General features: G+C 38.7%; 1 protein-coding gene across 1 annotated transcript; it reads right to left on the bottom strand.

Moving 5' to 3' along the window:
* Positions 1 to 17,804: 17,804 nt before the first annotated feature.
* On the bottom strand, positions 17,805 to 51,618 carry HAPLN1 (hyaluronan and proteoglycan link protein 1). The gene is made up of 4 exons (XM_080804898.1): positions 51,498 to 51,618; positions 29,656 to 30,027; positions 20,739 to 21,041; positions 17,805 to 18,677 (listed from the first exon to the last, which is right to left on the bottom strand). The coding sequence occupies exons 1-4, from the start codon at positions 51,595 to 51,597 to the stop codon at positions 18,388 to 18,390; spliced, it is 1,065 nt and encodes a 354-aa protein (XP_080661024.1). The 5' UTR covers positions 51,598 to 51,618; the 3' UTR covers positions 17,805 to 18,387.
* Between the last annotated feature and the right edge of the window lie 20,471 nt (positions 51,619 to 72,089).

Below are 72,089 nucleotides of genomic sequence, written 5' to 3'. Positions count from 1 at the left end.
AGGCCAGAGTGTTGTTGAAGAATTGAGTATCTTGCTTTCTTTTTAGGCTCTGCATAGGTGACTTGTGTCTGTCTCCCAGCACTTGGGGGAGAAAGGAAACCCTCAGGGTGTAAGTGAGCACATTCTGTATTTGGGAGGAAAGACACAAACGTTTCTTCAAAATATTATTGTGCCATATCACAAAACTCTGTATTGTTTGTGGTGTGTGAGGTGAGAGAAAAATAGTTGGGAGAGCTGCTGAAATGTGTGACATTGACTAGACCAGTCAGGAAGTATTTCCGTCAACTTGGAAAATGGCTCTGCTTTGAAAATTTGTGGGCTCTCGTTAAGTTCCACTGGGACAAGTTACGTACATTTCCACTCATTTATTTACCAAGCTGAGGAGCACCTGCAGACTAGCAAATTTATCTTAGGACCCTAATTTCTTCCCATATTTACCAAGACTAACTCACATTAAATAACCCAAGGAAACCCGAACAGGCATCAATAAGTTTGCCCCCTTACACAATTTGCTTTTCATTAAAAGCTACATGAAGAGGAGAAACTCAATTATTTTGAGATAAAAAGTTAGATTAGGTGGAACTCTGCATATTTGCCAGCCATCTGGTTCAGTCTCAAACACCCCAGGGATCCTGAACATATTTGCAACTGAAAAGAATTTGAACTTGAATGACTTTTAAATTGGACATAAAATGTGGCAACCCAGACTATGCACAGATCCTTAGCAAGAAGTAATGAATACAACTATTTTGAGCCTTATGCTCTACCATGTTGTTTTTCCTTCAGAGAGAACTAAAAGGATGCAAACACTTGTGAATATTAATTTAAAGACTTTCCCTAAAATTAAACCATGCCTGCAAAATAGATTTTAAATTAATCCAATAACTACCCAAACTGCATTTACCTCTGCTGAGAGACCTCAGCCTTTACCACCACAGACCCAGACGATAGGTGTCTCAGGATTATCATTTAATGATATCTCAAACCTTCCATACATATAGTTGACAGTGAACAATTTCAAGACAGTTGACTCTAATTTTAAATCCCAGAGGGAGGATCTTAGGTCAATGGAAGAGAGCTTCAGGAGGAGTTGCTAAGTTGGGGAAAAATATTTTCAGTTCAGAGGTCATTCATCTTATATTTTAAGAAACTTCCACCAGTTCAGCCCGTGAGAAAACTGTCAGAACACATGGATGCATAAATGTTACATTTTACTTGATTTTACAACTCTAACTGTAAAAGCATATTTGTTAGAAAGCTTGGTAATCTTTTTTGAAAACATATTGTTGGGGTGCCTAGGTGGCTCAGTGGGTTAAAGCCTCTGCCTTCGGCTCAGGTCATGATCCTGGGGTCCTGGGATCGAGCCCCACATCTGGCTCTCTGCTCTGCGGGGAGCCTGCTTCCCTTCCTCTCTCTCTGCCTGCCTCTCTACCTACTTGTGATCTCTGTCTGTCAAATAAATAAAATCTTAAAAAAAAAATACATTGTCAAGGATGAAATCATTGTGTCTATTAGGAATATGGGTACAACTTACAGGGCTCAAATTTTGACTGTTGGGCAAGAACCATTGAGGTCTTAAACTGATCATTGCCAGATTGGAGATAACCTGCTTTGTATGAGCATGGCATATAGTAGACTAAAAGATACACATGGTCAACATCTGGGCTTGGGTCTTTGGACATAACTGCTGTTTTGTATACTGAGCTTGAAAAGGAAATCACAGATGATAATGATGATGATGATGAGATGATGATGATGATACTGATGACAAATAAAGCATTTATCAATCACTTAGTAATACCAGAATATAACATTTACTGAACACCTAGAAGTGCTTACACACATTAGCTGATTTCATTAACAAATAATCTTAACCAGTGGGATACTGAGATGAATTTCTTTCTTTCATAACTGGGGGCACTCCTAAAAGGATGGCAGCAGATAAAAGATTAGGGTTGGGTAAAATATCCCAGGGCTTCTCGGAGACGGTTCACCTTGACTGAGCCCCAGAGCGGTGGATGGTTAAGGGAGGAGCACCCCCACCCAGCTCTGGTGGACATTAAGGCAGGAGTTTGGTTGTGGCCATCTAGCAGATGTCATGAAGGTCCACTGAGGAGCATGACTGTTGCTTTAGTTCCCCTTCTACTCAGATCTCAGATCAGTAATAAAAAAGGTAGGCAGTTCTCAGGTGCTACTGCCTGTCTTGGGGATGTAGGGAAATGTGTGGGGCATTTGGAGTTGTTACAATGATTGGAAGGGAGGAAATCTCTGGCTGTGAGTGTCTTGAAGAGTGAGGGGTGTTAAGTGTCCTGAGAAGTGAGATAATCCCACACAGTAGAGAATTACTGTATCTGAAATGCCCATGATATTTCTTGAGAAGCACCAGAGGTCGTTCAGGCCATCACCAAGAGATCTCAGAACTGACATAGAGGATGATGCAGCGGGGAGGAGTCTATGGAATTAAATATGGAACATTTTTTCCAATTCTTTTCAGAAATGGTTGGGCTCCAATGCACTAACATCGTAGCAGGTTACTTTGTTAAATAATTTTTGTATAATAGAACTTGGTTGTGGAAACTCATGAAGTAGTTTCCTAGGCATGTGATTGGTTGATTACAGATAGTTGAGATCATAAAGACAACAGACTTTGTAAAATTGATATTTTTTATTATTTGCGTAGACATGAAGAACTTTCATAAACTCAAGTCAGTACTGTATACTTGTAAATGTTTCTTGAAGGTTTCTATATGGGAAGAGTCATTAAATGTTTACATATCAGAGAGGAGTAAGCTTTAATTCTATTTGCAGTGCTTTATGTATCCTTGTATTATTTCAAACAAGATTGGAGGGAGCTTATTCTCATTATGTGTCAAAATGGACTTGTACAGTCAAGCTTGAGCCAGTAAGAGGCAGGCATTTCTCCAGACCAGTTGCCGCTGATTAGCTTTCTTCCACGGACTCTCAAAAGCATAGGCCGCTGTCTCTAGACACTTTTAAGCTGTTTACTGGTTTGGTATTTCTTCTTCTTCTTTTTTTTAAAGACTTTATTTATTTGACAGACAGAGATCACAAGTAGGCAGAGGGGCAGGCAGAGAGAGAGGAGGGGAAGCAGGCTCCCTGCTGAGCAGAGAGCCCTAACACGGCCTCGATCCCAGGACTCTGGGATCATGACCTGAGCCAAAGGCAGAGGCTTAACCCACTGAGCCACCCAGGCACCCCCGGTTTGGTATTTCTGTTTGCAAAATACATCCTAAGGGGTGTTCTCTCACCAAACCCTCCAAACCCTGATGCCTCCACTTCCCTCCACGGAAGCTTTACTATGGAGTCAGCTCTCAATGAATTTGTCAGATTTTGGTGACTTCCGTTATCTTTTGGTAGGAACTAACTGTTAAAGGTTAGTGTGCCTTTCTAATTAACGTTTGTTCTTTTTAATCCAGCCAAGTAATTGGTTATCATTCTTTTCTTTAAAATTTAGATTTAGTCTTGCCACTAGGGAGCATACAAAATAGAACTTTATTCTTTCTTTTGAATGGGAATTACTCTGATAGGAAGTCTTCTTGTCTTTAGCCCCTAATCTTTCCTTTGTTTTGTCTAAAGCTAGGGACGGAAGGCGTAGGCCTTTCCCCCTCTGCTGATGCCGGTCCATTGGCCTCTAAGCTCTGTATAAACCATGGAATTAAGGAAGCTGAAGGATGGCTAAAGGACATGTCACGCTAAATTATCATCGAACTGCATTGTTCATGACTTACATTTGCCTCAGAGGGTTGTAGCAGACTCAAGTAGCTATACCAGACCCGTAAGCCAATTAGGAAATCACTTATGGTTTTATTAATGGCATAGTGTACACATTTTATAATTTGTAGAATTGATTAATCAATTAATTTATTTAGTATTTAAAATTATAATGATCAAACTTTTATTAGAAATTATGACCTTCTCACATGCATAAGGGAAAATATGATACAATAAAACAATTTAACAGTGATTCCCCCATCCCCAGGTATATGGATTATGAGTGATCATCATTTTCTTGGGTGCTTATCTGTATTTTATGGTATTTTTACTATAAATATGTATTATTTTGTGATAAAAACATTAACTTTCAATTTACATTTATAGCACTATGCTAGTCTTTGCCGTGAAGTATTATTAACGTAATATATTGTCTGTGCTTTTGGAAACTTAAAATTTAGCATATTGACCAAGAGATTATACATATAAAAATTTAAATAATTATATATTTAAGAGTTATATAGTAACAAAATGAACAAACTAAAGATACTCCAGGATAATATGTAATGATGAGTGATAATGAACTTTATACCTTCAAATCTCATTTCATTCTGAGAAAAAAGAAGTTGTAATGTTGGTACTGTGATCCCTTTTTTCAGATGAGGAAACTGAGGCCCGTTTCCCTATTTGACTTGTGAATCTATATAGAGTTATAGACTCTAACATGAGAAGAACTAATACCTACCAAGCACTGGGCCAGGAGCTGTTTTCGTCATTTGCCATGAGGTTAATTATGGTGCGGTGGTTAGGAGGGCAGCTCTTTGAACCATCTGCTTTCTTTAAATCTTTATTTTGCTACTTCTAAGAAGCCCTGGGATTTGGGCAAGTCATTTAACCTCTCTGGGCCTTTATTTTCTCCTTATAAAAATGTAGGTGATGATACATATACTATAGGGCTAAGTGGATTAAATAAACTGTGTACGTAAAGTGCTTTTAATATAGTGTGGTATATTATGTTAACTATTACCAAAATGTACTAATTCAATCAAATTTTATCACCCTATGGGGCAGGAGTGCATGAGGCCATTAATACTAATATCTCCACGTTTAGATGGGGATAGTGTATGATTTTCCCAGAGTCAGTCGGCGGCAGAGCTAGATTCAAACAGCAGCACCCTCGCTCTCGCGTCTGTGCCTTTAACTCCTGTGTGGAACTCTGCCTTCAGATTATTAATAGCCCGATATCTTTCATTTAGTGAGTGAATCAGTGATACAGTACTAAGGAATGCCTGCCATGGAATAAGCATGTTTTTGGAAAATGTCCGTATTTCTATATTTTAATGTGTATTCTTAAGAGTTTTAGTAGAAAGTTGTCTCTGGTACGTGATAAGCTATTTTTATTGAACCATATGTCCTTACTCAGGGCACGGTTGCAGAGAATTCTTTCTCTTCTCTCCTTAATTTCCTGTATCTCTCTTAATCTTTGTGCCCTTCCATCCCTGTACCCCCAACCTCTTTTCTCCCTCACTGGCATTGTGTTGGCTTTTTTTCCTTTTTTTTTTTTTTTTTGTCTGAGTGTCTATGTTTGTAAAGTTCATGGTGGACATGGGTCTTTTTTTCCTGAGATAGACCTGGAATCTCAGAAGCCATTGACTTCAGCATGGAGTTTCTTATCCCCAGAATGTTCTCCACAGTTATTGTTCTAGTCTTTAACCAGCAGTCCTGTAGATAGGACAGAGTTTGATTTCAGGATATCGTATAAGTGGTTTCAAGTCCTTTTTTAGAAGGAGTGACAATAATAGGGCAGGCAGGCAGAAAAATCGCTTGTTAGATACACATTTACTGACGCGATGGGAACCATCACTAGAAGGAAAAGCAAGGCGAATGAATTAAATATTTATATTTGAAGAATATTCTAAGTTCAATAAATTCAAACGAATTATACTGGTGTAAAAATCATTTTTAATTGTGAGCTATAAATAATCAGTTGAATCATGTATCAATTGAATGACTTTGGTGTTTCATCTTAAATCTGTGAAGACTGGTGCTTCTCAGGGGTACCTGAGGGTCTGCTTTGGTTGGGGAGCCATCTCTTGGTTTCAGCTCAGGTCGTGGGATCAGCCAGCATCTGGCTCTGCACTTAGTGCAGGCTCTGCTTGGGACCCTCTCTCTCCTTCCCTCTGCCCCTCCCCCCACTTGCTTTCCCTCTCTCTGTCAAATAAATAAATAAATAAATCTTTAAGATAAAAGGAAAAAGAAAGGGCAGGTGGTTCTCAACCCTGGCTACATCTTAGAATTGACTGGGGTGCACGTGCCCCTTCGGATCACTACGTTTGTATCTTTAGGGTAAATACCCAGTAGTGCAATTGCTGGGTCATAGGGTAGCTCTATTTTCAACTTTTTGAGGAACCTCCATGCTGTTTTCCAGAGTGACTGCACCAGCTTGCATTCCCACCAACAGTGTAGGAGGGTTCCCCTCTCTCCACATCCTCGCCAGCATCTGTCATTTCCTGACTTGTTAATTTTAGCCATTCTGACTGGTGTGCGGTGGTATCTCATTGTGGTTTTGATTTGTATTTCTCTGATGCCGAGTGATGTGGAGCACTTTTTCATGTGTCTGTCAGCCATCTGGATGTCTTCTTTGCAGAAATGTCTGTTCATGTCCTCTGCCCATTTCTTGATTGGATTATTTGTTCTTTGGGTGTTGAGTTTGCTAAGCTCTTTATAGATTTTGGATACTAGCCCTTTATCTGATATGTCATTTGCAAATATCTTCTCCCATTCTGTCAGTTGTCTTTGGTTTTGTTAACTGTTTCCTTTGTTGTGCAAAAGCTTTTAATCTTGATGGAATCCCAATAGTTCATTTTTGCCCTTGCTTCTCTTGCCTTTGGCAATGTTCCCAGGAAGAAGTTGCTGTGGCTGAGGTCAAAGAGGTTGCTGCCTGTGTTCTCCTCAAGGATTTTGATGGATTCCTTTCTCACATTGAGGTCCTTCACCCATTTTGAGTCTATTTTCGTGTGTGGTGTAAGGAAATGGTCCAATTTCATTTTTCTGCATGTGGCTGTCCAATTTTCCCAACATCATTTGTTGAAGAGGCTGTCTTTTTTCCATTGGACATTCTTTCCTGCTTTGTTGAAGATTAGTTGACCATAGAGTTGAGGGTCTATTTCTGGGCTGTCTATTCTGTTCCACTGATCTATGTGTCTGTTTTTGTGCTAGTACCATACTGTCTTGATGATGACAGCTTTGTAGTAGAGCTTGAAGTCCGGAGTTGTGATGCCACCAACTTTGACTTTCTTTTTCAAAATTCCTTTGGCTATTCGAGGTCTTTTCTGGTTCCATATAAATTTTAGGATTATTTGTTCCATTTCTTTGAAAAAAAATGGTTGGGATTTTGATAGGGATTGCATTAAATGTGTAGATTGCTTTAGGTAGCATAGACATTTTCACAATATTTATTCTTCCAATCCAGGAGCATGGAACATTTTTCCATTTCCTTGTGTCTTCCTCAATTTCTTTCATGAGTACTTTATAGCTTTCTGAGTATAAATTCTTTGCTTCTTTGGTTAGGTTTATTCCTAGGTATCTTATGGTTTTGGGTGCAACTGTAAATGGGATTGACTCCTTAATTTCTCTTTCTTCTGTCTTGTTGTTGGTGTAGAGAAATGCAATTGATTTCTGTGTATTGATTTTATATCCTGACACTTTACTGAATTCCTGTACAAGTTCTAGCAGTTTTGGAGTGGAGCCTTTTGGGTTTTCCACATATAGTATCATATCTGCAAAGAGTGATAGTTTGACTTCTTTTTTGCCAATTTGGATGCCTTTAATTTCTTTTTGTTGTCTGATTGCTGAGGCTAGGACTTCTAGTACTATGTTGAAGTGGTGATAATGGACATCCCTGCGGTGTTCCTGACCTTAGCAAAAAAGCTTTCAGTTATTCTGCATTGAGAATGATATTTACGGTGGGTTTTTCATAGATGGCTTTGATGATATCGAGGTATGTGCCCTCTATCCCTACACTTTGAAGAGTTTTGATCAGGAAGGGATGCTGCACTTTGTCAAATGCTTTTCCAGCATCTATTGAGAGTATCATATGGTTCTTATTCTTTCTTTTGTTAATGTATTGTATCACACTGATTGATTTGCAGATGTTGAACCAACCTTGCAGCCCTGGAATAAATCCCACTTGGTCGTGGTGAATAATCCTTTTAATGCACTGTTGGATCCCTACTGGCTAGTATTTTGGTGAGAATTTTCGCATCTGTGTTCATCAAGGATATTGGTCTGTAGTTCTCTTTTTTGATGGGATCCTTGTCTGGTTTTGGGATCAAGGTGATGCTGGCCTCATAAAATGAGTTTGGAAGTTTTCCTTCCATTTCTATTTTTTGGAACAGTTTCAGGAGAATAGGTATTAATTCCTCTTTAAATGTTTGGTAGAATTCCCCTGGGAAGCCGTTTGGCCCTGGGCTTTTGTTTATTTGGAGATTTTTGATGACTATTTCAATCTCCTTACTGGTTATAGATCTGTTCAGGTTTTCTATTTCTTCCTGGTTCAGTTGTGGTAGTTTATATGTCTGTAGGAATGCATCCATTTCTTCCAGATTGTCAAATTTGTTGGCATAGCGTTCTTCATAATATGTTCTAATAATCGTTTGTATTTCTTTGGTGTTGGTTGTGATCTCTCCTCTTTCATTCATGATTTTATTTATTTGGGTTCTTTCTCTTTTCTTTTTGATAAGTCTGGCCAGGGGTTTATCAATCTTATTAATTCTTTCAAAGAACCAGCCCCTAGTTTCATTGATTTGTTCTACAGTTTTTTTTTGGTTTCTATTTCATTTATTTCTGCTCTGATCTTTATGACTTCTCTCCTCCTGCTGGGTTTAGGCTTTCTTTGTTGTTCTTTCTCTAGCTCCTTTAGGTGTAGGGTTAGATTGTGTATTTGAGACCTTTCTTGTTTCTTGAGAAAGGTTTGTACTGCTATATATGTTCCTCTCAGGACTGCATTTGCTGTGTCCCACAAATTTTGAAGTGTTGTTTTTTCATTATCATTTGTTTCCATGAATTTTTTCAATTCTTCTTTAATTTCCTGGTTGACCCATTCATTCTTTAGAAGGATGCTGTTTAGTCTCCATGTATTTGGGTTCTTTCCAAATTTCCTCTTGTGATTGAGTTCTAGCTTCAGAGCATTGTGGTCTGAAAATATGCAGGGAATGATCCCAATCTTTTGATACCGGTTGAGACCTGATTTATGACCCAGGATGTGATCTATTCTGGAGAATGTTCCATGTGCACTAGAGAAGAATGTGTATTCTGTTGCTTTGGGATGGAATGTTCTGAATATATCTGTGATGTCCATCTGGTCCAATGTGTCATTTAAGGCCTTTATTTCCTTGTTGATCTTTTGCTTGGATGATCTGTCCATTTCAGTGAGGGGAGTGTTAAAGTCCACTACTATTATTGTATTATTGTCGATGTGTTTCTTTGATTTTGTTATTCATTGGCTTATATAGTTGGCTGCTCCCATGTTAGGGGCATAGATATTTAAAATTGTTAGATTTTCTTGTTGGACAGACCCTTTGAGTATGATATAGTGTCCTTCCTCATCTCTTGTTATTGTCTTTGGCTTAAAGTCTAACTGATCTGATATAAGGATTGCCACCCCAGCCTTCTTCTGATGTCCATTAGCATGGTACATTGTTTTCCACCCCCTCACTTTAAATATGGAGATGTCTTCAGGTCTAAAATGAGTTTCTTGTAGGCAGCATATTGATGGGTTTTGTTTTTTTAATCTGTTCTGATACCCTGTGTCTTTTGATTGGGGCATTTAGCCCATTCACATTCAGGGTAACTATTGAGAGATATGAGTTTAGTGCCATTGTATTGCCTGTAAGGTGACTGTTACTGTATATTGTCTCTGTTCCTTTCTGATCTACTACTTTTAGGGTCTCTCTTTGTTTAGAGGACCCCTTTCAATATTTCCTGTAGAGCTGGTTTGGTGTTTGCAAATTCTTTCAGTTTTTGTTTGTCCTGGAAGCTTTTTATCTCTCCTTCTATTTTCAATGATAACCTAGCTGGATATAGTATTCTTGGCTGCATGTTTTTCTTGTTTAGTACTCTGAATATATCATGCCAGTTCTTTCTGGCCTGCGAGGTCTCTGTGGATAAGTCTGCTGCCAATCTAATATTTTTACCATTGTATGTTACAGACTTCTTTTCCCGGGCTGCTTTCAGGATTTTCTCTTTGTCGCTAAGACTTGTAAATTTTACTATTAGGTGACAGGGTCTGGACCTATTCTTGTTGATTTTGAGGGGGGTTCTCTGCTCCTCCTGGATTTTGATGCCTGTTCCCTTTGCCATATTAGGGAAATTCTCTACAATAATTCGCTCCAATATACCTTCTGCTCCCCTCTCTCTTTCTTCTTCTTCTGGAATCCCAATTATTCTAATGTCTCATCTTATGGTGTCACTTATCTCTCGAATTCTCCCCTCGTGGTCCAGTAGTTGTTTGTCTCTCTTTTGCGCAACTTCTTTATTCTCTGTCATTTGGTCTTCTATATCACTAATTCTTTCTTCTGCTTCATTTATCCTAGCAGTAAGAGTCTCCATTTTTGATCACACCTCATTAATAGCTTTTTAAATTTCAACTTGGTTAGATTTTAGTTCTTTTATTTCACCAGAAAGGGCTTTTATCTCTCCAGAGAGGGTTTCTCTAATATCTTCATGCCTTTTTTGAGCCCGGCTAGAACCTTGAGAATCGTCATTCTGAACTCTAGATCTGACATATTACCAATGTCCATATTGATTAGGTCCCTAGCCTTCGGTATTGCCTCTTGTTCTTTTTTTTGTGGTGAGTTTTTCCGCCTTGGCATTTTGTCCAGATAAGAATATATGAAGGAGAAAAAAAAAAATACTAAAAGGGTGGCAAAGACCCCAGGAAGATGTGCTTTAACCAAATCAGAAGAGACCCCAAATCTTGGGGTGGAGAAAGGGGATAAAAAGAAGTCCAGAAAAAAAAATTTAAAAAAAGAAAACAAATTTTAAAAAATATAAGAAAGAAAAAAGTATATATATTAGACTGGTGACTAGAACAGGGTCACCCACTTAATTCTGGAGTATTTGGTCTCTTAGAAGAAACTACCTCCCCAAATTTTAAAGAATAAAAAACATATATAAGGGTAAACACAATGAAGGGATGGAATATGGCTATAAAGATGAAAAAAAATTTTTTTAATTTCTAGTAAAGGAGTTGATAAAGTAAGTTGGTTGGGAGAATAAAGAAAAAGAAAGTGGAGAGATTTTGCTCAGGCTGGAAACTAGAACATGCCTGGAGCTAGATTTAGGGTATATTTTGATCTATTAGAAGAAGTCATACCCCAAATTTTTTAGAGGAAAAAACCCTATGTGTATACAAAAATTAAGTTAGATACAATGAAGGATAAAATATGACTATAATAATGAAGGTTCAAAAAAGATTATTATTTTTTTTTTATGAAAGGTATTGTTAAGATAAACTAGTTAAAAAACATTAAAAGAGGAAAGGGTAAAAGTTAAAAAAAATTTAGAAGAAGAAGAAAAAATAAAATATAAAAAATAAAATTAAATTAACTGCAAGACTAAAGAATCATGGGGAGAAAGCCATGAATTCCATGCTTTGCTTTCTCCTCCTCTGTAATTCCGCAGTTCTCCTCGGTAGGCGAATTTGGTCTTGGCTGGATTTCTTGTTGATCTTCTGGGGGAGGGGCCTGTTTTAGTGATTCTCAAGTGTCTTTGCCCGAGGCAGAATTGCATTGCCCTTACCAGGGGTCTGGCTACATAATCTGCTTGGGTTCGCTTTCAGGACTTTTGTTCCCTGAGCACTTTCCGTAGAGTTCCGGAGGATGGTAATGAAAATGGCGGCCTCCCAGTCTCTGCCCCGGAGGAGCCGAGAGCTTGGGGCCCCACTCCTCAGTGCGCCCACAGAGAAAAGAGCCCAATCATTCCTGTCTCCCTGGCCTCCGGCTGCGCTCCGAGCTCACCCAGCTTGTGACCGGCTCAAGGTAACCCTGAGCTGAGAGCTCACTCCTCGGCTCTGTCTCTGTAGCCGGTTTCCCTGCTCTAATACCTGTGAGCTCTGCAACACTCAGACACCCCCGGTCCTTCTGTGATCCCGCGGGACCTGGGGTTACGCTGACCCCACATGGGCTTCACCCCGGTTTAGCCTCTGGAGCGATGTCCCTCCGTAGAGCAGACTTTCAAAAGTCCTGATTTTGTGCTCTATTGCTCCGCCGCTTGCCGGGAGCCGGCCCCCCCCCCCCCACGGTCTATCTTCCCGTCGCTTTGGATTCACTTCTCTGCCGTCCTACCTCTCAGAAAGTGGTTGATTTTCTGTTTCTAGAATTGTTGTTCTTCTTCTCTTCGGTCTCCTGTTGGATTTGTAGGTGTTCACAATGGATCGATAAGCTATCTAGCTGATCTCCTGCTATCTGATGTAGTCTCAGCCTGCTGCTTCTCAGCCATCTTGACCCACCAGCGAATAAAACAGCTTTAATAGGGGCGCCTGGGTGGCTCAGTGGGTTAAAGCCTCTGCCTCCGGCTCAGGTCATGATCCCGGGGTCCTGGGATCGAGCCCCACATCGGGCTCTCTGCTCAGCGGGGAGCCTGCTTCCCCTTCTCTCTCTCTGCCTGCCTCTGCCTACCTGTGATCTCTATCTGTTAAATAAATAAATAAAATCTTTAAAAAAAAACAGCTTTACTAGATTACTGAATTTTCATGTATATTGAACTGAAAGGTTGGCTTTTAAAAACATTGTTTCTTCTTTTTAAGATAGATTTTATTAATTTATTTGAGAGAGAGAGAGAGAGAGCACAAGCAGGGGGGAGAGGCAGAGGGACAAGAAGACTTGGGGCTCCTGGGTGGCTCAGTGGGTTAAGCCTCTGCCTTCAGCTCAGGTCATGATCTCAGGGTCCTGGGATCGAGCCCCACATCGGGCTCTCTGCTTAGCAGGGAACCTGCTTCCCCCTCTCTCTCTGCCTGCCTCTCTGACTACTTGTGATCTCTCTCTCTGTCAAATAAATAAATAAAATCTTTGAAAAAAAAGAAGACTCCCCACTGAGCACACAGCCCGATACAGAAATCGACCCCGGGACCCCGGGAACATGACCTGAGCCAGAGTCAGACACTTAACTGACTGAGCCGCTAGGCGCCCCTAAAAACATTATTTCTGTCAGAACAACAGTATTTTCTTCTCAGCCATTTGAAATTTGGCTCTCATCACAGGATTAAGCATCTTCCCATGGAATAAGGGTATTCAGTTTGGCAGAACTCAAAGACAGGAAGTACCGCTAAGGACTTTATTTATCTTTTCTCTGGGCTCATGGCAATCATTACACTTGAATCTGTTTATTTATCAGAATAATAAATGAGTGGTTCTGCAAGCTCCATTTTAGATTCACACACAAGATTCTCAGCATCTTCAAAGAAGAGCCTTTTAAAGACTCTAAAACCTCAAACTCAATCGCTTTTAATCTTTTTCTGCTCTCTACATATGTATGAATTTGGGTAGGCAGAATTTTCATTGATCAAAATCAAAAGGAGAAATACTTTACAACACACAAATTTTTAAAACCCAGATATTTTAAGCAGGATGGGGAGCTGATGATTGGGGCTCTTTCTTAGAAAGAAAAAAGATGGGAATTAAATCCTCCTAGAATTATTTTGCCATCCAAGAATCTTATATTTGTTGTTAAAGCCAGTAGATTTTCACTGTTAGGTACTGGGGAATCTGAGCTTTCTCTCTGTCATGGGAGTATCCCCCTAAATAAACAGAGCTCAGCCTGTAGTCAGACACCAACTAAATAAAGAGCCATCTTTTAATAGCTGAAGCTGCTGATGCTGAACAGCCCCAGTGGACAGGGAGAAGCTGAGAAGGAAAATTGGTTGATTTCAAGAAAGACATGGAATCACCCTGCGGGCTGACCCAAGTTGATTCAGATGACGAGTGGCTATGGAGGTGACAAACTTTATTGGCTGGAAAGAAATATAGAGAAAATAAATAAGCTTTGTTTGCTTCTTAGTGAAAAAAATAAAATATAAAAAATAAAATAAAAAAAAATATGTAGTGTAGTGTATGTGTAGTGTATGTGTAGTAGTATGTGTAGTGAATTTCCTCCATCAGATTGGGGTGCGTAGCCTGCTGACAGTTTCCTAAATACATCATCGACAGAGAAGTTAAGACTGCAGAGCCATCTTAAGCTGTGCCTCTAAGTAATTCTAAATAGAGAGCCCAAGAAATCGAGACATAAAAGGAAAGATTCTTTTCTTACACTTTTGTATCAGTTTCTTCTTAGTGCTTTCTTCTCTCCCTCATCCTACCCATAATCCTTTACTGTTTTTAGTTTCCTTGCGTATCTGACCATCCCGAAGAGGGACTGTTCTAGTCAAGAATAGTCTCGGGATTAAGGGTTATCACTTGGTAAGGAACTAAGGGCATCACATGGTTAAAGTTTCACTTATTTAAGCACTTTGAAATTCCATACAACTCTTTGATACTGGTACCAAGCGGGCTTTGTATTTGACCGGGCATTAGTCAGACATGAAATTTGCTGGCAAATTCGAAGATGGTATCTTTCATCTCTGTCAGAACTTAAGCACTTAAATATTATTTAACTTCATATTTACTCTTGTTCTTTCTTCTCCAAGGCTGTTTGTTGTATTCCAAATAAGTATGGGAAAAATTTTAAAGTGTAGTTTAGTGTTTGATTGTCAATGACTCGAACTGTTTTGGGTGTGTTTGCATTCAAGTCATTGTACCGGCTATAGACTCTTATACCCGAGAAGTGGTTTCTATATGCCAGCAATCTCCAGAAAGTATTTTCCAAGTTGAAAATTCAGGGATGGTATATTCCTAGTTATTGGGGTATAAGGACTTTACTATGAAAATAAGGATCTTTCTTTTAATTCAGTGCTAATAATTGAGGTCATAAAGCATGTCAAGCATATTAATTTAATTAACACCACAGATTTTTGGGATTGCTAACCTGGTGAGCAAAATAAATGAAGATTTGAATCATATAAAAAGGAAAAAAAAGCCAAAAGATTTTGGGATATACTATGGGTGATTTAGCATTACCATAGATAGGCACTTTCCCCCCAATTTTGCAAATATAATAAGAAATGGAAATTTTGTTATGTTGTTTACAATTTGAACTGAAATGTATCAAAACAAGGATGAGTTAAATGTCTTTTCTTGAAATAATGTATATTTATAGAGTTTGACCAAAGATTAATAGCTAAGATTCTACAACTCAGACGAATCAAAAGATACTGGGGTAACACAAAATTGACTTTTAATGTTTGTTTACCAGTTCATTGTATCTTACAGAAAATGAAAACATTTTGCGGGGGGTAATACAGATTGGTTCTTCTCCTCAGATTTGTACTCAGTAGGTATTAAATGCCTTTAAATACTGGTTTTTCTTTTAATCAGGTGGTTTAATGACTTGGATTTCTCATTTCTTTTGTTGTACATCATTGCCGCTCTGGCAGTAGTGAGCTACGATACAGTTCACTTCTCAACAAAACTCTGTCAGTTTTCCATTGACCATTCTTGATGGGTCCTTTGTTGAAAACTGACAGGTAATTCCCTTTTACTTCTCCCCTCCTTAGTGGTCAGCTACTCTATGGGACCACTATATTCTTTGGAGCACTGATCTGAAGAAACCCAGTATGGCTGCCAGCAACCAAATTGGAATCTCCTTTGAGTCTACTTCTAATTGCCAAAATAATAAGCGACTACATTATTGCATAAAATAAAGCTTAAACATAGGTACCGGCCCCCTTTCTATGACAGAAGGTTCAAATTTACAAATACCATATCTGACTAAAGATTACCATGATAAAATATGGCAGCAGTCGTTTAAAGATGGTTTCCAGTGTTAATATGACTTATTTTCATTCCTATTCCCTCTTTCCATGTGCATCATTTCTTTTGGTTGGTGTTCTCAAATGTAGGTATCTCAGTGAAATTTGCAAGTCAACTTTGTTCCTTGTATGGGCCACAATTGTTAATCATGGACAAAATGGTCAAAACAAAATTTCCTAATTGAGACTCCCACCTCATCCCTCTGGTACTCTTGGAACCCAAGTCTGAGGAGTAATTTCTGAATTCGTCAGTGCTACACTGACTTTCTTTTAGGAATTATATGTATTGGGATAGCTTTTCTTTTTTAGAAATGCTCAGTGAGCTATCTTGGGGAATGAAGTAGGAAAAGAGACATTGATGGAAAACGGTAAAATAAGAACATTTAAAAAACCCTCCTTCAGGAAGGAGTCCAAAGGAGGTAGGGGACTCTGATCCTTTGGGGGAAGTCAGAAGATAAAAATTCTGCCCAGCAGTATTCATTCCGTTAAGATTTTTTTTTAATAAGCATGGAAAAATGGCGTGCAATCAGTATAGATTTTAATTAGCTAACAGTCACTCCAGTGATTTTGAACAGCACCAATTCCAATACTAGTAAGTATTCAAAAGTTAAGAAACCCTACTGTGCTTAATATTATAAAGGTAGAGTTCTGCAGCAATAACTGAAAATTACATATCTGCTTCAATAGAAATGTGTTCCCACTTGCATTTCCAATAAAATTCTTGTAATGTGGGTCATAATCATTCACACATGGGCTCCCTCCAATATGCTACCCCCCGTATTTGAGGTGTTAAAGTTGCTGTTTTGGAGATGGTCCCCTCTTTAAATGATGTATACATCTTACCCTAGACCACTCAGGTATTTTTAATTTAGAAGTTTGAGTGCTAGTTGTATCAGCCGTGTTTGAGTTAAACTTTACGATCTCTTTGGATTTATATTTTTGTACAATTTGCGTATCCAACCTAATGTAAAGATGTGCATGCATACACTATCCTCTTTTAATATTGAAGCATCTGAAATTTCCCAGATATGCTTCGATAAAAGAAATGATCTACTTTTATTTACAGTATTTTCTCTAGATAATGTATGGGTATAATTATGGTTTCATGGACTTCCAATTGTTCTATACCTTCCACACATGTTAACTCTATAGAGTGAATTTATTAGGATTATTACAGAGCTTTAAATGCAACCACAATCAATTCAGGAAACAGATTTATTTACTCATGTTCATGGGAGGAAAATCTACATAAAAACATTCATGAAAGCATACCAGCTATGTCATACTTGGATTATTATACTAAATCCCATTTATTAGAACTCATTGTGAAACAATGGGAAACCATGAAATGTAATTTGAATACAAATATTGGTCCCTGCGGGGTCTCAACAGTCATAAAAATATAGGAAAACAGAGCTTTATTTAATATTGGAGCTGCTAATGTCTAAAGTTGTTTTTCTAAAGCTGGCCTTACCCTTTCATTTAAAGCCCTGAAGATTTTAGTGTAAACTCTTTGATGGGAGCTTCTGCATTTCATTTAAGCCTAATGATGACCAGCAAGGAAAGTGACATCACTGACCACGTTTTCTATTTGGAGGAAGGTTTAGAACGACTTTGTTCTCTTGTTTCCCCACACACAGGCACCATTTGGGCTTTCTAGTATATACAAAGAAGAATAATGGGAATTTTGAAAGATGGGTCTGTATTTGGTTGTCTGTGGTTGGTTAGGCAAGTGTAGAGTTACTCATTTCTTTTGTGGTTTAACTTTTTTTCATGTAAGGTAAATAAGAAGGAAATATTAAATAGTTTAAAGTTATTTTTATAGGACAATATATTTCATAGGCTAACATAAAATCAAGCTGCTAAATTTTACAATTTTTCTGTCCAGCAGTTTATCTATATAACTGCCCTGAGTAGATGCTAATGCTGCTTAGCAGATGGCCCTTAGAATTTAAATATAACTCAGTAAAGCTACTCAAAAGATTTAATGATTTTCTCAGGTACCTGTCATTTCAATTAAAAGAAGATAGGAGTCTCTCATTGGTTAAATATTATCTGCTCATTTATGTTTCATACTTCATATAAATGGGGTTATTAAGGAGTTTTAACTGTGCTTGTCACTATGCATTGGAGTCCATATGAATTTCTTTCTTTCTTTCTTTCTTTTTTGGTCAAAAAGGCAGGATTTTAAAGACTAAAGTGTAGATTGTTCCCTTGTGAAACTGAGTTTTGTGCAACCTCTCGGAATCTCAGTTTGTGTGAAGAAGCCTGTATTTCAAATCCATTGCTCTAATCTGTAGATTGTAGTGCATTTCAAAATTGTATAAATGTGTAAAATTTGTGCTTGTGGAAGCTGCTGCTCTGAGTAGCTGCACTTTCCTTAATGTCACCCTCGCAAACCTCAAGCTATTGCATGCCCCGTTCATGGAAGGATGCTTCACTGGGATGATGTAGCCTAAACAAGTTGGCTTTAAAGCCTCCTTATCTAGCGCTTCCCTTAAAATTATATTAATTTATAATATATATTGAATGATAGCTTTACAAAAACAAATTCATGAATTGGTCTTTATGAAAATGACTCTTTCCAGTAAGTAAAAAAGGGTTATCACAGTTTTGGTAACTTGCACGAGTTCGTATTGAAAAACAAAAACAAAAACAAAACAAAAAAAACCAAAAACAAAAACAAAAAAAACCCCAAAAAACCTTTCACATGTTCTTAATGACTTTAAAACTGATGTGCTCTAGGGGCACGCTCAGTTGTATGCTCTGAAGCAGTAGACACCATACAGCTTATGCTTTTTATCTGGGAACCCCACGAAGCGCACGGCAGCCTCCGTGGGGCTGCAGCGTCTCCTTGGCCGAGAGATGGGGTAGCGGACACTGCCATCCGCCAGCCAGCCCGCATCGCAGCGGTCGTATCCCAGAAGTTTCCAGGCTGCGAAGATCTGGCCCACTTTTGCGATCTGAGCACCATCGTTGAGACAAGCTTGCACCGCTTCGTCGTAGGTCAGCTTGGTGGGGTGGATCAGGTAGTAAAACCGGCCTGCGGAGAGAAGGGGAGAGAGTCACGCGCCCGTCTGCTGCTGAGCCGCCCAGAGATGGAAGCAACCCAAACGGAAGTGTTCCCCATGGAAGGGAGAGATAGAGCAAAGCAGGGCTGTGGGTTAAACGTAGCGCCCCCCGGTCATTCTCCATTAAATTAGTTTTTTCCTTGCCCCTTAATATGAGTTCAGACGTGCCCTTTTAGAGCTTTGAAACCGAGAAGGGAAATGACAGATGCACTTTCTGTTAGCTAATTAGTGACTAAAAGGGCCCTTCTGTAGCACCACAGAAGACAGAATTCCATGTTAAAAGCAAGAGCTATTTAAATTCTAGCTGTACAAGACTGAACCCTAGCACAAGTTTCTGGAGAGGCAAAATTTGAATGTGAAAAGATCAAAAAACATTCCTGACATAAAAGTCCATTTAAAAAAAAATCAAAAGCCCTCAAGTCCTTTTCATTACAGGTATCAATAAGACATTATTCTGATTCAAAGACTACAGTATGAAAATGCAAAAAATACAGGAAGTCACTTGCCATAAATAATGCGGACTCAGAATGTGAACTGAGTCTGTTCAGTTACTAGCAAAGAGGATGAATTTATGTATTCAGTGGGAGCTCTGACACCTAACCATTTCTTGATTGCACAAGAAAGAGTGAATTAATCTTCGCCACTCATTGAATAAAGTTAATTACTGAAATACCTTCAGTGTATATTAAATATGCATACAATGTATAAAGTAGGACATCAACTGGCTGAAATGCTACATGGAAGATTTTCTCAGACTTTGAGTCTCAGTGGAATATAATCAGACTCTCTTACCTGATTACACATTGTAGTGGGACGTCTCCTTGCCCTCCATTACAAATAGCTTCCTGCAGTATAAATTAATGCTTGCCTGTTCTTTCGGGTGAGACTAAGACAGTGTGATTTGGAGGAAAGGTGGAGGCCACCGGAGCATGAGTTAGAAGGTTGGCTCTGTCATCCATACCAGAGGTCTGCACACTACCGCACACGGGTCACCAGAAGTTGTATTGAAACACAGGCATACCCATCCTTTTCATACTGTCAGTGGCTGTTTTGCATTACAACATATAAAACTACACTGAGTAGTTACAACAGAGACTGCGCGGCCCACAAAAGCCAAAAATATTTATCATCTGGCCCTTTACAGAAAGTTGTTTCATCCCTGATCCCTTGCTGTTTTTCCCAAAGCATGTTGCCAGGGAACTTACATAGAAAATGATGGGGCCGAGGTTTGCTTTATGGGCCTGTGACCTGTGCAGTTTACAGGGCTCCATGTGTTTTGAATGTACTTGTCACCATCTTAAAATGCATAATTTTTAACATAATTATGACCATAAATTTTGAACATAATTATGAACATGAATTTTGAACATAAATTTTGAACCCACATTTTCATTCTGCACTGGGTCCCACAAATTGTGTAGCTGGTTCTGGATGGGGAAGACTGGGTTGGGAGTTACACTGAAGGCAACAGACCTACCATCAACACGGAGACAACCTGTATCTCTTCTTCTGCTTTCGTCTCCAGTGTCATTGCTACTTTTTTTGTTTCTTCTTGTTGTTGGGTTTTTGTTTTTGTTTTTGTTTTGCAAAGTCCTCTTTACTCTGAGCTCTCTCATTACTGTGAGTTTTACTGATCAACTATGAACATAATTGAGTTTGTAATTTAGAGTGTGACATAGAGGCTATTCTCCCTTCAATTAGAGATCTGTATCCCATGGCACACATCTCTATTACACACAATGACAGCATCATCTATGTCAATAACAGACCCTGTAGAATATCTCAACTTAAACCATTTTATAATTACAATCAGATGCAATAATACCTAGGAATAGTGGAAATGGACATTTTTGCTCACGTGAATATTTTTTTAAATTATGACGTTAAAGAACTTTTCATCTTTTCTAACTCAGGGCAATACATCAAAGCATGTAAGATTAAAAATTGAGTGTGGTGTTATAGTACATATTGGTCCCCAGGACAGGAAAGAAGGCAGTAATATCTTACTATTACTGAGGAGCTTAATAGCTTACCATTGAAGTTAGATGTAAAACAGAAAACATCATATCTGCTTTTGTCTTTATCCCAAAACCCGTAGTTCCTGACACCGGGCACCGTGTTCTGGCCCCCGCAAGGCTCTCTGGGCTTCGTGATGGGGTACTGCACAGACCCGTCACTGAGCCAGCCGGCGTTGCACCAGTCTAGCCCACCCCGCCAGGCATCGTACAGCTGGTCGAACGAGGCAATCACAGCATCCTGGTCCAGACACGCCTGCTGTGCCTCGTGGAAATTGAGATTGTAGCGCCCGAGTCGTGGGAAGTAAGGGAATACCACACCTGTCCAAAGGAGAGACCAAGGGATTAGTGGTACAGAAAGTAACAACCGTGAGCAAATGTCGCTTGAATGGTGAAAACAATACAGTCTCCATCAGCTCTGAGTATTTCACAGTTAAGATATGTGGTTTGATGACTTCAGTGAATTACCCTTTCACTAAGAGTTCAATTCAAGCTTTAACATTCACCTTTTTGGAGTGATTTGTCCATGGGTTATATTTTTCAAATAGCGTCCTTGAGAATTTACCTTCTGCTACTTCTGTTAATAACTTTAAAATGGATTACTACTGAGTCCTTTTCAGCTAGGAAAAAGTCAATATTGAATACTAATAATGGGGGAAGGTATAGAAATAGTGCTCAGAGAGAAGGAATTTATCAGAATTTGCATGTTTTTGTTAGTAGTTATATAATTAGTAATTAGCTTAGGATAGCCTTTTATTTATTTTTTTTACTTATTTTAAAAAAGATTTTATTTATTTATTCGGGGAGAGAGTGCCTTGGGGGGGGGAGCAAAAGTAGAGGGAGAAAGGGAATCTCAAGCAGATTCCATGGCACAGAGTGTAGAGCAGACTCAGGGCTTGATCCCAGACCCTGAGATCATGACCTGAGCCGAAATCAAGAGTTGGATGCTTAACCAACTGAGCCACCCAGGTGCCCCACTTAAACAGCCTTTTATTTTTATTTATTTATTTATTTATTTATGATGGATTCATTCTTCATTTTCTTTTTCTTTTCTTTTTTTTTTTTCTTTAAGATTTTATTTATTTATTTGACAGAGAGAGTCACAGCGAGAGAGGGAACACAAGCAGGGAGAAGAGGGAGAAGCAGGCTTCCTGCTGAGCAGGGAGCCCGATGTGAGGCTGGATCCCAGGACCCTGGGATCATGACGTGAGTGAAGGCAGCCACTTAAGAACTAAGCCACCTGGGTGCCCAGGACAGCCTTTTAAATGTGTAAACAAACATGGTAACAAGTGATTCAAATTAGATACATTATTTTATATATGCTCCTAAAAACTTACTTACCTAAGTAACTTTCACTTAGGGGGTTTCTTACTTGGAGAAACTAAAAAATCATTTTACATATTTAACAAAAACATAATTAAGCAGCCTTATTTCATATTAATAAGCCAATTCTTTACAGTGGAGCATACCTTACTCCATACTCCATTGAGGGTATCCTGGCTCTGTTATCCATTTCAACTTTAAATTGTAGCCCTTGATCTTATTTTTTTTTTCTGTTCTTGTATGCACAACAAAAATGAGAGCTTTTGTTTAAAAATAATTCTTCAGTGTCCATATTCATATGTTGTAAATTGAAACGAGCTTTTAAAAACATTTTTCTTGCAAATAGGAAAAAAAAAAACAAAAAACCTTCTCAAAGCTTGTCCTGTACAAGGCAGATACAGAATAAATATCGGTTGAGTTAATGCCAAAGAATTAAGTTAAATATTTGAGAAGGCAAAAACCCTTAACAAATATGAACAGTGTGACTTGACTTTGCCTGGGAAGATACAATGGCTTCCCCAAAGCCTTCTTTTGGGTCAGATAATCACTGGAGGTGATTGAACCATCTCCTAACTTTCTGTGCATTTTCTTTCAATGGTAAGAATTACGTCATCAGAAAGCAAACTTGTATCATTTGCTGGACTTTCAGAAGGACCCCTGCCTCAAAATGTCTCCCCATAAAAGACAATTAATTCAGAGTGGTTATTTAAGGCCTTGCCTCGTATTTTTGGTTATAATTAGAAATAATTAATGCTTTAGCTTGTGGAATATAATAAATCGTCCCACTGACACAGTAATTGGTGAGTTATATCACAAGTGCTGTTTTATGAGACCACAGACCCTGTTCAAGATGAATGTATGATTCACTAATCGTGTAACCAGGACACAGGAAATGTTTTCTTTTATAAATTGTCCTGGAAGACTCTACAAGAAGAAATTTCAATAGCCTAGATCCAGTCGTGTCCACCCAAGGCCTCTGCAGGACATGTTCGTCCCTCTAGGACGGTCCAGCTGGCAATGTTCCCTAGAGGCAGGGATCCAGGAAAGCTTCCTGATCTCATCCTGCCTTCTCAGGTTCTTGGCTGAGGGATCTGTAAGTTGAATCAGAGCCAAAAGGAAGGAGGAAAAGACTCTCTCAGTTGCCACTGCCCCCTGCAGTGATGGGGGTGGAGGGGAGCCTGAGATGGTTCTATCTAAGAAGAGCTATTTCCAGGCATCCAGCTAAGAACCCAGTCAGGGCTGGGAAGGAACTGCTATAGCTCTCCCTGTCCCCTCATGCCTTTCATCCTCTTTCCTCAGAACCCCAGCAATGCCAATGAAAAGAAAAATTTTTAATTTATCCAAGAAAGATTTCCTTGGCAGCTAGACCCCAAGTGAGAGAAAAATCTCAAAGTGTTTCAGTCTGGAGGGAGAAACCATTTGGGTTGGAGTCTGTTTCCCAAATGTCTCAAGAAGGGAATAGTGGAGACTGTAGGATATTTTAATTTACAATGATTTTTAAGACTTAAATGGCCTTTCTGGTTTTAAATTCACTGTGGTGGTATTTGGTGGACTCTCGTGGGAATTAGGAAAAAATTTTCTTGAGTAGTTGGTTCTTGATTAACCATTGAATGTTACCATGATTGATTCAGTTCCAAATTCAGTGTAATGTATTTTTATTTAAGTTCCTTTCAAATTTAACATAACTTCATGCAAACATTTCTTAAAGTCATAATGAAAAAAAAAAAGTCATAATGAGGGGTGCCTGAGTGGCTCAGTGGGTTAAACCTCCACCTTCAGCTCAGGTCATGATCCCAGGGTTCTGGGATCGAGCCCCGTATCATCAGGCTCTCTGCTCATTGGGGAGCCTGCTTCCCTCTCTCTCTCTGCCTGCCTCTCTGCCTACTTGTGATCTCTGTCTGTCAAATAAATAAATAAAATCTTAAAAAAAAAAAGTCATAATGAAACCCAATACTGAAACTTCATTATTTTGCAACTGTAGGAATGAATGGCCAACTTATTGTTATATTAATTCAAAACATTTACTCGAATTTTAATTAATGTTTATGATTATGGAAAAGAATGCATCCCAAGTAAATCAAGGTCTATTTCTGTGTCTCAGCCAAAGTTGTAAAAGTTTCACCATACTGTGCTCATTTGGTGCACACATTTCAATAATCAGATGTTTCTTACAAGCAGGGACATTTCTGAAACTGCATGTTTGCTAGTGTTTTATTTATTTACATATTTTACTTCCCCCGAATTAAGATTTCAACATCTAAGACTGTAATTGCAGAAACCTTTCTCTGTGGAAAAATGTGCACTTCCTGTAGCTGAATTATAGAGGGAATGGATATTGCTTTCATCCAGCATTACAAAAATACAAAGTAAACTTCCATTGGTGAAAATGAAGGGCGTGTGATTATTTTCTAAGTATGATTATTTTATCCTCATACGTCAAAATGTAATCAGAAGTTGTCTCTTTTCCCACGAAGGGCTGGTATGCATCATGACAAAGGGAATTAATAAAGATGATCTACGTATGGAGAAGAATGTGAGTGGTTTAGTCAGTAGAAATACATTTTGAAAACATACTCTTTAATATTTATAATTGCACAGTCCAGTTCATCCTAGTTGTTGGCAAATGTCAATTTGTCAGACATCTGAAGGATGTTCATTCCATAGCCCATATGAAAGCTAACGTCAATTCCAGTAACTTGAGTAACAGACACCACGAATATAATTTTCCCTTCCTCAGTGCCCCTTCTAGTGCCTGTCAGTGCTATACACATACCTGAATTATTTTTTTCTATTTCTAAAAGTTCTCAGACTATATTTTTTTGTAGCTAGCCCCATTGTCACTAGCAGAAAACCAATACAATGGGAGATTGGAAAAAAAAAAGTGTCACATTTTTCAGATCTTTATTTATTTGTTAATTGCTGAAATGAATTCTGTAGACAAAGCTACTCATTAATTTCCAATGACCTAAATCTTTTCATTGTAGTCACATAAGGCTAGTCTTGTTAGTTGCTGTTTCTAGCAGTGTGGGTAATCAGAGGTTGTTACCCTATTGAAGATTCTATATGAAAAAAATTGTTTCCTCAGCTAACTCCAACTCACGTGTAGTTCAGTCTTTCAAAAAACCTTATAATTTTTTTTATCAGTATGATTCAAAAAAACAATTCTTAAGTCACAGCTAAGAGTAAGGCTGTGTGCTGGGTGCTCTGGTATACAGGTTTGGGGTGTGGCCTTTACCTTTAAAAGGCCCATAACTATATATACATATAAAATTATATATATTATATATGTATAATACATGTATATGTATTTTATACATATATAATTATATGTATATACATATAATTATATGTATACACATATACATATAATTGTATATAATGCATAAAATACATTATATACAATTATATGTATATGTGTATACATATAATTATATGTATATCTATTATACATATATAATATATACAATTATAGTCTGCATATATATTATAAGCATATATAGATAATATATATTTATATATAGATAATATATTGTATATACATATATATTATATATACAGATATGTTTGTGTAATAATATATATATTAGTTTGAATCCAAGACAGAATAAAATCTTGTACTATAAATACAAACCATATAATTTGGACATCTTAAAGAAGAATGATTTTTGTCCTAATTGGAGAAATTCTTTGGAGAACATAGCATTTAGCATATATTAAAGGACCAATGTAATTTAAAACATGTGCAAGTACAGCTGAAAAAGCATCATCATGACATTTAAAATGATACGCTTCTTTGGCCTTATTTACATACATTAGCAGATTGATGAGGACTTTGACTGACACTTGCCTGATGGTCACATGTAAGAATGTAACTGATAATGAAAAAAAGTCAAAAACTGGGTTGGAGCTATTAAGGGCTAACCACAAAATCTCTTTTGCCACATAGTCCTTAAGCTCTTAAGTATATAATCACTGCACCTTGCTCATCTGTCCCAGACTATGTGAAAATTACCAAGTCACTCTTAATGTCTACCCTCAGGTTAGCAACCAAGCTTCTTCAAATGTTATTCTACAGTAACTATCTTAAATTTATTTTTGTAATTTCATTTTAAAATATGAGTCCTTGCCTCATACTGCAGCATACATAAATAGAATAATATGCTATCTGAGTTCTTGAAAATTATTCAGTGCAAACGGGGTTATCCAAAGCAAGATAAAATAAGGTGTCTTTAGGGTGCCTGGGTGGCTCAGTGGGTTAAAGCCTCTGCCTTCAGCTCAGGTCATGATCTCAGGGTCCTGGGATCGAGCCCCGCCTTGGGCTCTCTGCTTGGCGGGAAGCCTGCTTTCCCCCCTCCTCTCTCTCCCTGCCTCTCTGCCTACTTGTAATCTCTGTCAAATAAATTTAAGAAAATAAATAAGGTGTCTTTATCATGGTAATTTTGGAAGCTGGACAGTGGTATACAGGGATTCAGTATATGAGTCTTTCCGTTTTTCTAAATGTTTGAAATTGGCTGTGATAAAAATTTTTTTTATCTTATCCTATTGCCAAGCTGAGAGCCTTAAACCAATCCATGTGGATGCAGACTGTCTATAGCACCTGCTGCTCACATTTTTCCCCTTGAGGAGTTTCTCTCTCACATCTGTGATGTCCTCTCCCTTGCTTTTTTACACTCTCTGCCTTTGGAAGGACCAGGTTCGCCTTCTGCGGTCCCAATCAAGCGTTCCTTGCTTTGCAGTACTTTCCATGGCCCATCCATGGTGTGCATGTTTTGTTTATGTCTTTGAAAGTTTAAACCCATTGTATCCAACATTCAATCACTTGTAAACTGAAGTTTACAAGTACAAACTACTTGTAAACAAGTAGTTTACAAGAACAACTTTGTTCTTGGCACCTGACGCCCTCAAGTAGATCGTAGGTATTGGGTGGAGAAGGCAAGTGGGCAAGCTTTGCAAAACAAAGTGTGATGAGAGCTATGATGGACCTCTCTGTAAGGTGCGAGAGCCTCGCAGCTACGGAGCGGAAGGGACAGGGCAAAACTCAAATCTTACTCTTGGGAGATTTTCTTCAGTTGTTCAGAAATGGATTCATGTGTATAATGCCGAAGGTTAAAATGTTAACTGTTTCAAGGCAGGTGCTCTGGTTAATGACTGCTTCTACCCTTTCTGTAGCACGCAAGAGAGACCGAAAAACGCTACCTGCAGGGAGGGGAATGGAACCACCATGAGCCACCATGAGCACACCAATTAATGCAGTGTGACCAAAGACAGCCCATAGATGATCACCCAAGTCACTGTGGGCGCTTTAAGAATCCCCTGCAGCCAGAAACTGCCAAAGACTGCTGCCTTTTGGAAGTCTCTGATCTTCTCTCCAACAGAGAATTTCTCCTCCTTGGATCAGAGAGGATAAAAGCAGAGGCTTCTTCCAGTGTTCTTGGTAGCAAATTCCAGTTCTTGCTCTTACTACTGGCCATGTTACCGTGGAAAAGGAGTTCTCCCTAAGTCTCCTCTGTCAAGGGGAATTACTGAGGTGAACCAAACAGGGCGCACGGGAGTAGAGCAATGGCTTTGTACCTGCTTAGTCTATAACCCAAGTCTACCTTATTTCCTTTATTTATTTATTGCATTTGAAGGGTAGTTGACCTACAATGTAATAATTTCTGCTTATTTTAAAATACTTACTTTTGAAAGTATATTAGAATCTTTAATAGCCTGTCAGACTGTTGAATGAAAAGAACCAAGATTTGGAAATCTTCACATCTCCTGGCACCGAAATAGCACTTACAAAAATATTTATCAGTTATATTGGTTTCTTGGACACATTTACTTGGCTCATATGTTAATGGGTTATATGGTAGGGAAGTGTTCCAATAGCATGGAAAATGTGGTGATTTGGGATGGGGAAGGGCCTGGGCAGGAAAAATTACTCTTTTTACATTTCCTTTTTAACACCTCTAAGTATATCTTCAATACAGTCTCAGTTTGACCTTGGAGTGCATCATCCTCTGACACATTGTAAATTTCCTTTTTAAACAAAAGTATAGCAGGCTCCATGCTCAAAGCTCTTAGCAAGGAGGGATCCAGGTGGAATATGGATATCTTATACTCATTGTATTTATTTTTATGGTTTCATTCTATTTCTGGCAAGTTCTACTGCTTTCTATTCACTTAAAATTTCATTTTAAAATAATTGTAGGGAGATAATAAATATGGCATGGTATAGAAACAGAATTTTAGAAGAAAAAGTAACTGAACAGATAATGTAGTGCAACCTGTTTTTCATAGATGAGGAAGCCAGGTACAAGGATTAAATAACTTGCCCCAGTTACAAAACTCATACTGGTAGAACTGGGACTAGCCTAAAAGTTTTGGTTGGTACTACTAGCTCAAGGGTCTGTCCACTGCCTGCTGCCCCTTCGATAAAGAAAATTGTTTGTCATTCATATTTGATGATTAACTGTTTTCCCTAAACCAATCACTTCTTTCATCTTGAATAATGCCAATGTTCATGGATATTCACGTGACTCAATAAAAACTGAAAGTACAAGGTGATACGGAATCAGGAGCCAAGAACTACGACTAAGAGAGACAAGAGGAAAAAGGAGAGACAAGAGAGGGTGCCAAAAATGTATTTTATGACATCATGCAATTTATTAGATACATAAAGCTGAGAAGTCTCCATGTGTGTGATGGGATTCTGTGGGATTCAGAAGGTCACCTCTTCAGGGATATGCTAGCGGGGCAAACAGATGCTTTTCCAAAAGCACAAATCTGTCCTAGGTTATAAAAGGGACTTCTAGCAAACACACACCTCTAGTTTACGTGCATAAGGAAGGAAAGTATTCTACCAAAGCAGCCAAAAATTCATCCTTCGGTATAAAGAAACACTGAAATTCATGATTATAAGATGTTTTGAGATGCATGAGAAACAGAGAAGAGTTTCCCTACTGGTGGAGTCTATAGAGGGTGGACTTTGGGCAGCAAGGACACTTTTTATTGTTTAGCATTCTCTACATTTTGGTTTTTGAACCTAGAGTAGATTACATATTTAAGGGGAAAAAATTCCCCCAGAATGCCTATATTGTTTGGTATTTGGTGTTTAAAAGACTCTGGATCATTAAAAAAAGTTTACTTCTTTACTTATTTATTTAAATAAACCTGGAGGGCACTTTTTTGTTAAATTAAGATTTCGCTGTTACTTTATAGAATACAGGTATTTTAGTTAGCAGATGTTCTTCACAAAAGTTGCCATTACTTTGAAACTGAGATAATGTTAGAAGCATAATAAAAATGCATCCAATCTGAATTTCTCAATAACCATGTCATAAGATTTCAATTTTGAATAGCATAAGGCAGTTCCCAAATATTATTAATTCAGTTCCACTGCACATTTCTCCTACTTGCAAATAGCTTCAATTTTGTGTATAACTATTGTGTGTACATTTCAAAAATGAAAGCTGGAATCAGTGACAGCAAAATAACAAAAGAAAGGAAGCCTGCTATGCATGGACTTCTGATTTCTCACGTTAATCACGATGGTTACCACTAGACATTACTTATCACAGAAAATGATTAATTATCATTTCCAAGTTTAAAATGATTTATAGACACCTACCTTGTAAATCTAATGCTACCACAGCAGTATCATCTTCCAATCCTTCAATCACCTCACACTTGTATTTCCCATAATCCTCCAGGGTGAGGTCTGCGATCACCAGAGAAGCATCATTATCACTGCCTCCCTTCAGAAACACTCTACCCTGGTAGCCTCCATAGGCTTTCTTGTGATATCCCATGGAAACAAAAACGTCCACTTCCTTGAGGTAATCTGAAGTTAGCTTGGTCCACTTAATTCGGATCTTGTGGGTTCCTGAGCCAAATGCTGTAGGGTCTCGATAAAATTTACATGGCAGTGTAACATTGCCACCTCGATGTGAGAACACCCTGGCTTGTTCTGCTTCCACGAGTAGACGGGGGCCATTTTCTGCTAAAATAAAATAAATAAAAATTAAAAAATTAAAAAAGAAGAAACATAAATATGCTTTTAGGCTTTCTTTTTTTAATAAAACAAAATATGCTACCCATACAGGGTATCTGACAAAGAGTAGCATTGGGTGATACACTTCTTTGCATTCTTGAACAGTAATATTTTTTGAACTGCAAAGAAAGATACCTTCAATACCTAGAGGGCACTTACAAGGTAGTCATGTCTTTTAAACCACTGGAAAAAAGAGGATGTTAGTTATAACAGTTGAAAATTACTGAATATAAAACTCCACAGTCATCAAAGTTTGATAATTTAACAACAAATTCTATTTTTTCCTCTATTTAAATATCAAAAATACAGAAATAAGACCAATGAAATGACATAATCTTATGATGAATTTCATCAACACAAATGAAAAATTTCAAGGTAGGCAAATTTCTCTTCCCACCTGAGCTTTCTAATACAATAAATATTTATTTTAATTGTAGCAAAATTATAAAGCAACGTGATCAATTTTCACTGTACTATTCTGGCCAAAGAACTTAAAATATACTCACATTTGTGGTTTATATTCAAATATACACTTGTGATATGCTATTCTCAAGCATTTTACACACGATGTATGTATTTTACTTTCACACAAAGACTAGGCATCAGAAAGGTATTTTTAGCCAATGCTTAAACAAAACAAAACAAAACAAAACACAAAGAATCCCTCCAGGTTTTGAAATATAGTCCTCAAAAGTGATATGCTGAAAGTATATCCAAAGTTATATTTATTTCCTGATTAACCAAATAATTGTTTCTTTGTTCCCTTAAATCTCTTTCTACCCCCTGTCTTTGCTTTCCGATGCACCTTGTTTTCTAGTAGATCTCATTCCCACCTTTCTTTTCCTTGCTCTTTGGTTTCCCTCCTCCTGACTCCAAGACTGAGGTAGCCTTCCAGAGAGCACTGTAATCGTCCCTGCCTGCCAAGTCTTTGGGGCTGCCCTTCCCCAGGGAGCCATCTGTGCTTTTCACATCTTGGCTTTCTCTGGGGTTCCCCCCACCACCCGATTAGCTTATTGTGCCTTTGACCTTGACAAGGTCTCTTGAGGGCATGCAAGATTGGAAAATGAGAAAGCAATATAAAAAACTCCTGGACACAGACACACCTTCTCATCTACACACAGCTTTTGAAGCTTGCCAAAAACTGCTTTGCATGAACCTCTGCTGCCCTTCCTGCCTGAGGCAAGTAGGGACTGCGTAAATCTCAGCTGTGAATCATTTAGGATGCACAGGTCAGGAAGAGCACCCACTCACCTCCAGACAGATCCCATAACTTACTTATTTAACAGCATACACAGAATTCAGATGTCAAAATAAAAAGTGTCCAAAGAGAGACACAGTGGTTATATTTTTAACATATACAATCAGAATGAGTACTTTTTTAAAAGATTTATTTATTTATTTATTTATTTATTAGAGAGAGAGAGAGGGCACAAGACGTAGGAGGGTTAGAGGGAGAAGCAGATTCCCCACTGAGCTGGGAGCCTGATGTGGGACTGGATCCCGGGACGCCGGATCACAGCCCGAGGCCAAGACAGTCGCTTAACCAACTGAGCCACCCAGGCGCCCCAGATGAGTATTTTTAAATGGCCATATTTCATTTATAAGTCAGCCCCGATCCGCAGAAACTGAAAAGTTAACAAAGCCATTAATGCCCCCTCTTGGAATAGATAATAAATAAGAGAATAATGGCTTAATTAAAACGAATCCTAAATCCAGTTCATTAAGCATTTCCTTTAGATTTTATTATCTTTTTATTTAGGATCATAGAATCATAAGGGATAAAAGGTAAATCTCTCCAATATAGATTAGTTCTATGTTGGTAGATACATAGGTAGCTCCCCTACCTGTTATCTTTCCCCTACAATATCCCTAACTGCTACATGCACACATGTCTTCATTCTGAGGGTAGGAAAGTGCTGTAGACTGCTCAGTAATGCCTGAGGGTTGTAGGGAACATCTCTTACCTGGGTGCCTGGAAGGACACTTGGGTGATGAGCTTCCCCTGCCAAGGTTTGAACTGAGACCTGACACAGGGCTATAGGAGGCTGCAGTTTCATGACTCTCACAAGACTTTTACTTTCAAGTCAAAGCTAATGTCCAAATCCACAGGGACGAGGGATATTACAGTAGTTAGGAACAAGGGTTGCGATGTGATACCTTGTTATAACCTCACCTCCTCGATTAATAGCTCTGTAGCCTTGAGCAAGCTGTGCAAGCTCTAAGCTCTCCTTTCTTTCTTTCTTTCTTTCTTTTTTTTTTTTTTTAAAGATTTTATTTATTTATTTGACAGAGATCACAAGTAGGCAGAGAGGCAGGTGGGGTTGGGGGGGGTGTGGGTAGGCTCCCTGCTGAGCAGAGAGCCCGATGCGGGGCTCCATCCCAGGACCCTGGGATCATGACCTGAGCCAAAGGCAGAGGCTTTAACCCATTGAGCCACCCAGGCGCCCCCTAAACTCTCATTTCTTTACCTGTGAGTTAAAGATAGTAATATCTAGCTTGTCTAGCTGACCTCTTAGACATGTGGAGCATTCACAGGTCTGATCAAAAGTAAGTGTGCACTCACCGTTAACTGTTCCTACTGTGTAGATCTCCCAGTTTTTCTCAAATATGATACCACCTGACATTGAGCATAATTTTGGCCTACATTAACCTTCCACTTACTTATAAAGCTTTGAACCATGTGGGCTAAAAAAATACATAAAATGCCACCTGTATGATAAAGGAGACGTAGAAATTATTCTGTGGTTTCACATAATCATCAGGTGTTCCAGAATGAATACAAGGTCTGACTGCTTCATAAATTAAAGAGTCAAAGCAAAGATCAAAACTCTTGTACAAGGGACTGAGACATCTAATTTTTTTTCCTGTGGTTAACTATACATCATCTTGTAGTATTTTAGAAGTGTAAGCTTCTAATTTTTTTAGGTACTATTTGCTTATAATCCAACATTGTGAGTAGATGATGACTTATGTGGTATAATATTGAGAATAGAGCAGATACCAAAAATCTCCTGATCTCCCACAAGCCTGCCAGAATGTCTAAAATTCTGCAATTCTTATTTTTTGCGGGGGCTGGGGGTGGGGAGTCTGCGGCACGGAGGTAATCAATGCCAGAAGTCCGTGGCTGGAAGGTTAAGAAAGACGTGTAATGTGTAACACATTGGGTGACAGAGGGTCATCGGTGTTCATTAATCTAAACCACCAGCATGGCATTGAGAACAATGCTTTTTGTTAGTTTGCTTGTTTTTAGAAGATCAGCACTGCAGATCATAAATCACTGAGCATTTTGGTGAGAGTGACCTGTTGCAGAACAAAAAAGATATAGGAGGGAGCACTGGCCTGTGAGTCAGGATCTCTGGGTGTTTCACTGACTGGTCTGCCTCATGAAAATATTGACTTTGGGATTTTTGTCAGGCTCATCATGGCAGGTAGTCATGGTGGGGGAGAGCCAGGAAACACATCAGCTGGAGAGGTGAGAGGGCAGGGACAAAGAGCAGGAAAGGGGATGGAGCATGAGTGCTCTACCGACCAACTTTGCACCCAGTTGTCCAACTTTGCACCTGGCTTGCTTAGTAAGTCTTGAATTTCATCCTTGACTTATTTATTTTTTATATAAATAAATATCTTTGACTGCAAAAACCTAAGTGGTTTGAAATTACCGTTTAAATCAACCTGTTTGATCAACAGGCAGTTGCAAAGCAAATAAAATGCAAAAGCTAAAAATAAACCCTGATCATCAGAATAAGAACTCTTGTGTTTTTTAAAATTTTAATAAAAAATATGAAAGAATACATAAAACTAGGCAGCATACATATGCTTATTTTGGAAGGATTGGATTTTTTAAAAGTTTAATTTGTAAGTCACAGAAATTTCATATTTCTATTAATGAGTATCAATGACAGTGACTTGAAAGATTTGATGCCCTTCAAAGACCACAGTTGTCTCCAGGGGAAACAGCAGGGCCTCATTATTATTTTATGAATTCTGCTGTGAAATCCAGGGGACATCATTCAATTCCACCAAATTATGAAAGCAACTCCATGACCAAACAACTCATCTTCTTATTGCTGTGTCATTTAGATGATCTCTTGCAAACAAGAGATCACAAGCAATTAATTAGTTTCAGAAAAACAATGTAGAAATATGGTATTGGATTTTTTTTTAAGATTTTATTTATTTATTTATTTGTCAGAGATAGTGAGAGAGCGAGAGAGCGAGTGAGCGAGCACACAAGCAGGCAGAGCAGCAGGCAGAGGTGGAGAAGCAGGCTCCCTGCTGAGCAAGGAGCCCAATGCAGGACTTGATCCCTGGACTCTGGGATCATGACCTGAGCCGAAGGCAGCGGCTTAACCGACTGAACCACCAAGGCGTCCTATGGATTGGATTATTACATATGTTTCTTAGTTCTTTTAAAAGTATAATCATTTTTTTATGTCAGTTCATTACCGAAGAAATACATATGACAGAAAGAGGTGTTACAGATTGAAGTTTGTCTTTTTACAGTGAATTGTGGATTGTGCAAAATAACCAGTCTTAGCGTTGGTTACTTTCTCTTTGGGGTATAGATGAAGTAGGGTCATGACTTTGGATTTCCTGGACTAATAAAATTTAAAACACAAAACAAGACAAAAGTGGGCAATATATTAAAGATGGCTAAACAAGGACATTAAAAAATATTACTCTCCCAAGAAAAAAACTCTACCGACATCATTTGAATTCTTTTTATTGTGGTGAAAATGTATGTAACATAAAATTTGCCACTTTAACCATTTTTAAGTGTAGAATTCAGTGGTATTAATTACCTTCACAGTGTTGTGCAACTACCAGAATTTTTATCACTCTGAAGAAAAAGCTAATTCCTTCCTGACACTCCAACCTGGTTGGCAGAGACTCATTTGTCAGCTCCACGATGAGTCATTTGAGAAAACTGTACAAGGTTTAAAATTGGTTCCTTGTTTTTGTGGTAGTTGTTGTCACTTGGCAGGTTTGGATGTGTAAGACTCACACTGTGGAAGGTGTTAGTTTCCTGCAGGTAGACAGACGGGTGCTAGGGAGTTACAGTGGAGGCTTGCTTCCTGGTAGGCATTTTTGCTGCAAACCTTCAGCTGCATAAATAATTGGCCATGCACAATTTTGCCACAAGAGATAAGACAAAACACAACAAAACAACTGGTTGCCCATTTGGTTTGACAGTTTGTTGGTTTCATCAATTGGTGGACAGTTTGGTTTCATTTCTCCATTGATGCAATACTCCCAGTTTCTGTTGTGTAAATCTTAGCCTTCATACAGTGACACAGAGTTTGAACCCATGTTTCCCATAGAACTTTGGAATGTCTATTGATAGGTGACCGTAAGCGAAGAACAAACAACAATGTAGCAGTCTTCGACAATGCAACACAAAGCTCAGTTACAAGTGCGCCTGGGTGGCTCAGTTAGCTAAGCAGCTGACTCTTGATTTTGTCTCAGGTCATTATCCCAGGGTCCTGGGATGGAGCCCCTTGTGGGGCACTCTGTTCAGCAGGGAGTCTACTCATGTACTCTATCTATATATATATAAAAAATAAATAAGACTTTTTTTAAAAGCTCAATTATAAATATGCAAGTATTTGAAAACTGGTAAGTCTCTCAATGAAGAAGGAAATTTTATCAAAGAAATAAAAAATAAGCTGCTGAACAAGGAAATGAACCAAGGCCAAAATAAATAAATACATAAATAAAATCCACACACACACAAAGGCATAATATCATGAATGAAAAACTTTGAAGACAAGTACTTAGGTATAATCCACAAAATAAAATTAGTTCTTTGCTCAGATTTGCCATGACTCTACACACATTTTAAACATATTCAAATATTTTATATTTCATAATAAAATATTTTTAATTTTGTTACTCATATTTCATGTTTCATTATATCTTTTAAAATGAATGTCCTTTTTTAAAAGCATTTTATTTGTTTACTTGATGGGAGCGGGGGGTGGGTAGAGATTGCGCAGAGGTGGGGGTAGAGGGAGAAGCAGACTCCCCACTGAGCATGGAGCACGATGTGGGGCTCCATCCCAGGACTCTGGGATCATGAACTGAGCCGAAGGCTGATGCTTAGGTGACTGAGTGACCCAGGTGCCCCATGAATTCCCCTTTCTAAAATTTTTAAAATAATTTTATCTTCTTTTTTTTTTTTAAGATTTTATTTGTTTATTTGACAGAGATCACAAGCAGGCAGAGAGGCAGGCAGAGAGAGAGGGGGAAGCAGGCTCCCCGCTGAGCAGAGAGCCCGATGTGGGGCTTGATCCCAGGACCCTGAGATTATGACCTGAGCCAAAGGCAGAGGCTTTAACCCACTGAGCCATCCAGGCACCCTATAATTTTATCTTTTATGGCACAATTGCCTTACCACTAATCATACCATGAAAATGTCTGCAGCAAAGATACTTGTGGCGAAGACACGGCAAAAATATCAGATAGGAGCCAAACCTGCTGGAGGATGAGCAACCAAGATGGGTTTATATCCTTATGGCTTTGCTTACCCTAATCTTCTGAAAATGATCCCTGTGTCTCTGGGACATGCCTTGTTAACACCGTTCCTCCCACTCCAGGGTAGTGCTTGGCATGCAAGGTCTGTGTGTGACACAGGCTCGGGCTGCCTGGAGCCTGAGCTACCTACGGCACCAGATGTGGGTGTGGCTGCATTTACTTTATATCATAATGTAGCTCAAAGATGAAAACGTTTTAAAGGAACAATGAAACACATACGAAAAACCCAATAAGCAGAATACATAGGTTAGACTTGTGTTTCTAACTGTAGCTTGTTACACTAGACTAGAATACATACTTTAGGAAAAAATTAAGGAGCGTCTTACTCATTAACCTTTAACTCTGAATCATGATTTTGTTTCCTTCAGACAGGAATGAACCTAGTTTTTTTCCTGAAGCTGCTCATCAGTTGTCCAAAGGTCCCATTGTTTGGCCATGATTCTGTTGGGTCTAGTCAGCTGTGCATCAGAAACTTTTATGAGGGCCCTTTCCACTGTCCTGGCTGTCCCCCTTTCTCCCCACCCATCCTTTAGCGTCCTTTCGGAGGGCTGGTTGCTTTTAGTCTGTCAGAGACTGAGCTTCTGTTTCTTTCCCAGCTGTTCCTGAGCTGCAGAGGACCCTGAGCCTCTCCTCTGGGACTCAGCAGCTCGGGAAGAGTGGACCTGAGCTCTAGCGAGAATCCCTTCTTGCCCTCTGTCCTCTTGCCCCTTTCCCACGTGTCCTTTCTGTCAAGACCTATTGATCTGGCTTTCAGACCAGCTTGGATTTCAGACCACCTTTGCTCTCATCTGGAGTTTAAAGTCTGACCTGAAGACGCATAAGGGTGTGTGTGCTGCTTACTGTTTGTATAAATTCAAAAGAAACAGTTACATTTACTTAAACTGTATGAGAAAGGATTGACAAGAAACTAATGACATCGGTAGCCTGTGGGAAGGTGAGGTGAGTATCTGGCAGAGGAATCCCGGAGATTTTCACTGTATATACTTAGATATTTAGAAAAAAGTTGAACTATGCAAATATATCACCTACGCTCACACTAAAAAAAATAGTTGAGGGAATTTAATTGACAAATAAGTAAACACAAAGCTTTGACGAAAGTGTCTCCGGAGAGATACACAAGAAACCGGTAGCCACAACCCAGTATACTGTTGTGATTGCAGGATTACATTGTTGCAGACCTATGGCTCTGCTAATAAAAAGCTTCTCTCTAAACATGTCTTCAAACATGCCAATTTCACTTCATTTTCCCTCTTCTTTTAAGAAACCATTGACCAAGGTACTGATTGCTGTCTAGCTTTGAGTGTAAAGGAAAAGTCCGGTGCTAAAAATAAGTAAGTGAAGGCTGCTCTTTGGTGTAAAGTCACTGCTCTTTCTCACCATCTGTGACCTTGCCTTTTGGACTCAGAGGCTCTAAGGACACACCCCTCCCCACACTGCCCCCGCCCCCTGCCGGGGCTCACCTTCTCTCTAACTATGGTGTCATCTGTGCCCCACTAGCTGCTATCAATCTGCAGCTGAACCCAAGTGCTTAGAAATGGGGTTTCACAATGTCCTTAAATGGCAAGTGTCCTTCCTGTCAAGCATGTGATGTGCTGCGGTGTGTGCTCTTAGGGATTGACGGTATCCGTCTGCCTTCCTTGCCTTAGAGCTAACTTGCTTCTGTAACGGAAAACTGCCCAACACCAGCATACAGTATTGTTCTGAGTGATGTTCATCATAAATGGGTACCATGTTATTCTCTTATCCACAATTCATAGTAAAAAATAAGGATAAATGTTATCATCTTTTAGAGCCTGTAGGTTGATCTATGACACTTTTTTTTTTTTTTTTAAAGGTGGGGTTTTTTTGTTGTTTGTTTGTTTTGTTTTTGTTTCTGGGATGGTGGAACTTTTTCTTCCTACAGGATGTCTTAGACAAAAGTCTGCCACATAAATCTGATCAAAGGTGAGCTTCTTTGCTTGAAACAGGTATCTGGAGCCTCCAAGCAGCTGTAGGCAATCCACTGAATGCTCTTTAAAAATCTCTTTTCTTGGGCGCCTGGGTGGCTCAGTGGGTTAAAGCCTCTGCCTTCGGCTCAGGTCATGATCCCAGGGTCCTGGGATTGAGCCCCACGTCGGGCTCTCTGCTCAGCATGGAGCCTGTTTCCTCTTCTCTCTCTCTCTCTCTGCCTGCCTCTCTGCCTACTTGTGATCTCTGTCTGTCAAATAAATAAATAAAAATCTTTTAAAAAATAAAAAAAAATAAAAATCTCTTTTCTCGAAGGTAACCCTGAAAGCTGTTAGTATCCTGAAAAATAGTCTGTCTTCATCTTTTTTTCTAGCAGGAAGAAGTAAAGTGTGAGGATGGTGTTTAATTCTGTCCACTGACTAAGTTCTTTGTGGGCTTTGTTTTTCCTTATCCTTTCAGTCTGGTGTTTTTTTGTTTGTTTGTTTGTTTGTTTTGTTTTGTTTTTGTCAGTCATAATTTACTGGTTAAGCTTATGGACTCCCGCGCTGTGTCATTTAACCTTTCTGTGACTCATTTTCCTCATGAGTAAAATGGAGTTAAGCCACCTTTTTCCTAGGTTTCTTATGAGAGTTAAATGAGGTGATTCACTGAGAACTTAACTTTATGCCTGGCATATGGGGAGTGCCCAGTGGCTCTTACTGCCCAATACTTACTGAGGTCCAAAGTGTACTAGGTGTGCAAACTGGCTTCTATCTTTGACATCGACTTCTCTCCTGTGCTCTTTCTGAAGACAGTTTCCGGAAGGCATTGGTTTCTGAGAAATCCGTATCTCATCAACTTTGGATGATTCTTTTAATCTACTAGGACAGGAGCTCATTCAGGAGCACCACCTTGAAGCCTTTTCAAAAAAACCCAAATCTGTATCTATATAATCCAACTTCTTCCTGTCTTCTCCATTTCCCTGAGGATTCCGGATAGTCTTCATTTGGGGATAGGGACAGCATGTATTCATCTGCAGCCGCCACCCCACCTAGCTTCTCTACCTTCTTGTAACAATCCCCACGGTGGCCAGGTTTCTCCAGGAAACAGGAACAATTCTTGGGGCACCTGGCTGGCTCAATCGGTTAAGGGTCTGCCTCCGGCCATGTACTTTCACACATGACACAAAATCCAGGCTAACTGACTCACTTGAATTGTAAGACAGATTACTCATAAAGTAGTGGAAGGAAGGTGCTGTATGGAACGCTAAAAGACAACAGAATTTGGGGGTGCCTGGGTGGTTCAGCTGGTTAAGCATCTGCCTTCGACTAAGGTCATAATCCCAGGGTCCTGGGATTGAGTCCTGTGTCGGGCTCCCTGATCAGCACTGAGTCTGCTTCTCCCTCTGCCTCTCCCACTGCTTGTGTACTCGCTCTTGCTCTCTCTCTTCCTCTCAAATAAATAAAGTCTTAAAAAAAATAGGAATACTCGTAAGAAGAGTTTCTTCAAGGTCCATGATCAAACTTTTTTTCATAGTGATTTGATTTCTTCTGAGACATAGTTATAGCAATTGAATAGAAGATGACAGCCAATCTTTACACACTGACGGACTCAACAGTCTCTAAGAAAAGGCTTAGACAGAAGCTGTATTAGGAGCATGAGAATCAGCCTGCCTGAGTTTGAATCTCAACTTTCCACTTAATAACCATATGAGTAGGGACAAGCTTTGAACCTCTCATAGCTTCGGTGGGGATAACCACCTTCATACAGTGCTATACGAGATGACCTAGGTAGTCCATTTTCTCTTGTGCATCACACATAGTGGTTTGAAATGTAAATATTCACTAATTAATATTATTGCCATTGCTAAATCCAATATAACTTGCCCCAGAAATAGAGACAATCTTAATATTGTTGTCATCTTAGGGTTATCTGCTCTGGTTAATAATTTTCAGAGTTTAAATTTATTTATGATATCAAAGACTTATGCACAAAAATAGTAATTAATTCCTATAATTTTAGACTGAAAAACCAAATTGGGTTATCACAGTGATAGATTAAGGAAAAAAATGAAAAATAACATTTGAATATTTCACTAATATCATCAATGGTATTCTTAATATAAACACTTTCCAAGATTTTACTTGTAATATAGGTTTCTTTCAAAGGGTACGGGGAAACCAAAACATTAGCGTGAGTCATTCTTCTTCATTTGGCTGTAATTAACCACACACTCTTTAATTATTAGAAATGTGTCTTTATGTGGTAAAGGACTAGAGCTCAAATCTACTTGACTCTGCTCAGACCACTTCCACTTTGTGGTGAGATGTAAGGTCCAGTTATCCATAATTTGCAGAAAAGACATTGTTGGTTTTATACACTGGTATGGTTAATGTCTTCACTTAGTATGCAAGACCTCAAGATAATACTATCACAGAGTCAATCCTGGAGGCAAAAGGAATCTTTTGCTTCTTAATGAACAATCAAATTGATAACCTATAACATGTCCAGTAATGAGTGCCGAAACAAATGAAAGCTAAACCGAATGCAAATACCCAGGTGGGCAGGGCTGAGGGAACTGATGGGAGCACCATGGTGCTGAGAACACCAGGGAGTGGAACGGACCGTGACATTGCTGTGTACGCATGCTCCGTTCTGAAGGGGAGCAGGGTACTGGTTCCCCCTGATGATGTCCAATGTGAATGCTGGTTGAAAAATAGCAGGTCTTTGGACTTTTCAACAGATGTCAGAAATGTGGATTTTCATGCAAATGTCTCCTATTTTTTTTTAATTTTTTAATTTTATTTATTTGTCAGAGAGAGAGAGGGAGAGAGAGTGAGCGAGCATAGACAGAGGCAGAGGGAGAAGCAGGCTCCCCGCCAAGCAAGGAGCCCGATGCGGGACTCGATCCCAGGATGCTGAGATCACGACCCGAGCCGAAGGCAGCTGCTTAACCAACTGAGCCACCCAGGCGTCCCAATGTCTCCTATTTTTAAATGCTTGCAATTCATTTAGATTTTTAAAAAATTACATGAGAAAAAAAAAATAAATATGTGACCTCTGCATCCTCTTTTCACCTTATCTGTTGGAGCTGAGTGTTTCCAAAGCCCAGACCAGTCTAGCTCCTCATCTCTACCTGCATTTCCCCCTTCTCCAGATGTTCTCAGTGGGCCCGTGGCTAAAAATAGCACTATGTACTGATGATTCCAAAACTTTCTAGCAGTGTATTTTTCCCTGAGTACCAAATGAGTAAATCCGTCTACCTGCTGGGCATATACTGGATGCCGAAGGGACAACTTGAGTCCCTCTTCCCCTGCCCACACATGTCCTTTCCGCCATCTTCCTCAATTTATTTATGCCTCACCATCCATTTGTTTGTTCAAGGCACAATCTAGAAGGTGTGTTTGATATACTCTTCCCTTAATCTCTATATCCAGTCTATCAGCAAGTGTTGCCATCTCTACTTTCGTTTTCCTTTCCCCCCTAATTGGTTGATCTCTCTCTCTCTACCACCCATCTCCACTACTAGCGTCCTAGCACTGAGCGTCCACACCACTGTGATTTCTCACCTAAGCTACCCCAAGACCCCCCTAAGGATCTCACCTTTCTTCTTGCAACACCCTAATCCAGTACTCACAGGTCTTTTGTATTTGTAAGTCATACTACATCACTCTTGCTCACAATCTTTAACCATTTTTCAATGTTTTTAGAATAAAATCTGAACTCTGTACTCTAGACCAAATATAAAGTACTATGGCCTCACTCCTGCTTATTCTGTCCACCTCATCTAAAACCCTACTCTCTTCACGGTGAGGCTGCAGCCCCCCAGCTTCTTTCGAGCTTGAAAGCGCCATGTTTACTGCCCTCTCAGAGAATTTTCGTTACTCATTCACCTGGAGAGCCCTGTCCCTGGCTTTTGATGTGACTCGTTCCTGCTTAATATTCAGATCTCAAAAAAAAAAAAAAAAAAAAAAATTCAGATCTCAGCTCATAGAACCCCTCCAGACTCTGACTCCCCTCTAAAAGCTTCATCCCATGACCCTGTGGGGGCCCCCTCATAACATTTTTTCCCTTAAAAACACCTTTCTATTTATTGTTTGTGAGTTCATTTGTTTCACTGATTTAATTACATATGTAGGAGCTAAAGTTCAGGAAGCCTGGTCTTGAAGCGACGTTGATCTTAATATGTTGTGGGCAGTCTATAAAAACCTGTTACTTTATTCATCTTCTAGTATTCTTTTTACCTGAAAACAATCTCAGTGAAGTACAGTACTAACCCTCTAATCAGCTTTTCAGTACTTTAAGCCTTAAGACCGTTTGTTAATGATTGTGCCATAAAAGACAAAGCAAAGTAAGAATTAAAAATAATCCTGTGCAGGTTTTGGAGATTTAAAGCCTATCAGCATAATTTATGACACCTTTCAAAAGAAAGTAAGAATTACTCATAACCCACATTATGCTAGGGAACCAAATTTTGAAATTTACCCCTCTACTCAAAAACAAACAAACAAACAAACAAAGACCCCTGTGTGAAATGTTATTTTTTCCTAGTAAAATTATTAGCCACGGATAATCATAAACCCATAGTGAAAAAAGTATAGTCATATAACTAAGAACATAAGAAATTTATGTAATGCCTATTGCGACTTATAAGGAAACCTACCTAACATTAACTGCCCCACCTCTCGTTCACCTGTGCCTTCACTACCATTCAGTAACTCTGAGCAAAATACACAAACATCGTTCCCAGTGCTTTGTAGGAACAAGGCAGAGCAAGGAGGCAAAGCGAGCACCATTATAAATAGAATCATCTAGAGGTAGGAGTCTCCTCACTTCAAAGATATGTTTTCAATGGTGTTCTTATTTTAAATTTATAATCTCTTTCAGAAACAAGGTAAGACACTCTTTTTTCCTACCTTCTTCACCTAATTGACACACTTGACTGTAGTGAATGCTCCCGGTTCTAACATGCCTTGTTAACTTCATGTATGGTGGACTATGGACTTTCTGGGTTTTTACCTGTAATGTCCCTGTCCCTTTTGAGTGGACAGTGTTTGGAAAAGGTAGGGAGAACTCTTGTTTAACTTAAGTTGTTCAATATACTTCACAGAGTAATCCAAAAGTGGCTGGAAACATCCTGCTCAGAACTTAACATGTGGTAACTAGTCACTGAGTAAACGCTGAAATCAAGTAACAACATGTGTAATGAAAACAAGATTAAAATGGCTACTATTTGTATTGACTACTTGATAGTCATTTGGGGGCACACATGTTTATTGGTATAACATACACAAAATATGTTTGAAGAAATTTCATAGAACTTTTAGATTTCTTATGCTTTTAATGTCTTCATTTTGAAATGAAAATATTTCCATAACAAAGATTTATCTCCCCTGGGTATTATCACTTTGATAACCTCTTAATTGAATATATTAACTTCTTAGCATTTTGGTAGATTTTTCTATGCCAGAAGACTTTCCTGAAACAGGAATTTTCTACTTTATGTTTAAAATAAAAAGCCAAAGCAATAAAGAAATCCAAATATATTTTTTTCTTGATATCTAGTAAAGCCAGAGAAACAGCATGTTAAGATTACTTTAACATTAAGCCATTAAGCTATAAGTCAGTGCTTTAGCTGAGTCAACATTGGTTCTTGCAAAGTTGCAACCAAAGGGAAAGTCTTCTTTATTTAATGGATTTTCTGGATACTTGGGAAAGTTTCCAAATAATTATTGGCTTCCTGCATGATTTGCCCATTTCAGAGAAAGCCATAGCTGGTAGTGTGAATTTGTTGTTACCTGAAGAGATTATTAAATGTAGGTTTTTATACCTGGAAACAGTCTAAAATGTATTGCTTTAATATGTTTTATAGCATAACATAGAATCAGCATTCTAGGTGTTATTAGTTTAGAAATATTCTTAAGATGTATTTTATGGATTTAAATCTATGTGACAAAAAGTTCAGTGAGTATGGATACAAAGTTCTAAATAGTAAGAGTTTTTTTTTTTAAAAAAATAGCTAATTACTCTTTTCTCCATATTTCCTCCTCTGTTTAATACTTATTTTATTCTTTTTTGTCACTTTTTTCTTGCCCAATACTCTTGTCAGCAAGCTCACTGAGGAGATGGTCTGTCCTTCCTCAGAGAATAACCCAATTCTTTGCATGAAAGAGGCCAGTGTTTATTAAGTGACTGCAGATTTTCTCAAAAGGACACACAAATGCTGAGAAGACTAGGGCAACGCTATCAGATGTAAAGTTGGTATGAAAACATACATATTTCTGAACCCGGATGAAGGAATTTACAGAAATTATGTATTAATCTATAGTCATTTCAGTCCTTGCCTTTTCTATTCATAACCCCTATGTATGTATATATATGTTTCACTATACATGGGTGTGCATGTACTATACATGCATGTAACTACACTTGGGTAGCAACCATGTAGTTGAAGAAAAGGATTGCCATGTTTGACTAAGATCTATAGTTCAAAGCAACTGCTTTTTTGGGTATGTTTCTGTTTAAATAAAATTAATAACAGATAAAGCTGTCTTCTCTCTGTAGCATTCCATAACTTTCCATCAGTTACCATAGGCAGTAGTTCCATACTCCTAGCAATGTCTGTCTCTCACTAGATTAAAACTGCATGAAGACAAAGACCCTGAGTTTTGTTCATCATTCTGTCCCCAGTGCCCAATGGACTAGGAGCTCGCTGTAGCCTGAATGTTTGTATCCCTTCAAAATTCATATGTTAAACAGTGATCCCCATGTAATGGATTTTAGAGGTAGAGCCTTTGGTATGTGATTAGGTCACAAGGGTAGAACCCTCATGAGTGGGACTAATGCCCCTATAAAAAAAGACCCAGGAGGGGTCCCGTGTTCTTTTCCATCCTGTGAGCTCACAGAGAAAAGACAGTCATCTGTGAACCAGGAAGCTAGCTCTCATCAGACACCAAATCTCTCACTGCTATGATTTTAGACTTCTCAGACTCCAGAACTGTGAGAAATAAGTTTCTGTTGTTTATAAGCCACCCCGTCAATGGTATTGTCATATAGCCGCCTAAATAAGTGTATATATGTATGTATGGAGTACCTGAGTATTTTTACGTATGTATGTGTATGCCTTTATACACATTTTTTTCATTGGGGACTCATCTATTATATTCATATGGTGGCAGTCTTAGTTTGATCAAATGATAAGCCTGTGTTTAATGTAATTGGTTCTTATTACCATATTTGGCTTTATGTCCTGTCATAAACTAGTAGATTTTAGAAAGTTCATCCAATACTCATGATGTTGCTAATTTTTATAATGTCATGACTAAATTAGCTGATATTTTATAACCAATAATTTCTAGATAGAATTATTAATATTGATCATTAATAGTGTATATGTTTATCTAAATGCAATTTGGAAAATATGTTTGATATTTGTGGATTTTTCAGTTGTGGCAGATAGCATTACCCTGCCTCAGAAATACAAAAATGAATTAATTTAACTTTTGAAAACAGACTCAGAGTCCAGATGAGTTTTAAGTGGAAGAGAGGAAATTAAGCTGGAAGAACGCTTATCTAGTTCTCACATGAAATCTTGGCTCTGTGGATGGTTTGTGATCATACATTATTAAATTCACTCCCCCTCCCCTTGATCCACTCTGCACCACCAGATCCCAACTCTGCAGATATTACATAAGGAACAGGATAGCATTGCAGTGGCCATTTGTAATCTGAATACTCTTCAAAGCGTCACATACACATTAGGCAGGTTGCTGCGCCCTGCCCTGGGTGCACTCTGATGGCGTGTAAGGTGCTGTGTGCAGTTTGGGAGCCATGCATATGACCGAATTTGCTCCCAAACTCATAATCATCTTTCTCATCTGCCATCCCTCATTCCATGAACTAGAAAGACATCTCTGAGCTCTGGAAAGACTGACGGGGACTTGATTAGGAAAAGCGCCTGGATTTGGGTCCTGGATTTATTCCACAAACGTGAATTGATCACCTACTATGTGCCAGGTCATGGTTTAGGTGACTGAGATACATCAGACCAAGATTCCCTACCTACCCTTGTGGAGCTGAAGGGCACAGGTGGCAGAAATGGATACAATTACATAAAATAAGTAGACTAGGTAACCAGTGTTATAGAGAAAAGTAAAGGAAGGCGAGAGAGAGACTGGGGTTCCAGAGGAGGGGCAGAATGTAGTTGGCAGGAGAATTCATTAAGGAAGTGGGAAATGATCCCAGATTTGAAGAAGGAGAGGAGATTAGCAGAGAGAAACTTCCCCTCAAAACCATGCCACCTGGGACAAGCAACGCAAAAGCTGTGGGTCTTTATTTCTTCATTGCTATGATAGAATATTGATCTAGATGATCTATGCTTGTTCTTTTAACTTCTTAAATCCCAAAGATGATGATTTAACTTATGCCAATCATTACAGAACGGAAGCAGTCATATAATGTTCATCTAGCCCACACCGACCCGTGTATCCTGTGTTGCTAAATGCTGAGAATGCCACAGGATTTCAGAAGTTCTCACTATGAGAGTAGTCATTTGGAAGTATCTCATTACACTCATTCATTTTTCAACAAATATGTTAAGCACCTACTATGTGCCAAGCAGTACTGAATAGTTGGGGTATTCCAAAGCTCACAGTGTGATGAGGCAAGGGAGGCATGTTAGCACAAAGGAACACATGTTACACTGGAACAGAAGTGTTGTTTGAGGCACACACCAGTTGGAGGGGGCCAACCACACTGAGTGGGAGTGTCCACTTTCAGTGGGGGTTCCAGATATTCATTATGTTTTCCTCTTATTATTATTTTAAAAAATTTAAAATAGCTTATATGTGTTCACCTTAAATATTACTTAAGTTTGGAAAGCTTCAGTTCCCATAAGGAAAGTAAAAATGATCAGATGCCATTTAATACTATTGGGGAAATCTTAAATTGTGAAATTAAAGAGGACAAAGTAGGCAACTTAGAAAATATTTATTTCTGTAGAACTAAGGTAATGAAGTGGTTCTGTTAACAAATGAATTTGAAACGTTGACCTTTTCCCACCAGTATTTGTACTCCCTTTTATATTTAAAAGTCATTTTTTTGTTGCTGCCATTATTTTCATTAATATTTTCCCATGTTTTTATTTAAATTCTAGTTAGTTCAAATATAGTGCAACATTAGTTTAAGGTGTGAAATTTAGTGAATCGACACTTCCACATAACACCCAGCGCTCATCACAAATGCCATCCTTAATCTCCATCACCCATTTAACCCATCCCCCCCAAGCCCATAAAAGTCAGTTTTCTATGATGGTTAGGAAGCAATAACCATGACAATAATAACTGTTATCTATTGGAAGCTTATTGTGTGCCAGGCTCAGTACTAGGCAGTTTTCCATATATTATCTAATTTAATTCTCACAAAGCTCTATGGAATCTGTGATCATCCCCAGTTTTCTAGATGCGGTAACTGAGACCTGAAAAGATGAAGTTAGTTGTCCAAGGTCTAAAACCAGTAAGTAGCAGTAAGTCTAACATTCTTAAACTTGCCATTAGAAGACCCTTTCTTGAACACCAGAGGCAGAAAGTGCTGACTCTCTGACCCGTGTAAGGTCAAGCACTTAAATATTCAGTGTAACCATAATTGCTTTTCACATTGGTTAATGGGCAAATGGTCAAAACACTTCTCTGCTGTCTTTAGACTTGTATTTTATAAAGTATATTCGTCATCTCTGAACTTCTTCTGGAAATTGAAAGTCTACACAGAGTGTTTTTGGACCCGATCTAAATGTTTTAAAATTTGTGCTTCTATGTGATTTGGTACACCATACAAAATTCTTCTTCTTTAAAAAAAAAAAAAAATTTTTTTTTTTTTAAAGACTATTTGAGAGAGGTAGAGAGAGAGCACAAGTAGGCAGAGCAGCAGGCAGAGGGAGAGGGAGAAGCAAGCTCCCCGCTGAGCAGGAAGCCCAAAGCGAGCCTCAATCCCAGGACCCTGAGATCACGACCCGAGCTGAAGGCAGACGCCTAACCAACTGCGCCACCCAGGCGCCCCCAAAATTCTTCTTAATGACCTCAAGTTTCAAAGGATTTATAAGTTGTTTGATGAGGCACCTTATGAAATAAGGAGTATAATCCATTAGTTGAGAGTATTATGGAGAAGACATTAACAAAAGCTATCTCTTCTGATAGAAGTAACTGAGGAAATACCCTTCCCTACATTGAGGACAGTATATGATATACAGGCGAATATTCTGACTACACATTTTCAGCAGACTTCATGGACAAGTGAAATTTCTTTCTTGTGTAACCAAATTGGTTAAACAACAAGAACAACAACAACAAAAATAATGGGAATGAATTGGTACTCATACAATTTTATTTAAAGCTGTGTTTTTCCCCATGGGAAGTTGGGAGAGTTTTCATCACAAGAAAATGCTTTTTACTAGAAATGCTTTGCACAGGGGTCTATACTTGCTGTTTTTTTCCCCCTGGTAACCCGACTTTTTTTTTTTTTTTTTTTTTAACCCAGAGTAAGTTTTTTTGTGCCTATATCTCTGTGGAAGCTTCCATGACAAAATTGGGAGGAAGCCTTCAGAAAAGTAATTAGGTGACTCTTATGCATGAGACTCAAGAATGTATTAAAGCATAGAACATCTCTACCATGGTGGCCAAGGAGAATTCAAGGTTGATGTGCATTATTCCTCCACTATTATTTAGGCCTGGAGAACTTAGAGTACAAAAATAGAAATTTAACGAAAAATGGGAGATAGAAAAGGTGTTTCTGTAGTAACATGAATTTTGAACAATTTTCTATAACTGAGAGAAGCTCATACTGCTTATCAGTCTAATTCAGGAATTTGAGATTTAGATTACTAATTTAATCTTCTGACTGTAAAATTCATATCAAATTTTAGGAGGATTTCAGCTCCCTTAAATTCCTTCTGGGCCAAGTTTGAAAAATAACAGTTTTAAATGTGAGAAAATAATAAAGGATTTCCACAAGTAGTAAAGGTCATCTGCTTCAATGATTATCTACTGTGCTCTATGGTTTACTTTTGTGTTGTAAAAGACAATTGAAATTATGGCAGACCACTTGGAGGCGTTTCTCTGAAGGACTGAAGAAAAAGAAAGTTCAATCTGAGTGCAATCATAAAGGAAAAAGAGAACTTTTTATTACACAAAAATAACAATGATGGGTATTTAGAGCAATTTTAAAATAAATTCCGGACTTAGGATCATGTCTCAAGTCACATTTCAGTATCAACTTCCCCAAACAAAGTATAGGCTTTGTAGTTTTATTACTTGAAAGCTGTGAGTAACTTTCTAAGAATATGAATTTACAATTAAAATGAAGTGGAGTATCCAGTCACTTAAAAAAAATGGGTATTGTATGCAAATGATCTGGATAATTCTGATCATTTGTGTCAAAAATTCCTTTGCACTAAATTTCAGCAGAGTATATGGGGTTGGAAAGGCTGGAGCAACAAAAGTTTTCCTTGCTAAAAAAACTTGAGTCTGACTTATAGACTCCTCGGGAGTATTTTAAAAATAGTATTTTCATACTCTGGGTGCAGTTTGGACTAAATGTTTTGTACATAGTTAATAATGTAACAAATTTAATAATTACTTGAAACCACAGCCAAAATTTATTTTACATAGGATTTAAAACTGCTACTGTTAATGATGAGGTATTACTATTTTGGCTAAATTGAATTCTGTGATTAGATGTTCAAGGATGTTCTCCTTTCTCAAGAAATTTATGATTTCTCATAAATCATGAGATTTATACATCGCTGTGTATAAATGCCGTACAGCCTTTGGGAGACAGCTTTGATTCTACTATACACGTTAAAGAAATAGCTGAGTCAGCAGCTTGCATAGTTAAATTTATGATTATATAATTCCTTTTCACGGTCCAACATTGGAAAACATTAAAGCTGTAGGAAGCAAAGAGAACTGAAAGAGAGATGTCTAAAATAGCTAGACACTGTCAAATTCAGAATCCTTTTTGTGTAGTCATAATATATGCAGGGAAATACTTCTAGCAAGACTTACACTCTCATTTGACCTTCACAAACCATACTTTCCAACAGGGGATGGCAGTTTTCTGAGACTATGCTTTTGACCTTGAAGATATAACTTCATGTTTTATGTCTCTTGGCAAACTTATAATGCCTCTTGTCCCCAAACTGAGTTCATCTAAAATTAATATCATCATATGTTTAAGCTGTTCAGGTCTATAATAATTCTTATTTTAATTATTCAGCATCCAAGGGCAAAGAGAGATGCTGCAGCTCCTTTAAAACTCTCCTCTTACTGCATAAGTCTCTCAGCTTTCCTAATGCAGGATGTCCCTCATCTGAAGCTGGGACTGAGGAAACAGCTGCATTGTACTGCATGCAGTCTCCAATCTTGCTACAGCTCTCAGCGTTAGGGTTCAGCTGAGCTGGATAGAAATATGCAGGAGCAATATACTGGTCCGTGGGAAACGGAAGCTTTACCAGAGGAGATGGTCACAAGGTGAGTTACTCTCCTGAACCTTAGCTTGTCTGACTTTCATTTTCACACTGTGTTTCTTAATGATTACTCTCACAGAAATGACCTTACATCCTAAGTTTCACTTCCTCTGTCTCCCTGCTCTTGCTTACATTTAAATAAACTTTATGCCCTGCATTCTACTTAGAAGACAGCCACTGTACTAAAAAGCCTTGAACAATGGCATCGACCCCCTGCAGCTGGACGTTCTTAAGTCATTCCACTTTGATCGTCCTCAGTTCTTAGCCCTACTGAAATGCAACGGCAGTCACACGCCCGCGGAGAGCGTGTTCACCAATTAACAGAAAGGAAAAGAAAAAGTCAATGCAGCAGAACTAAAATTCAGAAGCACCAACCAAGCATCCCAACTCCAAGGAACTTGCAATTAATTTGACTTTCATAAGAGAACGTGTGTTTTCTTACCTTGGATGTGAATCACTCTGTCATGATCTAGAGTGTAGTTGTCTGAATGATGATCAGCCCAGCAGATTGAAATCAGCACCAGAAGAAGTAGCCTCTTCATCTTTATAACCCAGGGAATCTTCTTCACTGCGAGAGCATCACATACAAAGAGGCTTGTGAGATTTGGAACCCTTTGGAGTGTTGCACTGCACTTCTTATTACCGCCTTATCATCAGAGAATGGGTCTGTAAAAATATTTAACCCAATCTGTTCAGAAAGTTACTGTAGCTGTCTTTGGGAGCTGAAGACTGCAGCTTTGAACAATTCCAGTTTCCCTTATGTAGCCAGAGTCCAAATCGTGTTTAACTCTATCTTTGCAGAATTCTAAATCTAGAAATTTACATCAGTATTGTTCTGGTATGAAGAATTATAGTTGGTTATAAAAAGATATGGCAATGATATAGAAGGACTTTGAAAATATTTAAATCTCTGAATTGGAAGTATTACTTAACAAAACAACCATTTGATATATGTACATAGGAGTAATCCCCAGTCTAATTAGGAACTGAATCTTAAACTGGGGCAAATAATATTTGCGTGAAAGTTGACATCCTCACTCATTTTACATGTGGCTTCCTAAGCAGGTTAGATTTGCTTGTTCTGAATAAAAAAAAAAGAAGACCAAAAAAAAAAAAAAAAAGAAAAATCCCTGGTGTGAAGCAAAAGCAGCACATTTATTCGAGATTCACTTACCATCTTAAACCTGACTTGGGTCAATGGTGAAGAGTTGAAAATGAGGGACCAACTAGGTTAGAGTTGTGCATGCTACCACTGCAGTCATCCTGATTGATTTTTCATTCATTTCTACCTAAAATGCTGATGCACCAACTTCGAGCACCAGGTAGGGTCTCTGCAGCCGGCAGAGGCACGGCTGGCTGCAGGGCACATCCCTGCCAGCCTCCAGGGGAACGAGGCAGATGAAGACCAGAACCGGACAGCAAAGCACAGCTCCAGTCCTGAGTCAAAGAGGCAGAGCCCTCGTTTGGCTGTCCTTTATTGCAAGACCAATTTGAGAAAAGGAGACATGGTCCCCCCAAATGTTGTCATCCGAAGGACTCCAAGTGATGGGAACCCCATGACCTTGGCCATATTTGTCAGGCAAGAATCTCAGGGTCACTCCTCTGTTTTAATGTGAAAGCTGAGGCAAATATTAACAAGGGCTTTCTTTTTCTCTCATGCACATAGCAGCCTTAACAACACTTGGCTATTTTTAAAACTGAAATTGCACAGTACTGGCTTCTCACACTAATTTGTTTTTTCCAGGAAAGCCTGACTCTCTGGAATACTTATTAAAGAGCTCTGAGTCTGTTCCTGGAGGTCCTTGCAGGCCAGCCTAGACTCGGGAGCCCGATGATAACACGAGTAATGGGCGTCCCTTGTCTCTTGGGGGACAGAGGCACCTCCCTGCATTCACCCCACTAAAACTTGGCATCGCTGGGATGCCTATGGCTTCAGTCATTCATGTTAGCTTTACTCCTTTTTTTCTCTTCCTTATGTCACAGAAAGAACATGGTAGATGGGCAAATTAAGAAACTTACTTTTCTAGGAAACTGAGAGTGTCACCTTCAAAATTCTACCTGACTTGCTAATCTTATGTTGTGAAGTCCACTTGCTTGTTCCTTTGAGGGCTTTTGGGAAATGACTTTTTTTGAAGTTACAGATGTTTGTCCATAGAAATATTACTTACAAATATTACCAGTTTTTAGCCCAGAATTGCACTTTGGGTGAATAAACATAATAAAGGTGATATTCTGGAATTTGGGGTGTAATTGGGGCAATTATATACACAAACAGAAAGCAATGGGCAAACCGGAGCAAGAGGTATGGGTATGGAGCTCTCTGCTTGTCGCAGGAATCAAAGGAAAGGGAAATGTGGAAGAGAGTGTGAGGAAAGCATACGATTTCAGCAGTTAAAGAAAGGAGAAATTCTAAGTGAGGGATCCGAAGAACAGAGGTGGAGAAGTTGCTATGTTAATTTTACCATTTGTATGGTCATTTACAGCATGATTTACATACACACCCATACACACACATGCCCATTTTTAGACTTGTGCATCCTACCACTACAGTCATCCTGATTTTTATTCACTTTCACTCAAAATATATTATTCACAAATTTATGTATCTCCTTTAATTCCATACCATATGTAGTATTTTTTAAAAAATATTTTATTTATTTGATAGACAAAGATCACAAGTTGGCAGAGAGGCAGGCGGGGGGGCAAGGGGAAGCAGGTTCCCCTCTGAGCAGAGAGCCCGATGCGGGGCTCGATCCCGGGACCCTGAGATCATGACCTGAGCCGAAGGCAGAGGCTTTAACACACTGAGCCACCCAGGCGCCCCCATGCCATATGTAGTATTAAAAGTGATATCACCAAGGGTTCATCCCATTGAATTAATGTATTAACTGTCCAAGGACTCAGTTTTTAATTGCAAATATCCCAGGTGGTGTGGGGGAGCTAAATAATTCTAACAGCGGTTCCTTTTAATTGAAAGTCGATTTGCCAATGCTATGCTAAGCATGGTACCTATGATGGCTCATGCAATCCTTGAGACCGTGAGACCAAAACTTCCATATTTCCTGATGCAGTTACCTTGCTGAAGGTCACATACCTAGTAAGCAGTAAAGTTTGTATTCGCTTTCAAACAAAAGTAACACCTATTTTAAGTTACACTGACTTTTCTGAAAGTGAAGCTTAATGTGTTCTTTGTTTAATTGCCTTGTTTATTTAGGCTCTTTAACTTGAACCTACTATGGTCTTAAAACCATAACTTGTGTTATAGGTGAATATACACTTTTTGCCCCAAGACTTAACATGGGAGAAGTGAGATGGTATTTTCTTTAACATGACTGTGCCCTGCCTCATTTCTACTCATCTATAATACCATCAGGTGCCACGAACACTGCCTTGGTGGCTCAGGTGTGCACACAAAGGCACACACACCCCATCATCATCATCTTCAATTTAAAAAGCATATTGCAGGGGTGCCTAGATGGCTCAGGGCTTAAACCTTTGCCTTCGGCCCAGGTCATGAGCTCGGGTTCCTGGGATCGAGCCCCACAACGGGCTCTCTGCTCGGAAGGGAGCCTGATTCTCCCCTCTCTCTGCCTGCCTCTCTGCCCACTTGTGATCTCTATCAAATAAATGAATAAAATCTTAAAAAAAAAAAGCATATTGCACACCTTCAGTGATTTGTGATTAGAATAGAGACGCATGTCGGTTTGCACTTCCCAGCACCTTGCCTGGCCCTCAGGCACCCATGATAGGAGAGAGTGGGGGTTATCTTTGCTACCCTGGCAGTGGAGCGACTGTCTTACCAAAAGAGGTAAAACTCGACAAACAAACCCTGGGGACACAATCTTCATTGTTTAAGAAAACAGCAGGACAACCGAGGTACTGCACCTGGATGGAGGTTCAAGGACAAGGGCTGCCCGAGGTCTGCACACTGGGCCTCAGTGAGGGATGCCTCAGGCTTTGCGGGTGGTCACGGGAGCGAATGAATGGAGTCCTGTTCATTTGCATTTTGTAACAACGTTTTCTCTGTGTATCCATCTACATTAGGTAAAAATATTTTAGTTTTTGATACGAGTAAAAATCTGGGGAATTTGGGGGACTTTCATACTACCAGTTACTACCAGCCTTGAACTAGTGCTCAGTTGAACTGCAACTCACACGCAGGTGGTCCCTTCTGCCAGCCTCCCGAGCCTTGCCACCTGAGGCCACAGCCAGGGTCACGAGCAGTTCACGTGGAAATGGCCGTGTTCTTGGTCAAAGACCTATGATAGGACTGTAATATTACATTTCTGCTTTGGCCACAATGAAACCACTATTCAGAAGCAAGATACTGGGGCCAACATAGAAGTCTAGTAGTTTGATAGAAACAAAGATATGCTCATACCAACAGTCTAATGGCAAAGTGACCAATTGCTATTCCTTAAACACCTACTGTGTTACAATTAGTATTAAGATGGCGGCAACACTTGTGAGCACAAGGTAACATGTAGACTTGTCAGATCATATTGTACACCCGAACTTAATGTAACGTCTGTCAACTATACTTCAACTAAAAAATAAGAATAATAACATTACTGTTTTAGGTAATGGGGAACTAAGCCAAGCAGAAGGCATGCGTGCTATTTTCTGTACCGTGAGAGCTATGCCATATATTTCCTGAACAGCTTCTACATGGCTAGGCACTGCCCTGGGACCTTCACCCATTTAATTACTATTTCTCAGAACAACCCAATTGAAGAAGTATGCTATTTTTTTTTTTAAAGATTTTATTTATTTATTTGACAGACAGATCACAAGTAGGCAGAGAGGCAGGCAGAGTTGGGGGCGGGGGGGTTGTAAGTACTAAAGCAGCCAAGACTGAGGAGAGTTTAACACTATTTCAAGAGTTACCCCTATTATTATATGGAGGATGGTGAGAGTTACTTTTTTCCTCCACTGAGGACATAATGAACGAAACGACGTTTCAACTTAGCACTTGAAATGTAGTTTAAAAATTATAAGAATCAATGCAGAGGTTGCTCAAGATTGAGTAAGAATCTCAGTTAACAGAATTACTTTGAAATAGGCTGAATCTTTTCCTCCTTGGTATCTTTTAAGTCTGATCTAGTTAGAGGTGGAAGAGGGTTCATGATCAGTGTTTCTTAAAAATTGGTCAGTGGTGTGGTGCGACGAAAACCAAAATACAAAAGAAAGAAGAGAAGTGACTGCCAAAGTGCATTTCTTCACTAGGTTACATTAATTCATTAAAAAATTGGGGGCTTTTGTGAAGTAACTTTTTTTAAACCTTTTTTGCAGGTAGAATGGCCTTTATTTGATGGAATTAAAAATTATAGGCTGCTCAGACTGTATATATATATATATATTTTTTTGTATATTTTTTCATGTTTAGCATTTTTTTTATTTTTATTATTATTTTTTTCTAAGAGACAGCCTTGTGCTGGCTCCTCAGGGGCTCTGCTGTTGTTGGCTTTGTTTTCGGCTTTGAGTCTCCCAACCAATCTGGAGGTCACACCTCCGACCCAAATGATAGCTAAAGAATTCAGACTAACAATGCATTTGAATTGTTCAGGCTGTGGAGGAACAATTGGTTCTTTACCTAAGCACAGGGAGGTAATGCAGAACTGCTTGGAACAAACCCAACGCTCCAGAGAGAATCCCTAACTGAAAAAAAAAAATCTTTGTTCAGTGATAGGACTCCCCTCAGGGAGTGAGTCTATGCAAACTTCAGGTGAACACAGCATTTCCCCCTGTTATCTCATGTTGTTCTATGAAAGCACAAGCTACTGAAGAAGCTGAAGATCATCTTTGATGGCCTGCATGGGACGGCCAGCCATAGGCCCTTTCTAATCGGGTCGTGGTCAACCTTTTGTTTTCTAGGATCCTCATGACTCTCAGAATAATATGCATCTTAAAATTTATGAGTTATTTCTTTTTCTTTTCTTCTTCCGTATTTTGGAATCACCTGTTTCTTTCCATTTTCCCTCTGAATTTTCCATCGCTTTATCTTTTCTTGCTTCTCGCCATTTCTCCATTCATTGCATAAGAATCTTACCCAACCTCTCCATTTTTCTCTCCACTTTTCTCTTCTTCCTATGTTTTATAATATTTATCACGTTAGTTGATATCTGACACAATCAGATGATTTGTCATCTAAACCAGGGCAGAGAGGGAACAGGAGAACTGTTTCTAGCTAGATGGAAAACCAGTAGCATGTGCACTGGAGCTCTCCTAGGCAGATGGGGAGATAAGGTGTTTGTGTAAGGGAGGAAAGAGAGAATTTCATTTCAGTCCTGGCTCACGTTTTTCTAGTTGTGTGATCCTGACAGAAGTCATTCGGCCGCTTTTGGGTCATGTGTTTTTAGCTATCAATTGGAATAGTCAATGACAAATGTCAATGTCTCATACTCATTAGTTCATTAGTTACTATTGTTATTATGTGATTTTTTTCCTTGCCAAAGTGTTCAGACCCTCTATTCTACTCATATTGCATTTTAGGACTGTCCTTCTAGGCAAATAAATGTATGGGTTTTAAAGGGATAATATTCAGTAATGCTTGTTGAAATAGCAATTCAATTCACTTACTGTTTTTGGCTGGTTATTCTTTGCCAGCTCTCTCTTTTTCTCTCTCTCAGAGAATATTGATGGAGTTAGGGAGAAACTCAGCATCCCTTCATTTAATTAAAGTGTATTTGTTCATTAACCCAACCTCACCTGCTTTAAATAATTCCTGAGATGAGAGTTAGAATTCCCCCAAACCGGTTTTATGAAAGGATGCTGCAGTGGTTTAGTTTATAAGTTTTCCAAAACAAATTGAAAAAAGGTGTACATGAATAAAAGTACAACTTGTGTTTGGTGTTCCATATAGTGTTCAATTCTGCAAACTTTTGTTGAACACCTGGGGTGTGTGGGGGAAGCAGTGCGTACACATATTCACAAGTGTAGGGCCTTTCCTTGTTTCCAAGGAACCGTCTGGCATTGCTGGATGAATAATGAATGGAGTGCGTACAGCAGGATTCTGACCCTTCTAGGCTGCAAACTGTCTAAAACCCTAACCTTAAAGTGATGCTTAGTTGTTGCGAACATGTCACTCAAAATTTATTTGTTTGCAATACCTTCACTTGGAATTGTGTTCTCTATCCCAGCTCACGCTGAGGTGGGGGATGCATTTCTAGGTATAAGGAAGATAGTATTATATACTTATTTTCCATCTTATTTGACTCATTTTTCTACTATGAAAACAGTAAGCAGAGTAAACTAGGCCTCTCCAATTTTGTGGTGTGTCCTCTTCAGCCAGGAATCTCTTAAAAGGGGATGATATCACTGGACAGGTAGTTGTCAAAATTCACTCCTATGACAGGAAGGAGAGAATGTAAGTTGTAATTCTAGTAAAAGAGGGCTTTTTTGGGACACCTGGGTGGCTTAGTTGGTTGGACGACTGCCTTCGGCTCAGGTCATGATCCTGGAGTCCTGGGATCGAGTCCCGCATCAGACTCCCAGCTCCATGGGGATTCTGCTTCTCCCTCTGACCTTCTCCTCGCTCATGCTCTCTCTCATTGCCTCTCTCTCAAATAAATAAATAAAATCTTTAAAAAAAAAAAAAAAGAGGGCTTTTTTGTCATTGTGTGTTCTTAGTGACTTTTGCGTGTAGCCACATCATGCAGGTGGGAGGGCGGGTATACGCAGACATTACATTCTGACATTACATACTAAAAATGTCTCTTTCCCTGTGCATTCACCTGGGCGGTCAGTAAGAATCTCCTCTCTGGTCACTCAGGATATCACAGACTTGCTCTCAGTATATTCCAGTATTCTCATGCTAACTCTAGTGGGTAATTCACAATACGTTGGAAACAAAAACTGGTACAATAGGTGGATGAGAAGATATATGTTCAAAGCGTAGTAGAAATCGCTACAGTAGTTTGGTGTATTTCTGCCAGCTCTGTCTAGACACTATCTGCAGGGCTTCTCACCATCTACTCAAAAAGCTTTTCAGTTACATGAGAATCCTACGTTTTCAGGGTTGGGCAGGAACCTGGCTTCTACAATTAACAGGGTGTTACAATTAACAGGGTATTTCTTAACCAGATAGTTGTCAGTAGGGGAAGTCGATAAATACGTTGTTAATGTATCAACAATAAATGCATTTTGATGATGACAATAATATTAAGAGAAAATCAACTTCTTCCCTTCTATTTATCTTTGGAGAATGTATCCTACTTTTTGCTGCCCTGAAAACCATAGTTTTACCCTAGAACATTAAAAATTGTACTGTCATCGACATGAATATTATAAGTGCATCCTTCATGGAATACAGAAGAAAATATTCATTTTCTATCATTACACATAAAGAAAATAGTAAAAAAAAAAATCAAACCACGTCATGAAAAATTCTTAAAAGATAATTAAATCAGTCAGGATAGAAATTATCAATGTGACCACTTCTCAGGCTCTCAGTTTCTTTATATTTTAACATGCTCAGTGCTACCACAGTGTGTTGGTGTTTTAACAATGACCGGATTGTGGGACTAATAAGTCCATACGGTAGAAGTAATTTTGACTAAAATAAAAGTTTCACTAAAATTTTCTTCATTTCTTCTGGCCTAGAGTAATTTCCTCCCAAACCAGCAATAAAGCATATGTATGTGTGTGTGTGTTTGTGTGTGTGTGTGTGTGTGTATACTAGCATCATTCTGGGGGAAGAAAGTTTCCTCTAAAAGTGAATAAGCATGCCCTAAAGACTATTCTTGCTTGGCCTACTTGTGTAAGAAAGACCTTATTTCCTTATTTTATAATTTATTCTTTGATTCCATGATCAAAAATCTCAGCAGTGTCAACAACAAAGCATTATATTGAATAATATAAAATTAAACTTCAAAATATTTTTTCTTAATGTATAAAATCAAATGACTTATTGTCATTATCAGTAATAATAAATGATTTCTGAACATTGAACAAGGAATTTGGCACTAAATTAAGAACTCTGCAAAGGTAGACGAATTCCCTAGTGAATTGCAATTCAAACAGAACTTAAGTGCATGTATTTAAAAGAGATTGAAAGGCCCCCTTCAACCCAAAATGTATAGTAAACAGGTTTTTCTGAAACACTATAACAGAATGAATATATATATAAAAGAATATTAAGAGCTTAGGTTGTTAACTCATTCTTTCCCTAACAAATAACAAATCCCAAAACTGACTACAGCAAATAAAATAAAACTTCTATTTTTTAAAATTACTCATTGACATCATTTTAAAACCATGGAAAATAACTCTCTTCATTATATTTTAATGTGCAAATACGAACAAAATTGACAAGTGAGAGGACTGCTTTTAAATGTGGGTTATGTAAAAATAAGTTTAGAATTGAGCTCACATGCCTTCAACTAAATGAATGCAAACCTCTACAGGCATTATAATTTGAAACAAAGGTTTTTAAATAAAATATTTAGAAGTAGGGTTTGAGTAGAAAACTTCATAACATCACTTTAAACTGTTTTTGAAAGTATTTCTAATTGAGCTAGCAAAACAATATTTTAAGACTTTAATTCACAATTTTAGCATTTCTTTAAAAGTTCAAAATTCCAGCAGCTCTCAGGTAAACATTATATTAACACTGGATCTAAAAATACAACTGCAAATCATCTACAAGACAGCTTTGGTGGCATCACAGATGCAACAGTAACAAGCTTGCTACATAACACAAAATCCAACTCTAAACTCACCACTGGACCCCCCATGTCATTCTAAACCAGTTGACAAACAGTAAGAATCAGGCAACTCACATACATTTTATACGGTGATCAGACTCTGAGAAGGTGTAGAAAGATTTTAAACATATGTCAGTTCTGATTTTTTTTAACGAAATGCAAGGAACAGTTTTACCATCGATGATTTACTGAGGTATTCGGTTCTACTAAGTCATGATAAAAACAAAAAAATCCATTAATGTTTGTTAGCAGCAGAAACTTCTGTGTCTTCTGGGCTTGGTGCAATCTCCACCTCTTTTGGCTGCCACTTTTAAGGTCTCTTCCAAGACCCTGAAGCAAATTTACTATTGGTTCACATCCTACGTCAAAGCATGATCCTCATCAGAATTCAGTTCCTTGGCTTATGAGTAACAAAGCCTGTTCTAGTCCAAAAGGCTGTGTCTACACAGCACAAAGAAGGAAAATATAATACTCTCCAATTAACTTGGCAGATATCAACAGCTAAGCTCATTAAATTAAGTTTCAAAATTGGTTTTATGAAGTGAGATACAGCCCAAGAATTCACCTTGGTAGGTTTTTAAGTTACAGTGCTCTTTGAAAGTGTTTTATAAGCTTTTAAAATGAAATAATCCTCATTTACATCTTCTTTAGCTGAGCTATTTGTTTATTCTGAAAACAACTAAGACCATTTAATCAACCTTCTTTATAGGCACTGAACCTCTGATTTAGTCACTTAGAAATGACTACTCTAGATCCAAAGATATCTACATAATTTGTAACTTTCTTTTATAAATAATAATGCCATTTAATACTTTTGAGATATATAAGTGTTAGGTTTGTCTTTCACTCAAAACCAAATAACCATCTACATGGACAAAACGTAAAAATATGGGCAGTATTCTTACAAGAAGTAGGGAAAGTATGTACACCTAATCTCAAAGGTTTTCCAATCCTTGAACACCGTAAGTTACCACCCCCATCCTTTCCAAAAACCCTTCGTTTCAACCAGGCTCCAATTTCCCACCACTAGAGTTACCAACACTAAGTCCGCCAAAGTCTTTTCCATTCAAATGTGACCATGGCTTTGTAAATTTTCAAGGAGAGTCTCAAGTCCATACTAGTGAGAGCAGCGTAGAGGTACCATTGCTCCTGGTTGGGTTCTGTCAAAGTTCAAAGGAAAGGAGCAACCATAAAAACTACCTTTTCTTCCATAATTTTCATAGAAAGCAATGATTATTCCATGAACATAAAAGATCCAAATTTTCATCACTGCTGAGCAAGGGAGAGTTGAGGATGATTTGTGTAGTAATGACCTTTGAATATTCTCTTTCACCTTATGAACTTTAGCAGGTACGCAGATGTTTTTATACCTAGGTGATGAAATGTAATCCTGAGAGTATAGTACCTAGAAAGCAAGAGAAATGGTTGCATTGCACGACTCTTCCCAAAAGAAACTGCTATCCAAAAACCGCACATACACATCTCACACACAGCTCTCAGACACTGCAGTCAGACATTGGTAATAACCGCACACCTAAAAATAATTTGTAGTGAAAATAATTTGTAGCATATACGAAGAGAACCACTAAAGATACGAACGTCATGGGAAATAAAATGTCACTGGCTGATTCAGAGACTGGCTTCTAAAAAACATGCATGCTTTTTGTAAGCAGTTGTTTAAAGGGCAAAAGCCCCTCCTGCTAAGAAGCACTCAGAAGAGAAAAGGAGAGAACAAAGCCCAGGAGGAGCAAGAGGGGCCTGGGGAATTGGGTGGGAGAGAGAAAAAGAGGAAAGAGAGGGGTGGGAGGAGGGGGGAGGATGGGAGGAGAAGGGGGAAGGAAAACACAGCGGCTGGGAAGAGCAGAAGGAGGAGTGTCCCTTTGTGCTAATGGACACCTAAAAAGGCAGCCAGCAGCAACAGTCCCTGGAAATGGGAGAAATGACTTGAACGACAGAAATCACAACAAAGAAAAACCCGCCCCAGATAGGCTAAGTGAACAATCTGAGCGGCTTCCGGGAGGGAAAACCCAGCCTTATGCAGCTTAAGGGCCCCCGAATTACGTCCTGTACCACATTTAGCCACAATTCAAGTAATTATCCACTGAGCACCACTTACGCAAGTGGAAATAAGGCTTCAGATCCCAAAGCAGTCACCCTTCAGGGTGGCTGCGAAGGAGTAGAACAGAGCGGAATGCTAAGTGCGTGGAGACATACTCAGGAGACTACTTGAGAAGGGGGAGGGCCTCCCCGGTGCGCCATGGGAATGGTAGCCTCCGAGATTGTGCATTGCAGCAGCCTTGGCAGGCACCTCGCCCAGCCTGGGAGGGGACGGGAATGGTTTTACAAAGGAGATGATGGCTCCGCTGGATGGACAAGACAAGGAGATAGAGAAGAGGGCAACAGATACTGCTGTCTATCAGGATAGTATGTGCCAAGGAAACGAGTTGGGGAGGCTCTAGGCGGCTGTGTGGCGGCACACAGCTCCACGTGACTGCCAAGGAGGAGGAGACTCACGATGATGACGTGAAAAGCTGGGGCCGGGTTAGACAGGCAGCCAGGTCAGGGACCAGAAGGCCTTGCGCGTCACGCTCGTTTGCACTTTTTCTGTGCTAGCAGGTCTTTTAAACAATGCTTCACCAACACCACCACCAGTTGTTTACCTTATCTTTACGTATCTCAAAATTATACCCTAAAAATATACTGTGAGAACCCATTACAAAGAAGGATTGTCTTAATCGTGTCATGTATACTCTAGTAAGGAAGATGGCCAATGTTTCACAAAAGTAAAATGTAAAAATTTCAAAATATATCAGGCTAACTTTTAATTTTGGATTTTCACTTACTCTTCAGAAATGCCAGATTAACATCGATATTGTTGTATGTTCTGTATCAGTGTAATCACAGAACACATCAAAAATTTAGTACATTTTCATATTGGGCTCTATCAAAAGACTGCCAGCTAGTTTAAAGTACTTCTAGTAATATTCTATGGGATTCAAGAGCAGAATCCAAGCCCTGGCATAGGTGCATAACTACTGGAATACAGGCTCCAAAAGGGTAGAAACTATGTACCATGATATCCACTGGGACCCACTAGGAGCTCAGGAAATTGGTTCTGCGCCGTGCACTGCAGAGTGAACGGTAACCCCCGGTGTTGCACAGTACGCAACCTGTGCAACCCTATGCTGTAGCCCTCTAGATATTTGACATATGACACACAACTTACCTCTTGAACAAATCATCACATTTCACGAGAATGAAGGAAACACTCATATAATTTTCAAATGATTAATGAAACACCTTAAAGTGATTCTATGGTAATGTTACAAAAGTTTATACCTGACTGAGGATGAAAACCATCTTTTATGAGTTATGATGTTTTATAAAGATACTCCTAGCATCTAGTGAGTTTTCAGTGAGTGTACGATGAAGGAATAAAGGATATTGGCATCTCTGCCATTCTAAGCATAGCTGATACAAGGGAGAGCCAGAATTAACTAGATTGATCTGATCCTTTCGAGACTGCCCAACCTAGCCTGCCATGAGCAAATTTTGCACATTTGCTGCTCATCTGAAATGCCTCATCTCTAACATAAAAAGACGCTTTTGGCCAAGGGCGTACATCTGCCCATACCTTCCCACAAATATGTCTGCACATGTTTTTGTAGTCTGTGGGAGAACATAAAGCATAAAGGAGATTAAGACATTGACATGGGCTCTCGTTGCTAACTGTCCATGGCCTCTACCTCCAGAGCCAGTCTCCAGCCCATCTTATTGACAGAATATTCTCACGCTGATGGAAAAGAAGTGTAGCATAAGCCACTGATGGCTTAGTGTGAGTGGGTTGACACTTCATCAGTATTTACCATTGTATGCCTTCATCCTGGTACTCTGGAGTGTCTGAAGTTGTACTATCACCAGTGGCAGCATCAAACAAAGATTAGGGATGTGAAATGTAGTCAAATATGGGGGTTGGAGGAGGGAAGGAAAGAACAGGAATTGAGACCAAATTACCTATCTCATTTCCTCCTACCTGCAAATTTAATATTTACTTAAGGATCGTGCCCTTTGTTTCACTCCTTACATGATGATCCGACCTCTGTCTTAAAAAGTGATAGGCGTAACAGACCAAACAAAGACGCAGTTCCTACTTGTGGTGAAAAGGTAGAAGAGGAAACAAGACAAGTCTGTCTAATATAATCACCTCAGTGAGGCTTTCTGAACTCGGCTTGTCTCTTCCTACACAGCTTCTAGAAACCTCCCTTGGCTCCTATGAGAGACAAAGACAGTGAAATCCTCAGATCTCAATTCTTAACTGAGTTGGTAAGATCAAGGGCAGCAAGGAAACGAAAAGTCTCAATATCATTGGACTTCAGGTGGTAATTTCTAGCAATGAATTATGAGGCCACCATGTCACCTCTTCATTCTCCTAATGCTGACTGAAAATGGGATAGTGCAAATCCGATGCCAACACAGACACATGCCCCATCCCCCACCCCACCCGGCCATTTTAGAGACTCAGCAAATGAACTTAGGAGACGCTTTGAATCCATGATGATGGGGCCAAAGGGTAAGAGAAGAAAGTAAAGCAGGTGGGGTGCAAAGCGACACAAAACAAAAGAAGGTCATTGCATTTCAGGAAATTCAAAGAGGATAGGCTTATTTTCTCCACATCTGGAAGGGTGTGTTGTTTTATTTTGTGTGTGTGTTTTTTTCATTCCTGAATTTCAAGGGAAAAATTTCATTCTGTAAAAATGCCATTGGGAGGGAAAAGTTAATAGCTTAAGTTAATAGCTTAAGTTAATAGCTTAAGTAGGTTGTTTGTAAGTTAAGGTAGTTAAGGTGAAAGGTATTTTAAAATATACACAAAAGACAGGGCGCCCGGGCGCCCGGGTGGCTCAGTGGGTTAAAGCCTCTGCCTTTGGCTCAGGTTATGATCCTAGAGTCCTGGGATCGAGCCCCACATCGGGCTCTCTGCTCAGCTGAAAGTCTGCTTCCCTTCCTCTCTCTCTCTCTCTGCCTGCCTCTCTGCCTACTTGTGATCTCTGTCTGTCAAATAAATAAATAAAATCTTTAAAAAAATTATATATATACATATATATGTATACAAAAGAGGAAATGTACCTAAAAACAATGAAAGGCCTACAACATAACTGGTATAGAAAGGGCAACTGGTTATTAAAAAGAATTTTTTTAAAAAAACACAGGAAAAGAGACAAAGACAATGATCTCACTGAATCATTAACCTCAATGATCTTGTCAAGTCAAAATCAATTTTTAAAAACTGTAAAATTGGCAAATATTCTCTCAGTATGTAGTGAATGGCCTGAGGAGCCATCTGCTATTTCTCCCAGGGAGAGGAATAGCATGGTCCTCAGTTAAGGAACTTTTGACCGCAATTTGCATTTTTAGTGATAGTTTGGGCAGGTCTTTGCAAAATAACCCATTCAGCAAAAGCATAAATTTTGTTTAGTCATCTGCATAGACTGTATAAGTCTCCACTTACTGGCATCATATTCAAAGCATTTATTCAACGATATTTCAGAGGCAAGTATGTAAAGTGCAATCCCTATCTCCAAATATCTCCCAGGATTATGGAATCCAAACCAGGAATGACCTCTTTAAATCCCATTGGATTGCATTTGATGTCATATTAATGTGATTAGATTATCATCCTCTCTCCCCCCACCCCCACTAGAATGCAACTGCCTTGCCCAGCGTGAGTATCTGTCCTCGAATCTCCAGCGTGAAGGCTGGAAGAATGCCCTCATAGGATTTTTCAACTTATCTGTCAATTTTAATGTTTTAGAACATCTTATTCATTAATCTGGATAATGGAATAAAAAAGAAAGTATCAGGAGAATTGATTAACTTTTTCTTTGTGTTCTTTGGTGTTCCAAAATCTAAATTATGGAAATGCATTTATGAGAACATTTCCAGTTACTGCTCTTCAACTGACACATCAAAAGGCTGGTTTTACCCCATTGGTTTTCATTAAGGTACAAATACTGGAGAGACAAGAATTTCTAAATCCCAAAATAGGTCAAATGGGATGAAAAAAAATTTTGCTCTCGTATTCTTCTATTCCTTCTTTTGTTTCCATTCTTTCTTCTTTCTCTCATTAGAACACCCTGATGTCTGGGACATTTTAGCTACTCATGGATCTACCCTTCCAGGCTCTCTCTTCAGACGTGCTGTCCCTACCCAGGGGAAAGCTCCTTTCTGACCCCCTCTGCCCTTGAAACCAGTGTTTCATCTTTCATCTCCTGTTGGTCTCTTTCTTCTCTAACAATGCCTTTGATTTTTATCTTCCATAGTGAACGTTTTAGGCAATGGGAGAAACATTTCCCTCAAGAAGTCATCCCAGTGACCACTCAGTCACACCGTCCACCTTGGCTGCCTGTTCTGAGGCACAGGCTATGTTTATGTCCATGTAACAGAGTAGTTCCTGCCATTCTTTATTTGGTTCTCTTCACAAGTTAAACTTTTCCATATCCACAATGGATCTGGCATGAAATCACTGGCAGAATCTCCACTTTAGGAAGCCCTCATTCTCAATTGTAAAATGAAGTTGCTTCAAAACACTACCATAATTTGGCAAAGCAAATTCTCCCCAATTACTAAATGCAAATGAAAAACCAATGGTTGTTGACCTCTTTTGTGGGCACCCACGATTGTGGATAATTTCCTGGGATAGTATTTGCCAAATGCAGGTAGCTTAGAGTCTTTTTTTTTTTTTCCTTTTAACTTTGGCTAATGCGTATTTGAGGGAAGCTTATTTAAATGGAAACATTCATATAGACAGGGGAGACAATAACACTGGAAAATGATGCATTCAGGACAACGATGGACAGAGGCAGAAAACTTCTATCACTTTCTACTTACCTAGAGTGAGAAGTAGTTACTAGTAATTCCACTAATAAAGCCATAAACCAAGAAAACTAAGCTGAAGGTCACAGCAATATTCATTTGCCAACCAATGTCCATTTGTCCAATAGCTGTTGAAGCTTAGCAGCACCGTGGGGAACTTATTCAGGCTTATGTACAATTCTTGTACAGACGTTGCGTTAGTACAGCCAAAACTGCCATTTAGAATGAGCTTGCCTGGAGGATTTGCAAAATCTACAATGGGTACGTGGTCTACTTTATTTAAATTTGCTCAGTCCATTAGCCAATCATCCCAACTATTCTGTCCCTGTTTGTAGATTTTCTTTTTTCCTGATAAAATTAATTTAACCATCCTTGCTGTTTGGGGTGGATGGCAGGGAGGGTTTGGAGTCACTGGAGTTAGCCAAGGCCCAAACTGGACATTCTGAGCCTAAATGGTGACTGTTTCACTGTCCAGCTCTTTGGTAGACACAGCCAGTGTAGTAATGACAACCACAGTTATGGGTATTTGAGTAGTGAGGATAACTAATAATGTCAGCTTATCCTATGTTTCTCTGGAGGGGATAGCTGCCTAAATGCTTATTTTTTCTGGGCAATAAATGGCCTTGCAACTGAAATACAATTGTTTTTCACTGACCAGCCAAGAAGTGTAAAAAGGAAAAAGGACTCTTTGGAGGAACGGAGTGCTGACCAAAACAACTTTAACTAATTTAGCATTTTGCCTCTGGAAGGCTGTAACTGGCAAGGTGTGAGGGTGGTTAATATCTGTAGAACACACAGGGCCGATTTCAGTCTTGAAATTGGAATCAAATATGCAGGCTAAGACCAAGTAATAGACAATTTTCTCAGAAGTGGAAGGAGTTCTCTATTTACTACATATCCTTAGATATTTTAATTTATCATACATTGTTCATATAGAAAGCAATGTGTGTGTAGGCATCTATTTACATATAAAAATAAACCAAGTGATGTGGGAAACAAAGGCAAAAGAAACATTAAATTTCCTTACTATCTATAGCCCAGTGACAAGTCCTTGAAATAGGCAGTGTGACATTCCTCTAGGATAATTTGCTAAGGGCAAAAACCCCTTAATACTTTGCTAAGGCCAAAAAGGAACCTTAGCCTGACCCCCAGGATCCCATAAGTCTACTTTAACATGTAAAAATTCCTTTGGAAATTTCTTGTATCTCTACCACCCAAGGTATATGTTGGAAATCATCTCCCAAGCATATGGCCCACTGATATACAGCTGGGTTTCATGCCTAAGGTTTTATTAGAGAGTAATAAATGAACTTTTATTAACAATAGCTGGCCCCCTCAAACTCCAGAAAAACTTGATTCCAAAATTCCTTAGAAATTTACTCTATCCCTGGGTGCCTAGTGGCTCAGTTGGTTAAGTGGCTGCCTCTGGCTCAGGTCATGATCATATTGATTGGGTTGTTTGTTTTTCTTTACCCTAAGATTTTATTTATTTATTTGAGAGAAAGCAAGCAAGAGAGAGAGCATGATTGGGGGAGAGGCAGAGGGAGAAGAAACAGACTCCCTGCTGAGCAAGGAGCCCTTTGTGGGGCTTGATCCCAGGACCCCGGGATCCTGATCATGACCTGAGCCAAAGGCAGACACTTAACTGACTGAGCCACCCAGGCAACCCCCAATTGATTGACTTTTAAGTGGTCTCAGGTGGAACACAATTCAGTATTTAAATGAAGTTTGTTGGTTTAATTGAAATAGGTATATCTTCGGAGTTACCGGCTTTAAACATCAAACTTATTCTACCTAGGTTTGTTGAAAGTCAGATAAGCTTGTGTTATCTCTTGCAATTTGTTAGCAAAAAGATGACTTAAAATGATAGTTAATCTCATCGGTGTCGGAGTTTTCATGGGTAATTGTTAAGAAAGTTTTCAGTCTTTGGTAAACTGAAACTGTAGAGTTTGCTTGGGTGATAAATGGGATTAAATTCATTGGACATCTAGGTCTTTCCAAAATAGGATAAACTGCTAAAGCATTGATTAGTGGTTATAGGTTTATGCTTTTGACTTCCTATCGCAAAGAAACTAAGGATATTTGGGTCTGTTGGTAAAAATGTTTGTGCTTAACTTATTCATAAATTTGCTGTCTAAAGAATTCTGGTGTAACAGTTCACAATTGGTTACTACTTATTTTCACTGGAGACTAAGGTTTCTAAGAGTGCAAAATTCTGCTAAACGTAATTAAGCCCAATGGAAATAAGGGAAGCAAGTCTGTATGTGTAAGAAAGATCTAAGGAATGGGAATATATTTTTGATGAAAGTAAAAGAAAGTAATTTTGTCCTAAATGAGGCTGGTTGTTTGGAGAAAAATGGCTTGGTACGAAATCTGAATACGAAGGAAAGTTGTAGAAGGTTTGTGAAGGGAAATCTTTGAAAAGGTATTTTAGTCTGCTTTCTCTCAATTAAAAAGACAAAGTTTTCTTGAATTGTCACAAGTACTTCACACAAACACACACAATTAAACTCAGCTAATTCTAAGCCCAAATATATACACACCTTTAAGAAAGTATTTTTTTGTTCCATTGGATTTGTGTAGAATTTTCCCCTTTCAAAAGATAGAGATAGGAAATTCTGTATTAATAAACAAAAAACCCCACTAAATTACAATTCATTCTTTGTTTGCTTCAAAGTTAAAGAACTAATACTATTTTATATTTACAGTATTATTAGTTCACTATTTTCTTCAAAGAGCTATTTTTTTTAAAAGACCACCCAGAAGTTTGAACTAATTGAGGAAGCAATCTTCAGCTTACTTAAGAGGAAAGATTGCATGGGACACATTCCTGGCACTAGTCCTCTCTCATATCTATTTGGATATAATGCAAAGGATAATCATTTTGAAAATACCTTGGTCTTTTCTTTTTGCCCTTAAAAACCCAAAGCACCCATAGTTAAGAATCTCAGATGCTTTTTTCAGAGAAATTGTTTCATAATTTGAGGTTTAGAAATGCCAGGAATAAACGAGCCACCCAAGGAGATCATAAAAGCCAAAGTCACAGATGTAGAAACAGGTTTTTAGTAGTGTGATGAATCTGAGTTTGGGGAAAGTGCAAGATGTTATTCAAAGTAGAGTATTTAGGCCATGGAATTCTCATTAGCTGTTTGGTCATGAGAGAAACATCTGTAAATGAGGACTAAAAGGCTTTATGAAAAAATATTGAAGGAACACATTGAAACCTAGAATAAGAAAAATGTTGGGTAATTTATATTTAGAACCAAGTTAATGCTATTTTCTTAAGTACCATTGTACCATTTTAGGGTTTTTAAATATGAGTTTTACATATCTAAAGAGCCACAAGTCTTTTTTAATAGTTTTTTTCCCCCAATTTTTCTTTCTTAAATTATGATATTTGTGTGCCTTTAATTTTCTCCTCTCAGGGAAAAGCTTTCCGATATAATTCAGATGTTGGTAAAAAAGTTGAAAACTATATAATTATTTGTTATATATTCAAACATGTTAAAATGATTAATTATCGAATAAATCCCTTAATACTATCCTGTTACCTTTTTGAAAATAAGTCACATATTTTTCTTATTACAGGTTCCTACATATGTGTGTATTATTTTAGAAAACTACAAAAATGAGGAAGAGCAAAAATATGAAAATAAAACCATATAGAATTTCTGTTTCTGGGGGCACCTGGGTCACTCAGTGGGTTAAAGCCTCTGCCTTTGGCTCAGATCATGATCCTAGGGTCCTGGGATCAAGACCCACATCGGGCTCTCTGCTCAGCAGGGAGCCTGCTTCCTCCTCTCTCTGCCTGCTTCTCTGTGATCTCTGTCTGTCAAATAAATAAATAAAATCTTAAAAAAAAAAAAAAGGGTCACATGCTCTACAGGCTAAGTCAACCAGGTACACTGAAAAATTTTTCAATGCTAAAATTAATCCAAAAAAGGAGAAGAAAAGAGGGGGAAGGGAATGAAAACTAGAAGAGGCAAATAGAAAAATTGGCAAGCTGACAGATTCAGAACCAACCATATCAATATTTATGTTAAATGTAAATGATCCAAGAAAAACTATTAAAAGGCAGAGATTGTCAATTGACTTTAAAAGAAAGATTTAACTGTGTATTTCCTAAAAGATATTCATTTTAAAGGACAAAAATATATTAAAAATAAGAGGATGCAAAACCGTATAACATGCTAATGTTAATAAAAAGGAAGGTGGGTGGACTATGTTAAAATCAAACAAAGTATATTACAGAAAAAAATACCAGCAAGGAAAAGAGCATCATTTCATAATGATAAAGTGATAAAATCTTTAGTAAGGCATTATAGTCTTAAAAATGTATATCCCTAATAACATGAAGATTTTAACCTGATACAACTGTAAGGAGAGATTAGAATATCTCTTTATCAATAATTTATAGAGTATGTAGTCAGGAAAATCAGTAAACATGTAAAAGACTTAGA

The sequence above is a fragment of the Martes martes genome, assembly GCF_963455335.1.
Source record: "Martes martes genome assembly, chromosome: 5".
Lineage (NCBI taxonomy): Eukaryota > Metazoa > Chordata > Mammalia > Carnivora > Mustelidae > Martes > Martes martes.
Note: the sequence above shows the minus strand (reverse complement) of the source record. Positions and strands in the feature narration are given on the sequence as shown.

Coding starts and splice junctions, on each gene's coding strand:
- HAPLN1 (XM_080804898.1), bottom strand. CDS start 51,597: ATGAAGAGGCTACTTCTTCTGGTGCTGATTTCAATCTGCTGGGCTGAT. Junction 21,042..29,655: donor GGTAGCATTAGATTTACAAG/GTAGGTGTCTAT, acceptor TCCTTTGGACAG/GTGTGGTATTCCCTTACTTC. Junction 18,678..20,738: donor TTTTACATCTAACTTCAATG/GTAAGCTATTAA, acceptor TTCTCTCCGCAG/GCCGGTTTTACTACCTGATC.